Source organism: Microcaecilia unicolor, chromosome 11 (assembly GCF_901765095.1).
Source record: "Microcaecilia unicolor chromosome 11, aMicUni1.1, whole genome shotgun sequence".
NCBI classification, from domain to species: Eukaryota; Metazoa; Chordata; class Amphibia; order Gymnophiona; family Siphonopidae; genus Microcaecilia; species Microcaecilia unicolor.
In genome coordinates, this window is record NC_044041.1 from 178,375,035 (window position 1) to 178,435,982 (window position 60,948).

A 60,948-nucleotide genomic window follows, 5' to 3' on the forward strand; every position below is an offset into this window, starting at 1 on the left:
TGGGCAGCGACACAACCAGTCACTGCAGACCCCAGTGATAAGAACATTTGCTGTGGATAATGAACACATTTATCTCCCTTGTCCTGCTAAAATCAAAATGATGCCTTTGCAAAACTTTTCTGCCTATGGTAATAGAGAAGATAGGTTCATATGGTTATAGTAAGCAAATGAAACAAGAGATAAATAGCTATGTAAACAGAAGAACTAAATGATTTAAACAGATTTTATTTTCTGAAGGTTATCAATAGAAATCAAACAAAATAAAACATGGAAAAGAAAATAAGATGATACCTTTTTTATTGGACATAACTTAATACATTTCTTGATTAGCTTTCGAAGGTTGCCCTTCTTCGTCAGATCGGAAATAAACAAATGTGCTAGCTGACAGTGTATATAAGTGAAAACATTCAAGCATTACTATGACAGTCTGACAGGGTGGGAGGATGGGGGTGGGTCGGAGGTATGCATGGGGACATCAAAGCATATCATTGATATTCTAACAGGATGGGTGTGGATAGGTGAGGGGTGGGGTGATCAACAGAGACATACAGCTTTATGGTTTATAATGGGTTAGGAACCCACTAGAATATTTTAACACCCAACAGAAAGGACTTAACAAGGACCTGGGGTTCCTAACCCATTATAAACCATAAAGCTGTATGTCTCTGTTGATCACCCCACCCCTCACCTATCCACACCCATCCTGTTAGAATATCAATGATATGCTTTGATGATATGCTTTGATGTCCCCATGTATACCTCCTACCCACCCCCACCCTCCCACCCTGTCAGACTGTCATAGTAATGCTTGAATGTTTTCACTTATATACACTGTCAGCTAGCACATTTGCTTATTTCCGATCTGAGGAAGAAGGGCAACCTTCGAAAGCTAATCAAGAAATGTATTAAGTTATGTCCAATAAAAAAGGTATCATCTTATTTTCTTTTCCATGTTTTATTTTGTTTGATTTCTATAGATTCTACATGGAATGTTGCTATTCCACTAGCAACATTCCATGTAGAAGTCAGCCCTTGTAGATCACCAATGTGGCCGCGCAGGCTTCTGCTTCTGTGAGTCTGACGTCCTGCACGTACGTGCAGGACGTCAGACTCACAGAAACAGAAGCCTGCGCAGCCTTCTACATGGAATGTTGCTAGTGGAATAGCAACATTCCATGTAGAATCTCCAATAGTAGCAACATTCCATGTAGAATCTCCAATGGTATCTATTTTACTGTCATAGTAATGCTTGAATGTTTTCACTTATATACACTGTCAGCTAGCACATTTGCTTATTTCCGATCTGAGGAAGAAGGGCAACCTTCGAAAGCTAATCAAGAAATGTATTAAGTTATGTCCAATAAAAAAGGTATCATCTTATTTTCTTTTCCATGTTTTATTTTGTTTGATTTCTATTGATAACCTTAAGAGTGGACTAACACGGCTACTACACTCCTCATTTTCTGAGTCTCCTGTACTGATGGATAACAGTCTTTGCTTATGTTTTTTTTTTAACCTTTTTATTGGTCCTTCCTTAATAATAGTGGAATCAAAGGTTCAGCTAGAAAAATACAAACTAACACATGCGACTAGCTTCTCCTACATGAGCACGCAGTTATGGAATGCACTACCAACTGATCTGAAAACGATCAACGACATAACTAGCTTTCGTAAATCTCTGAAAACCCATTTCTTCAACAAGGCCTACAACGGGAACCCATAGCTTAATTATAACACCTCACCACCTCACCCTACTCTATTAACTATCTTTCTATAACTTTGTTTAGATCTGTTTCCTCATCCATGAATTTGTTATAACACCAATTGCATCTATCTCCTGGAATGGCGATGCCATAACAGGTCTTTGTAAGCCACATTGAGCCTGCAAATAGGTGGGGAAATGCGGGATACAAACGCAATAAATAAATAAATAAAACGAAAGGAAAGGATTATTTTAAATATGTTGAAAATATAAAAAGGAAGGTAGGGTAAGGGAAGTAAGTGTAAGAAAAAAACGGATTAAAAAATATGTTCCCTAGACAGACAGACAAGACCCATTTGACAATGTAGACATTTTTGGTTCGGGCAAAATATATATTTTATTGCTTTCTGTTCATAGGAAAGGGACGTACAGAAAGAGAGAGACTGGAAGATATGAACACACTCGTACACACATTTCATAAATATGAACACATTTAAATAGTTTTTATATAGAAGATATAATAAGGTTGCATCTTGAAGCTCTGTACACTGCATTTTGTTTTTAAATAATAAAAAACGAAAGTTGAGCTTTCCTTTTTCAACTATAAAAAGTCTTATTCATCATGTAAAATAGTTCTTTGTTTTCCTGGGTATTGCATTTGACGCTTGGCATTCAATGGGACTGTTCTAGTTTTTTTCCCCCTCCTTCTAAAGGGGAGAGGAGAGGTGCACCACTTCACCACCAGCTTCCAACATTTTCTTTTTCCGTAATGAAAGAAAAAGAGCTTGCTGTACCCCCCCCACTATCCTTCTAACTTTCTAACACCGGTGAACCCTCTGGTGTGGGTTTCTTGTTTCTTCGATGAGTTGAAAGAGAAGCAGGCAGTGTGCCGTGACCGACAGAATGCACGATAGGGTTGGTTCCATTGCCAACTCTGCCGAAAAAGGACCAGCCTCTTTCTCAAAGCCAGAGCCGAGGAGATCTCGGAGTATTCTGGAACTGTGCTCCTAGTGCAACTTATTCCCAGCTTTCCTTCACATCCGTCTGCCATTCACATGTGTCTCCTGAAACTCCATGCATCCCCGGATGCTCCAGATCCGTCGGCCATTCCCATGGATAGCTGTATCCATTCTTCAACCATCTCATGCCTCTAAGAAACCCATTGTCCATATACTCTCTGTTTCACAAGTCCAGGATAACCCATATTCATCCACCTGCTGTCTTAACACTTACTGCATATCCATCTGGTGTCTCAGACACCACATATCCACCTGTTGTCTGATGCCTACACCACATATCCAACCTTCTAGTAGAATGAGCTCCAAGCCAGGGTTTTCAAATGGTGCATCTGTTCCATAAATAGCAGCAGAAATAAATATTAAATATTAAAAAGTCTATATTCATATAAAACTCCCAAGTCCAGGAAGGCTGTAAACATTCTTTAGCTGGGGAGCTCAGATGGCTTCAGGCCCGAAGTGGGATCTTCAAACCTAAGAAAAAGAAAAGAAAAGAAATGAGAAAAAAAGCTCTTCTATAGAATTGACAACATTGTGATGAGCCCTGCTTCTAGGGTTGCCAACTGGATCCAGACTTGCAGCAAGTACATGCATGGACTTGTAATCTTGCTTTTCTTAGACGATGTAATGGAGCAATCAGAACTACAAGTCTCAACATGCAATGGACAAACCAGGACTAGATCAATCCTGCCAAATACATTGAAAATCAATTGGCAACCCTATCCTGTCCTCTATGGTCCTTCCTTAACGTCCGGGAAGGAGTGGAATCTTCTCCCTTCCTTTCACTACCACTACAGTATACTTCATAGACTGATTCTGTGGTCAGCCAGATCATCTCGTTAGTATGACATCACAGGATAGACACTGAGAGAGAGGCAGCTGCACACTTCCAGATGTGTCATGCAATCAGTGTCTGCTGATCCTCCACACACTACACTAGTTGACTGGACCAGGGGTTTAGCCAGACCTCGAACTGTGTGTGTGTGGGGGGGGGGGCACATTTTTGCCCGCTTTCCCGCAGATCCCTCCCCTACCGCAACGCCACATACTTTGCTGGTGAGGGTCCCCAACCCCCGCCAGCTGAAGCATTTCTCCAGTGCTGCTGTCTTTACATCGCCTACCCTTCTTCCTCTCACATTGCGCATGCTTGAGTTTAATGAAATTGAGCATGCGTGAAACATCGCACATGCTCAGTTTCACTAAAACCGAACATGCAAGTGACAAGATGGAAGCAGGCAATGTAAGGAGAGCAGTGCTGGAGAAACACTTCAACAGGTGGGGGATGGGGACCCCAGCCAGTCAAACTGGGGGCCCTGGATCCATTTGGGGGGTCCAAGGCCCATGGCCCCACGTAGCTACGCTACTGGACTGGATAGATTCATGTCTAGCTCTCGAGCGGAAGCGTGTTTCAGAGTCCGACTTTTCCTGGTGAGAGTGGTGTGCATGCCATTGGAAGTGTGCAGTCAAACTAAAGTAGATTCCATTTTCAAAATGTTATGCAACATGTCATGGAAGGAGCCATTTTGTTTACAAGTGATGTCATCAATGAAATCATGCATTTTGACCTTTTTATTTTTATTACTGGCATTTCTTTCAACTGCAAATATATCTCTGGTGCATTACTGTAAAAAAGCAAACAAACCCTAATAAGAAAATGTCGACATTTCCATTGGCTTCTGTGGATGACGTTCCCCTTAAAATGGCTCTCTTCATGTTAACGGATGTTATACTATAAAGTTACATAAAAATCTTGAAAATTGGGTAACAGAGGCAGATGTTCAATAAATTTCCAGCAATCTAGTTTTGCTCATTACTCTGAAAATAGGAATACAGGGTTATCATAATATATATGCTTTGATTAACCAACTGTAATCAATCCCTCACCATCGGAGGGGTTGTAATAGTTACCCTCCAAACCAAGCAGCCACCTCAGGAGTGAGCTGAACTTTGCTTTGTTTGCCTACCATAAGTTATCTTAATTAACTTAACTAGAGCTTCTGTCCTGCTTAGGGAAGTAGATGAAACTCCCCCCCCCCCCCCCCAGCAGTTAACTAGAGCTTCTGTCCTGCTTAGGGAAGTAGATGAAACTCCCCCCCCCCCCCCCTCCAGCAGTGGTTACATCCCCAAAGACCAGTGCTAACATATTTGGAAAGGAACAACTGTAGAAGGAAAAAGAGGTGTTACTATTTCATGGATTTGCTTTTTGCATTCAGAAGGTGAGGTGACTTCAATCCCTGGATCACTCATGATAGATGCGTACCTCGGGACAGTATGAGTAGGGTTACCATATAGCTCCAGAAAAAGGAGGACAGATTGAGCCAGTCTGGGTTTTACTTCCATTGCTTTCAATGGAAGCAAAACCCGGACTGGATCAATGTGTTCTCCTTTTTCTGGAGTCACATGGTAACCCTAAATGAGGTATCATTAATATGTTTCAAGCTACTTGTGATTCGTGCCCCCAGTGACAGATGTGCTAAACCTAGACGTATAGTGAACCAAGGAAGAGAAAAACGATAAGAATTCAACATGTGAAATCATGAAAAGCCATAAAGAATTAAAATGGAAGCATCCTTTGCCCACCCACCAGGATTTTCATTAGGGAATGACCAGAGCTTTATCTTGGAGTCTGATTTCTTGTTATAGTGAGACCTGTTCCTAGTTGCTGCCCTTTGCATGGTGGCTTAAGTACGCAGTTAGCAAAGGTCAGCCTTCATCATTAAAACAATCAGCAATCACTTTAAGACCACTGTTAAGAGGAAAAGAGATGGGGAAGAAGCAAAAAAGAAAAGGGAGTGATGTGGACTGATATTGTAACTGAGAGAGTGCTGTGATAGACACTGAGAGAAAGATGAGTGAAATTATCCATTACACAATTATTGAGAGCAAAAAAAAGGTTAATTGAGGATACAAGAGACATCCTATATTGAGCAAGCTCCTTCGTTGTGTCCAGGGATGGGTAATTTGTATTGTGTTTGGCACCCTCAATAATTTTGAAATGTTGGCGCCTGTGCCGAGAGAAATCAAAGTTGATTACTTGTAATACTTGTAACGAGTATTCTCTGGCAAAAGATAGGGGGTGGCGATGTTATCAAACAGTGCTGACATAGAAGATATTTTCCAAGGTCCTCCTGCCTCTCACATCCACCCAATCCACCTTTGGAAATCTCTCCCAGTATTCCCTCACACTTGTGGATAGTTCTGCTTGCACCCCCTCCCACTCCTGGGAAGATCTCTCCATATTTCCTACCCCTGGAAGGCTTTCCTTGTATCCTCCTCACAGCCCAAAAGTTTTCTGTTTATTGTCTTCACCCCATCCAAAAAGGTTCTTCCCACATTCTCTTTTCTTCCCTGATAGCTCATACCATATCCCTTCTTTGGCTTTCCCTGATTCTATCTGTCCTGCAATCCCCACTGCACCCTGATGTCCTTCCAATACTCCCCATCCATCACGAGCGGCGGCATTTAACATAGCGTTAACTTCCTGTGCTGTATGGGCTAGTCTTGCAGTATGAACTGTGAGACCTACCGGATCCGTGCAACTCATGCTGCAAGACTAGTCCTGCACAGTACAGAAAATTGACATTTAAGAACCACTTTTCTTGCTGGCCATTTGAGATCCAGGTTGCTTCTTTGCATTTGTGCATGGCTCATCCTACTAACGGGGGGGGGGGGGGGGGGATGACAGGAAGTGGAGAGGATAAGCCACACTCTGTACTATTTAGCCTTCAACAGCCAGCTCAACTGTGCAACTCCAACCTCCCAGAGCTGCCAACCCTTGCCAGACTATGGTTTCCATAATGGGCCTTGATAGCCCCTGCCTAGTCGCAGTATTTAGTCTCTGCCCTCTTACTAATAGGCAGGATGGAATTTGGGTGTTATAGTACTTCCTTATTCATGTCCTGGTTGTAGGGGTAAACAGACACTCACAGCAGCTGTTTTGGGGCATTTAAAAATGGCGCTCTTGACTCTTTAATGGCTTGTAACTAAATGGGAATAGATGTCATAATTTGAACAAAATCTGAAAAGGCGGGGTCTTCAGGTAGAGATCCAGGCCTCCTTGCCTGTGGAGGAAAGTAGTTCAGTCGAGAGTTCCTATTTAAAACATATCATCTGACTTATAAGGGGACTCCCATGTACACTCAAAGCCACTCTCTAGATAAATTGGAAATGACTTCTGGGAAAGCTCATATTCTAAAGCTGACCACTTTTCAGCACAGATGGACAACTCCTAGTGGTATCAGAGCCAGTTGTCAATGAACATCTGGAGAGCTTTCTTTCTCAGAGATTATTCAACTATGACTTGGTTCTGGCATTAAATCTCTGATAGGCCAAAGACGTTTGGATGCACAGAGGAGGCTGCAGGGGGCAGAACACTCAAACCTCCAACTGGAGTTAGGCCAGTCACCACATAATGTAGGACACTCTTCATATATTGACTAACATGTCTGTCACCAGGATGTGAAGTTCCTTCTTGAAGATTGCTGATCTAAGGAGTCAATGGAGCACAGCAGCAGGACTGAACTTCTTCAGGGTGTCTCAAGGTAACATCATGGTGAGTGCTGAATTGAAGGTTGAATTAGAGTCACACATTCCTTCTATTCTGGGAATCATGCATTTAAGGAGATCAGTGCTAATGTACCTTTGGTGAGCCCTCAGCATCAATTCTCCATGGTTGTATGCTGAAGCACTTAAATTAATGACTAGCGTGAGCTGGTATAACAAGACCTTTCTGGGTCTTTGGGACTATCTTTGAGCTTCAATACCAATGTTTATGTTTATTAAAAAAAACTTGATATACTGCAATTTCTGGCTAGTGAATCACAGCGGTTTATAATCCATTTAAAAACAGCATATAATAAGTAGAGGGGAATGCCATCGGAAGCGATACATTCCTTGGCACATCTGAGTCTCCAGCAGTCAACATGGATCTATGGTCCATGTGTTTCTTCAGTACCTTCTCAGAGGAGCTGGACTGTTTCCTAACATCAAAACGAGACAATAGTCTCATCTTGTAGATTTCATAGCATTCAGCAAAATCCTAGAGCAGATTCTACTGTGGGACACATCACGATCCTTACCCAGACATCTGTTTGAGAGGACACTCCCTAAAACTAATGGGTAGCACATTTAAAACAACTTGTAGAAAATACAGGCTATGGAGAATGTGGTCAAGGTATGTAACATAGCTGGGTTTAATAGAGTTTGGAGAAATCCTGGAGAAAAAAATCCATAAGCAATTACTAACTAGATAGTCTTGGAGACAAAGAATGGATCTACTCTTTGGCATCTGCCAGATACTTTCTAGTGACCTTGATTGGCCACTGCCAGAGAGAGGGTGCTGGGGTTGATATTGAAACACGGCCCCATGTCGGGTCATGTACACTTGTGGTGCTGAATAAAGATTATTGCAAGTTGTCTCTGGCTGTGAAGAATCCTTGGTCCACCTCTACTCTATGGACATCCTTTGTTCATAGTCTGGGCACCTCTTGAAGTAGTTGGCTACTTTCTCTGCCATTAGCAGAAAAGTGGATGGCAGAAAGACGAGAAGACATTTTTAAAACAGAAGAGAAAATGAAAATTGTGCTTGTGCAGCCTGCAGAGCCTTTCAGAACCTGCCACAAAGGTGGTCAACTGACAAGGACATTGAAAAATAAATGTATTACAACACTGAAAAACCTAACTAAAAGAGAGTAGAGAAAGAAAAGAGAACTACCATGTATGCCCAAAGGGGTTTTTAAGTCTTCACTCAGATCCATGAAAATTATGTTCCTTGGCAGCTCTGTCAGATATTAATCACCCCACTCCCACCCCGCCACACATATCTGTATGAGTGAAGTGAACTTTCTATCTTTACAAGTCATCTATAACTACCAAAGCTGAACTAGTGATCCCAAAAGAACAAGTGACGTTGTGAGAATTATAGTATGAAATATTCCAATCCACCATAAATCATAGGGTTAAACCAGTACATACTTTAATTATTTCAACACAACAGTCTCGGCTGCTTCTTTTCTCTCCAACAGGGAATTGGCATTAACAGCCTGGGAAATTTGTCTTTTTCACATTCCCATTAAAGAAATCCAGAAATACAAATAGTCCACCTTAATGGGAACAGACAGTTAACATGAAAGGAAAATATAAAATAATGGTGAATCAAAATTTAGAGAAACCAATTCAAATGCCACAATAAATTCTAAATCCTCAACCCATCAGCTTCTTTATCAATCAAAAATCTTTCAAGCCAGTTTGGATCAAAATAAAAATTAGTGAACATCATTAACCTTAATCAAATATTTACAAGGAAACTGCAGTTAAAAGAACCTCTAATCACTGTTACCCTACCCTTCAACTTCCAAAACTCCTAATGACGCAGTTGAGTGGTTTGTGCCACATCAGGAAATATCCATACAGGCTGACCACAAAACTGTACATCTTTTATTTGAAAATAAAGCTTCTGTAAATTAATTTCTCCTGTTCAGTAGAGAATGTAGCCAGAAGAGTGTCCTAGTTTCAATGGCGTCTTGAGATGTCTCCAAAAAAAGCTATTAAATCTATCGACTCAGACTCAACAGACACTACCTCTCTGACACCCTCCACCTTGATGAATACATACATAATACCAATTTCTAATTTTCCTTTTTATTCTATATTTCCCCAAATATATTTGGTTGGGTCATGGTGGCAACCATCCTGGACTAGGCTGGGGCCACGTAGCCTGCTTCCTTTTATATCATTACAACCATGGGCCCTGATTCTAGTCATTTAGGCTTCACTCCAATGCACTGACCACAACTTCTTCCCCCCTCCTCTCACCTCCTTGGGGGGCTGGGAACGCTGCTTTAGTAGCATCCCCAGGTCCTGGCTAAACCAGGAAGCAAAACTCCCAACCCAGGAATTGAATAGTGAACTCTCTGTAAGGTTGTGCATAGTACTGACCATCTGAACCAGCAGACCAGTCCTAGCATATACACTTTTATAGCTCTCCAAGACCGAGCTGAGGCAGAAGACATCAAACCAGTGGGTCCTGATGTTTTTTACAGATTGCTTATCTGAACTGCTTTTGAGATACAGAGGGATGACCTATAGCTCTGAGGCCAGTTTAAATCTATCTGGAAGAAAATAATTCAGGAATTGGTTCAGTTCTACCTTAAAAAATGAGCCGACTGGACAGAGGGGGGAAGAAGTGAAGAGTAACCAAGGAAGCATCACCAGAGGTGTGTATCATGTGGAGGGAGTGTGTAACAAACATTGCATATGATTTACCTTCAGGGGACAAGACACGTCCAAGGCCATGCCCCCTTTTGAGTTATGTGCTAGTAGAATTAGATGCCATGCTTTCTAGATTAACCTGCAGCCAGATGCATGTACAAAGTTTAATGAGTGCCAATTGACTTCAAATGGGCTGTTAGCACCCAGTTATTGACAGTTGAGAGCTTGTTACTCAATTCAATTGTGTGGGCATCTTAGGCCTGTGCACAACTTTCGCCTCCATATATAGAATCCAGGGGATAACCCCTCATTCTATAATCTCATGTGCGAATTTACACACCTTGTGCAAACTTTTGCATGTGTAGGTTATAGAATACCTAGCAGTTATGTGCATGATGCTATTGGCGCTAACAATCAATATTTGGCATTCGTTGCTATTGATTTGCACTGATTTTATGCATGTTATCTACACTTAATCCTTACTCTGTAATGTTAGCGCACAATTGCAAGAGGGGAATACATGCGGGAGGGGCATGTGCGGAGAAGGGGCGTTGCCTAGCACTTACATGCTAATTTTATAGCATAGTCATTTAAATGTGCAACTGTTGCATTTAGGAGTGAGCATTTAGTGACCAGTGGCAAAGACAGGGGGTGCAACAGTGAGATCTTCCAACTGTGAGCCCTCTGACTCAGTGGAGTACCAAGGGGGGGGGGGGGCGGTGGGGGCGGTCTGCCCCGGGTGCACGCCGCTGGGGGGTGCCGCGCGCCGGTCAGCTTAGTTCGTTTCCATGCTCCCTCTGCCCCGGAACAGGAAGTAACCTGTTCTGGAGCAGAGGGAGCATGGAAACAAACGAAGCTGACTGGCGCGCGGCACCCCCCCAGCGGCGTGCACCCAGGGGGGTTCTTTCGCCGGGGTGGGAGGGGTGCCCTTTCGCCGGGGGGTGGGCGCTGCACCCGGGGGGTGGGGCGCATTGGCGATCCACCCCGGGTGTCAGCCCCCCTAGGAACGCCACTGCTCTGACTGCCTCTCTGTGTGTTCCAAGCCTCATTCTGGTGCTCCAATAGCCTCTCTTGATTTGGTGTATTCCAAACCTCATTCTGACTGGTGCCTTCAGTGCTTTTCAAGTCTTACTCTGGCGTCTACACTGAGGGGACAGGGGGTGCATACGCAACAGATGCACTTTGTATAGATACGCCACTGCTAGGGACATGGCGTAAATGTTCACACCTAAATGGTACGTAAATGCTGACTTATGCTGGTATATGCAGAATTGCTGTTATAGAATTTGAGCTTAATGTGAGATAGTTTGGTACCTCATTTTAGGCAGCCTTTCTTGAATTGACCCCATAATGTATTATACCTGGGCACTTTTTATTCAGAAAAGCTATGTTTTGGGCACAGAGTGGGAGAAACCCTTTGAAAACAACCCCTAATGCATTGCAGTGTCTGATCCTCATTGCCTGCGCTCAGCATGGAATTGTAATACTGTAATTTTCAAGGCCTCCCAGAATCCTCGTCTTTGGGAGGGATGTTGGTAGCAGGAAGTAGGTGTCAGGATCTATCCAAGAAGACTGTTTTCTTCTTCCCACCACTCCACCTGCACATAGGTGCATCAGCAAGTCTGCTGTTCAGGATATCCACACTGAATATGCATAAGGGTGATCTGCACACAGTGGAGGCACTACATGCAAATTGACCTCATCCACATTCATTGTGAACTCCAGTACTGGCTTGACAAACACTGCCTTGCATTGAGTAGTGCTTGGTCTGTCTGCAGATTGGGCATTAGGAGGGGCCTGGAAAGTAGGATGGGCAGAGAGGAAGTTGAACCTGAAAGGGAGGTTGAAAAAACGTTCATATCTGCTCAGCTCAATGGCTAAAACACATCACTGCTTTTCTAGTTTCATTTAACTATGAGTGTGAGACCATTTCTACAATAGCTGAAGGCAAGCCAGGGAGCATTAGCCTACAGACCCAACTCCTGACCTTTGCATTCCACTGCTGTGACCTTTGCTGTTAAAGGATCAGTTCTGGGTTTGGTGTCACCTACTGGTTTGATGAAACTTTTTGCTGTTAAACTTTCCCCTAGTATGGAATGGGGCCAAGGGAGTAGGGTTACAGTTTGGAGTAATTCCGTTCTTGTAGAGGGCTTCATGTCTTCAGAAGGAGTTGGGAACCACAGCAATGGGTAACATGCACCTCCCCCAAACCCTCAGTGCCTAAGTAGCATGTTCATCCTGAGGATCCCTGCAGAGAGCATCTGAGCCTGCTCTATACAAGACTCTGAAAGGAAACAGCATTAATTGAGTACTTTTGCTTTGAGCACAGCAGGAGCTAAAGCACATACCTCTGTGGCAAAAATGCACTGCTCCGAAGGGTCTGGAATGATATAAATGGGGTGGTAACCCCCTTCTTTGGGGTAACCGACAGGTGAACTGCAGTGTCTCTGCTCAGACTTTTTACTGCAATAGAAAGAATGAAATGTGTTAGAATATGTTTACAAAGAATTGAGGGTAGAAATAGAGCTGCATTCAGACCTGACTTAACCCTAGGAGGGAAGGAAAATGAAAGGAGAAGTGAAGGAGCAGGAGATGAGAGGAAAGACAGCTAGATCACATGAGAAGGAGAGACAAGGCAGCAAGACAGGAGGGAAGTGAAGGAGTAGGAGAGGAGAGACAAGGTAGCAAGAGAGGAGAAAAGTGAAGGAGCAGGTGAGGTGAGGTGAGGCGAGATGGTAAGAACAGGAGAGAAGGAGAGATGAGGACGCAAGAGCAGGTCAGCATATCTAGGTTTAAGGTTTGGAGAAGTTCTTGGAGGAAAAGTCCATAATCTGTTATTGAGATGGACATGGGTGAAGACACTGCTTGCCCCAGGATTGGTAGCAAGGAATGTTGCTACTCCTTGGGATTCCAGAGTGTTGCTACTCTTTGGGGTTCTGCCAGGTACTTGTGATCTGGATTGGTCACTGTTGGAAGCAGGATACTGGGCTAGATGGACCATTGGTCTGATCCAGTAAGGCTACTCTTATGCTCTTATGAGAAAGAGAGATGAGAAAGCAAAAGCAGGAGAGAAGTGAAGGAGCAGGAGAGGAGAGGGATATGTAGGAAAACTGGCTTTTCCTTTGACGAATGAGGGAGGGAAAATGCAAACAAAACTCTAAAAGTAAATGGGAAAAGAAAAACACAAGAAAAGAAGAAAGAGACAAACACTAGAAAAGCAGAAGAGAGGTGAAATAAGGAGAGGAAGAAAGACAAAGAAAGAAAGGCTATGGACCAGATGAAAATTGCAAGGCTGCACACTCACTTCTCCTGCTTCTTTTTACCAGCAGGCTGTCCCTCGGTGACATTTCGCTCCAGGAGTTTCTGCTTGTAGTTGAATTTGTTGCTGAGACAGTCTGTGCTGAACCGAGGCTCCTTGTTGGGTATCTTGAAACGCCCTGGTGCAATAAGAAAAGAGTCCCTCTCCTTCAAGTTGTTTATCGTCTCCAGGCCACCCTTGCTGCTCCCTTTTCCTTGTTTCTGGTTCAGCCTCACTTGCCTGAGGACCAGCACAGCAGCACACACCATCAAAGCTAAAGTCACCAGCCCCAGGCCAAAGGAGATAGACAGGGCAACTGGGAATGAGTCATCGGCTGCCTGGCGGCTTGGGGATGGGGTGGGGTCCTTGACCCTGAACTCACAGCTGGGACCCATGAAGCCCGGGGGGCACTCGCACACATGTCCTGAAAAGTGGGTGTAACAGGTAGCACCATTGGAGCAAGGGTTGCTTCCGCAGGCATCCATGCGCACGCTGCAGTCCTTGCTGCCATAACCCAGGGTGCAGGAGCAGGTGTAGCTATTGATCCCATCCACACAGGTACCACCGTTGGCACATGGGTTCCTTGCACAGTCATCGATGTTCAGCTCACAACGGACACCGTTGAAGCCAGTACGGCATTTGCAAACCATTCTCTGGCCCAAGTCCAAGCAGTGTCCACCTAAGCCAAGAGAAAAGCAAAGGAATCAGGTATATGTCCACAGCAAGCTGTCTCATGCACTCCATATACATTACCGGGTCAGAAGAGTTTGGGGATTAGGAGGAATAGCATAATAGTAGAGAACCAGAGAAGCCTTGATCAAATCCCACTGTGGCTCTTGTGATCTTGGTCAAGTCACTTAACTCTTCATTGTCTCAGGTACACACTTAAATGAGGTCTCATCAGAGACTTATACAGAGGCACTATCACCTCTTTTTTTCCTGCTGGCCATTCCTCTCCGTATGCACCCAAGCATCCTTCTGACTTTTGCTGACATCTTTTCTACCTGTTTGTCCACCTTAAGACCATCAAATACAATCACCCCCAAGTCCCACTTTTCTATCATGCACAGAAGTACTTCAGCCTCTGTACTGTACTGCTCACATGGGCTTTTGCAGCCAAAATGCATGACCCTGCATTTTTTAGCATTAAAACATGGAACATGTGTCATATCTCTTGGTAAATTTAAGATCTTGATTTAGCTAATGCCTTCTTAATAGTAGCTCAAGGCAAGTTACAATCAGATATTTCCCCATTCTTGGAAGGCTTACAATCTAATTGTGCATAGAGCACTGTGCACAATTCTGGAGATATAAACAGAATGGAAGCAGTCCAGAAGGTGGATACTAAAATGGTCAGTGGGCTGTGTCATAAAACAGACTTAAAGACCTCAATATGTAATATTTTGGAAGAAAGGCTGGAGAGGGGAGATATGAGAGAGACATTTAAATACCTCTTTGGTATAAATGGTATAAAGAGGTGGGTCTCAATTGAAAGGATGAAGGTGAAAGGAGATAGATTCAGAAGTAACCTAAGGAAATACTTCTTTACAGAAAGGGTAGCGTAGTGGATGTGCAGAATGGCTTCCCAGTGAAAGTGGTGGAGACAAAGACTATCTGAATTCAAGGAAGCAAGGGACAAGCACATAGGATCTCTAAGGGAGAGGAAGGGATAGTAGATGGTATGGAAAGGCAGACTGGACAGTCCATATGGTCTTCATCTGCCAGTCATTTTCTCTGTCCCTGGCATAACATTGCAGAAGTCACTCCTTGTACTTAAGATTTGGAGTGTAAGATTTGTAGGAGTGGCCTAGTGGTTAGGGTGGTGGACTTTGGTCCTGGGGAACTGAGGAACTGAGTTTGATTCCCAGCACAGGCAGCTCTTTGTGACTCTGGGCAAGTCACTTAACCCTCAATTGCCTGCCGCATTGAGCCTGCCATGAGTGGGAAAGCGCGGGGTACAAATGTAGCAACATAAGCTATTTTGGGAAGTGCTTTCAGTGATACACAAATAACAGGGGCCATTGTCACCCCAGCCTGCCCACCTCAAGCCCCTGCTCCAAGTTCCCTGGAGCTGGGACTGATGCTGCACACAGATATACATATTCCCCTTGCCCTGATATTTGGTGATCCGGAACGATGCCAAAAGAGAAGTATCTCTGGATTAAATGCTAGCCAGGTCTCATGGCTACAGGTGGAAGCCAGAGTGATAGTCAGATACGCAAAAGGGGACCCCTTACAGCATGAATTTTCATTGTCCTTTCCATGTATTCCCATATGATATGTGGGGGGGGGGCATAATCGAACGGGGATGACCATCTCTAAGGGTGCCCATCTCTAAGGACGTCCTGGCGAAGGGGCGGGGTAACCCGTATTATCGAAACAAGATGGGCGTCCATCTTTCGTTTCAATAATACGGTCGGGGACGCCAAAATCTCAACATTTAGGTCGACCTTAGAGATGGTCGACCTAAATGTTGAGATGGTCATCCCGGTTTTCAGCGATAATGGAAACCGAGGACGTCCATCTCAAAAACAACCAAATCCAAGGCATTTGGTCATGGGAGGAGCCAGCATTCGTAGTGCACTGGTCTCCCTCACATGCCAGGACACCAACTGGGCACCCTAGAGGGCACTGCAGTGGACTTCACAAATTGCTCCCAGGTGCATAGCTCCCTTACCTTCGGTGCTGAGCCCCACAACTCCCCCCAAACCCACTCCCCACAACTGTACACCACTACCATAGCCCTAAGGAGTGAAGGGGGGCACCTACATGTGGGTACAGTGGGTTTCGGGTGGGTTTTGAAGGGTTCACATTTACCAGCACAAGTGTAACAGGTGGGGGGGGGGGGATGGGCCTGGGTCCGCCTACCTGAAGTGCACTGCACCCACTAAAACTGCTCCAGGGACCTGCATAATGCTGTCATGGAGCTGGGTATGACATTTGAGGCTGGCATAGAGGCTGGCAAAAAATTAAAAAAAAAATTTTTTTTAGGGTGGGAGGGGGTTGGTGACCACTGGGGGAGAAAGGGGAGGTCATCTCCGGTGGTCATCTGGTCAGTTTGGGCACCTTTTTGAGGCTTGGTCGTTAAAAAAAATGGACCAAGTAAAGTTGACCAAATGCTCGTCAGGGACGTCCTTCTTTTTTCCATTTTCCGCCGAGGACGCCCATCTCTTAAGCATGCCCAAGTCCCGCCTTCGCTACGCCTCCGACACGCCTCCGTGAACTTTGGTCGTCCCTGCATCAGACTGCAGTTGAGGGCACCCAAAATCGGCTTTCGATTATGCCGATTTGGGCGACACTGAGAGAAGGACGCCCATCTCCCAATTTGTGTCGGAAGATGGGTGCCCTTCTCATTCGAAAATGCCCCTACTAGTAGTCCATCAACCTATGTTTAACTTCAGAGAGGACAAAACTAACTGTTTCCCGGGCTTCTAATTTTAAATTGAAACTTAATACTGAGAAGACTAAATTTGTATTAATAACAAATCCTTATCATCTGATTTTTCTCAAAGATTTTACAATTAATAATATAACGTATCCTGTTGTATCCTCAATGAAAATCTTAGGGGTTACAATTGACCAGTTTTTATTCTTAGAAAGTCAAGTCTCGAATGTTGTTTCTAGTTCCTTCCATATGCTTTGGAAATAAAGAGATTGCGATCATTTTTCACAAAAAAAAAAAAAAAACAACAGTTTTCCGTACCATAACCCAATCTCTTGTTCTAACAAAAATCGACTATTGTAATTCCATCTATGTTGGAATTAAATGCAGCCTTCTTAAAAAAACTACAAACTGTTCAAAACACGGCTGCCCATCTAATCTGTAAATCACCGTGTTTTGCTAAAGCGACTCCAATCCTTCATAATCTACACTGGTTACCTATAAAGAGCTGAATTTCGTTCAAGCTATGTGCATTGGTCCATCAAATTTTATTTGGTTTGTCACCGTCCTATATGAATGAACTCATTGATTTACCTCCATGCAATGCTTCCGTATCATCCAGAGAACATCTCATTTTACATTTCCCCAGTTGCAGAAATATATCTTACAAAACAATCCACAATGATAACTTTTCTTACCAATGCACCAAAATCTGGAATTCTCTTCCTAAACAAATTAGATATACTAGTGATTATGGGTTATTTTGTAATTTATTGAAAACTTACTTTTTTAGCTCAATCTTCAACCATGTTAGAACTCACTGTTGAATATTATTTAGTTCCTTATCAATTTTCTTTTATGTTTATATTGTAAGCCACATTGAACCTGAGTTTCACTTGGGCTAATGTGGGAATAGAAATAAAAATAATTAAAAAATTATAAATTTGAAAAAAAACCCAACTATCTTTACCATTCAGGCAGGGGTTGTTGCTGCAGCGATCAATCTTCTTCTCGCAGTTGGAGCCATGGTAACCTACAGGACAGCGGCAGGTGTAACCCCCACTGGGTTTCTCCGCACAAGTGCCGCCGTTGAAGCAGGGCTTGTCAGCACAGGTCATCGCACTGATCTCACAGTTCTTTCCATAGAAGCCCTGTGGGCAGGTGCACTTATAATCATTCTCCAGATCCTGGGAGGAAGACACAATCATTAATATGGCCAGGAGAAACTGCTGGGTCATCAGCCAACATCATTGGACCACTAATCATCAGTATCCCCCATACCCCAGCATTGTGACTGAGAACTGTATCCTGATCAGAAGCCTCAATTACGTAACATTTTAAGAGCTAGAAATTATTACTGAGCCACTGGCCAATCAGAACCCAGCATTTTCCAACACAGGCAGCATTTAACTCCCGGTGGGTATGGAATCTCGGCCAATCTTAACAGCATCACCTAATGGCCAGACTCAAAGTCCACAGTTTGTGGGCTCTAGCCAAGGAGTGTCATTATGATGGTTGGGCCAAATTTAAAGGGGGATATAAAAATAGGAGGAAATGTCCCAGTAGATGTGAATGAAGGTTCAGAGCTTCCAAGTTACTCAGTTCCAGCAAGGAGATTCCAAGGAGGCGGTGCTTATTCTTTATGGATATCCTGAAAACGCGACTGCCTGGGTGTGCCCAAAGACTGGGTTGAGAAGAAGCACTGTTGTAGCCCAGTAGAGGCCAGTTGCAACAGAGTTGGAAAAGGAGCAGGAAGAAACTGCCTAGAAAAAAACCCCAAACCAAACCAATAACCCACTAACCAAATCAAAATGTATAAACCACTTCTCTAACACCAACCAATTTGTGCTGTGCCCTCCCAGAACCCTGAGACTTTTAAACTATTGCTGGACGATTAGCCAATCAATGGCTTGCATTCTTGGCTGTTGGCCAGAGATCAATTTGCATGTACTGCTTCCTTGGTATACAAAACTCTTTCATGCATATTCATTATGGATATCCTGAAAACCTGATTAGCTATGGCAGTGATTCTCAACCCAGTCCTTGGGGCACACTCAATCAGTCCGGGTTTTCAGGATATCCCCAATGAATGTGCATGATAGAACTTTGCATACTAAGGAGGCAGTGTATGCAAATCTCTCTCATGATTATTCATTATGGATATCCTGAAAACTCAACTGGTTGGGTGTGCCCTGAGGACTGGGCTACGGGGTCTAGTTTGGGAAGTCCTGCTATGTTTGTTCCCTTTATGAAACACCAGTAATGCAGCAGAGATACCTGAGAGCCTCACATTAATTATGCGGAACCAGTGTATCACAGTTCTATTATTATATAACAGAATTGCAAAGCTACCCAGTTAGACTTTGTGGCCAGTCCTGGGTTTAAACTTCCATTCTAAAAGTTGTGTGATTCTACCCATTGAAATCAGTGGTGAGGGTCCATAATGTATCAAGATGAATAGGAGTAATGTCATAAAGTACTTTTTCATGGGTGGGGTGATAGATGCCTGGAATGCCCTCCCACGGGAAACGGTGGAGGCAAAAATGGCAACAGAATTCAAAAATGCTTGGGATAAACAGAAAAGATTCCTAAATGGAATCAAAATAAAACTTAGCAGTGCTTAGACGGTAAGTCCAGTAGTTGGGGAGTAAGACCAATGCTGGGCAAACTTCTACAGTCTGTGCCCTGAAAATGGCAAGGACAGATCAAGGTCAAGAACACATTTGTTAAGCTCATAGCATATGATGCATATATCTTATTGGGCAAACAGGATGGACCGAGCAAGTCGTTATCTGCCGTCATCTACTAAGTTACTATCGTAATGGTCAGAAAATCAGGACTGGCCCAAAATCCCCCTCTTACAACTTGCCAGCATTTTTATAATCACATTCATAACTCAGAAGTGGGCTAAAGGGTGCGGTACTGACGTTGCAGCTGCCTCCACTCTTGCAGGGGTTGCTATCGCACTCGTTGGTCTCGATCTCACAGCTGATGCCGGTGAAGCCAGGTCTGCAGCTGCAGGTGTAACTGCCCTGGCCGGTGTTGGTACAGGTGGCTCCATTCTTGCAGGGCCGGTGGTTGGTGCAGTAGTTGAGGTCCTGGTTACAGAAGAGTCCTCCCCAGCCCTCTTGACAGTTGCACTGCCATGGCTGGGCACAGGTGCCGTGGAGGCAGCCTGGGTACCGAATGCACTGGTCACAAGCTCGGCCCTGCCAACCGATGCGGCACTTGCACTCCCCGGGCCGCTCACAGTAGCCGTGGCTTTCACTGCAGCCCGGCAAGCAAATGGCTGTAAATATGGTAAACAGAGGGAAGAAAGAAAAGGAGAGAGAAATTCAGTGGGATCTTAACATGTTAAACAGGGCAACAACATCTGGCACCTGCTGCCTTTGGTGCCTGAACAAAGGGGCCACATGTCAGCAGGCAAAGGAGGGGTGGGGGGTGGGGGAAAGCTGGAGCTCACACGCTCCCACATTCAGCGCATCCACCTCCATTGTCCTAGGGACAATGGCAGCCTGGGGTCTGGCCAGTTGCCTGAATGCAAAGCAAGTGACCCCTTTGCAATCGCACTCTGCTCAGCTTAACAAGCAGACCTTAGGAACAGGGGCTGCCAGGGAAAACATCTTCTCCCCCCTCCCTCCCTCCACAAGTTCAGACAAAGGGGAGTGGTGTGAAAGCTGGTTAACATTCCTTCCCCCAAACCCCTCTGCTTTGTCCTTCCTAGGAGACAGGCTGCTGAGGGAATACAGGAGGGTCTCAGGGGATCACAGCCTGAATACAGCACACCCTCTCCCCCCCCCCTTGTGCGATAACTCAGCCACCATATGCTGCAGCTCAGGACACTTTGTTCACTGATTAAAGCCCCATGCTTCCTTTTGTTTGGATGGCATGTCCATGAGCAACAGGATGGGGTGGCAGAGGGGAAGGTTTATTCACTGGGCTTCTTAATGCAAGCTTCAGGAAGCAGGACAAAGGAAAACAAGAAAGAGCTCCATACAATACTGAGTTAACCTGCAGTATTTCCTTGGGATACATAAGCAGAGAAGTTTATGGAAGTTATGCTTAATAGCCTTTGATGGATCCATCAGTCGTCTCCAGTTTTAGGAGACCCTTTATCTGACTTCAATGTTTCTACGTACCTACGATCTCTAAGGGAGAAGGAAGGGAAAGCAGATGGTATGGATGGGCAGACTAGATAGGCCATATAATCTTTATGTGCCTTCATTTTTCTGTGTTTCGATGACTGCTGGAAACTTGAAGGGTTAGACAGTACAGCTCTGCTCTTTTTTACATTTCCCTAGGGCTGGCTTAACCATTAGGCAAACCAGGTGGTTGCCTAGGGCAGCACTTTCTGGGGGAGAGGGGTGGTGGAAGCAAAATAGATTTTGACAGTCACAGAAATTCAGTGAACCATCAACCCTGTGCCTTTACTTGTTTAATATTTAAAAAATATGATGTCTATATAGGATCATTCTGGGAAAGATGACGTTCAGGTAACTAATAATTGTGGAATTTAGCTATTAAAAACCTTGTGGCGTGGGCTCTAGGAACCTGAAAGATCATGAGGGGAAGGGAGAGATTCAAAGCTGTAGGTTTGCCTAGTGTGTGTAATACCATTGCCCGGCTAGGGTTACCATATGGCTCCAGAAAAAAGAGGATAGATTGATTGAGCCAGTCTAGATTTTACTTCCACTGAAAGCAATGGAAATAAAACCCGGACTGGATTAATCTGTCCTCCTTTTTCTGGAGCCATATGGTAACCCTACCTGCACCTACCCTAAGCACCAGCTGCATGCCACTGTTGAAACAGGATTGTGAGCAAGGGCAGCCTGTGTGGCAGATTCTACTCTCCTGAGGATGCAGCAGAGGGATACTCACGCTCAGAGCAGTAGTCTCCTCTCCAACCAGCAAGGCAGAGCCGGGTGCCATCTTCAGCACAACTGTAGTGTCCGAAGGGGTCATCTCGAGGCCGGCAGTAGTCCGAGCAGCTGTCCCCGTGGTAGTACTCATCACACATCACATGGTAAGAGTAGCGCAGTTCACTCTGTTCACCCAAATGCACGTCCTGAGACCAATCCTCACCTACAGCCAGCCGCCGCCGTGTTGCCAGACGACTCACCAGGTTCTCTGCGTTCTCTGGAGGGGTGGTGAGGAGGAAGCGTGCATCAGAGACTAGCAAAGCCACAACAACCACAATCAACTGAACAACACTGAAGAGTGACCAGAGACCCAACCTCATCCCCAGAGCATCAGACGCAACAGGACAGGAATGAGAGCAAGAAGGAACTCCTAGGCCAGGCATGTAGGAATTCAAGCCTGGAGCGCCACAAACAGGTCAGGTTTTCAGGATATCCCTAATAAATATGCATCGTTCTACTCTAGGTGCACTCTCAATAATTAGTTGTACTATATAAATCTTACAAATTCTATAACAACTGTTACGACATCTATAATCACTTTTTTTATTAAATGCAGTATTGTTATCTCAAGTTTTGTTCAACACATTGCTTCTCCTATCGTTAAAAATTTTAACACACACCAACATTGCTACACATTCTTATAATCACTCATCCCTACAAACAACGTAACCAGCACCATTTACTAAATATTCATACATTACTAGTGCAAATTTCAGTCCATATTCCTCATAGTCACTGCAACATGGTATAGTCTTTAATTACTCCGTTGCAAAGAAATAGTTGTTTATAACGCGTATTTCACGCTGGACTTTCACTTAATCTTCTCATATGTCAATGTTCAATACAACTGTATTTCTTCACCAAAAAGATGGATACTTGCAAACATGGCAGCCATTTCCATATTCCATACAGGACCAGAGGACATCACTTTATCTAATAACTGCTGACTCCATGTTGGTCGCTTCTTGTTCTTACAGCTTCATCCAAACACACGCAGAGACCCTACACGCACGTGTTTCGCTATTAAAGCGTCATCAGAGGTCAAATACTCAGCTACCGCAAGGATTGAGCACTCCATCAAAACCAAATGCCCGTGGGTGTGCCCAAAGGAACGTCCACACATGCGCTTAAATATGCATGAGATACTGCCTCCACTGTATGCAAATCCATCTCATGCATATTCATTAAGGATATCCTGAAACCTGGCTGTTTGTGGCAATTGAGGCCTGAACTCCTGCATTTCTGTCCTAGGAACTCAGTTCCTTTCCTTATTCAAGAGCAGGTGGTCATTGCTTACCCTTATTACAGAGTAGAAACTAGGGTCCTGTGCTTATTATAATGTGAGAGCCTGACTCCTGCAGGTCAGTTCTGGTCTTATAGCAGGAGGCGGATTGTTATCCTGTATTGTACAGTGGGATCTGAATTTCTGTCCTTATTATACAGTTCAAGCTCAGCCTGTGCACTTACTATACAGTGAAAGCTGAATCCAATTCTATACCCCTGATATACATTCACAGTACATAAGTATTGCCATACTGGGAAAGACCAAAGGTCCATCGAGCCCAGCATCCTGTTTCCAACAGTGGCCAATCCAGGTCACAAATACCCGGCAAGATCCCAAAAATGTACAAAACATTTTATACTGCTTATCCCAGAAATAGTGGATTTCCCCCAAGTCCATTTAATAACGGTCTATGGACTTTTCCAAACCTTTTTTACACTCCGCTAAGCTAACCGCCTTTACCACATTCTCTGACAACGAATTCCAGAGTTTAATTACACGTTGAGTGAAGAAAAAGTTTCTCTGATTCGTTTTAAATTTACTACATTGTAGCTTCATCGCATGCCCCCTAGTCCTAGCATTTTTGGAAAGCATGAACAGACGCTTCACATCTACCTGTTCAACTCCACTCATTATCTTATAGACCTCTATCATATCTCCCCTCAGCCGCCTTTTCTCCAAGGGAAGCCACAGTAATTCTTAGGCTGTGGAAGGGCCTTCTACAGTAATGACATTTTTAATAAATACCCAGAAACATTTCACCCCTTCCACTTCTCTCTCCTCTTCCCCTTCTCTCATTTGTCTTTCATCCCTTGTCCTCTCACCTTTCAGTTTCTCTCTCCCACTCCTTGCTACTACTATACATTTATATAGTGCTACAAAATGTACACAGCACTGTACAGAACTGCATAAGAGTCCCTTCTCTGTGGAGATTACAGTCTAGCCTAGATAGATAGATGGACAGGTAGGTCAAGGAAACGGCTGGGAACTCTGTATTGGATCTTGTCACCCATCCCATTTGCCTGACCCGGCTCTCTCTTTTCTAGTGCCACGATGCTCAAAGCTCCGGCACTATAGCAAACAGCGCCAACCCATACCACAAGAGCAGCGCACAAAAATAGTCCTCCGACGCTCAAAGCTAATGGCATTCAAATTATATGTGTGCTGTGAGACCGAAAGTAAGGGGGAGGCACATGCCTAGCACATGCGCGCAAGAGTTTCACGGTAAGCGCAGCTCATGTGTGCACGGGCCAGGCAAACCCTAAAGTGAAGTACACATTGGCGCCATTCTTCTGCGCCTTTCAATATAAGCCACTTTTTCCAAGTCTACTTAGTTAATAATTATTTATGGATTTTTCCTCCGGGAATTTGTCCAAGCTGCTTTGAAAACCTGCTACATTCATGCCTTCACCACATCCTCCAGCAAAAAAATTCCACAGCCCAGTTGTGTGTGGAGTGAAAAAAAAAGACAGTCTTTCATTTGTTTTAAATCTCCTCTTATTTATTTGCATTGAGAGTCCCCTAATCCTTGTACTATTGAAAAGGGTAAATAATTATTCTCAATTTAATGTTCTACCCCATTCATAGTTTTATAGACCTTTAGAATATACCCCATCATTCTTCTCCAAACTGAAAATCCCTAACCTATTTATAGCTATTTCCTCATAAGGGAGCTCTTCCATCCCTTTTATCATTTGTGCTGCCCTTCTCTGTACCCTTTCTAGATCTGTTACATCTTTTGTGAGATGGGGTGATCAGAAAGGCACATAATATTTAAGGTGTGGTTGAGTGATATAGAGGTATTGTGATCATCTTTCTTGTATTCCCCATTTCTGGTTAGCAACTCCTAAGTGGAACGTAGCATCGTGTAGCTATAATTAGGGCTATCCGTCTCAACGCACACCTCACCAGTACCTACCTCTTTGCTTATTACAATATCTTTATCACATAATTTATTCAATAATAAATTAATCAAAGATACAAATTTTGCTCTTTTGCAAATTGATAAAGTTATAAATAAGAATGCCTGGAGCTCTTCTCAAATTTCTATTTGGTATAACCCTAAATTCAAAATTGAAAAGAAAGCTAATTATGGCAGCAACTAAATATTTGGTCATTAAATCAACTCCTATTTGGACAGGCTTTTCTTTCATTTGAAGATGATAGTTCGTAATTATGACCTACCTCCCAACCAAATGTTTCAATGGTTACAGTTAACACACGCTATCAAAAAAAGTAATATCGATCTAACGTCTTTATCAAAATCATCTGATTTATCTGATTTCTGTGTTTCTATATTTCCCAAAGGTAAATTAATGTTGGCATTTTATAAAGTTCTGAACTCATTCCATTTTCCACATTCTACTGTTTAAATTCATTACGCTGATTTGAGTTCTTGCAAAGAGTGGGGGATTTATAACTGACGTAGATAAAGAAATAAGGGCCTCTGATGATTGGGGAAAGAGAAGACAAGGATATCGGTGGGGAACCAGACCTGATTCGGTGGAATGGATCACAAGTTCATGGCTGTGTAAACGACCAAAGTGGGAATTCCTCACCTGTGGATGCATCAGCAGTGTTCGTATTCCAGGATTCAATGATGAGAGAGAAAGTTCCCTGAAAATCAGAAAACAGGAATAAAATAGTCAGGCACAAGACTGCCCCAGAGAGATTCCCATCATCACTCTGCTACCCAATGCCATGCAAGAGAGAATCCCCATCAAGAGTATTTTAAATCAATATTTATATCCCGCATCATACCCTACAAGAAACCTAGGCAGATCACAATCCTAAAAAATAGAAAAAAAATATAAATAATGCAAATAATATAATAAAACCATATTGATTGTGTTAAAGACAATGCCAAAAAATAAGCACAACATCCCACCCCTTCTATATCAATCACCAGCTACCCAATATCATGCCATAGACATTCCCCACAAACACTGTCCCATCCCCAAGTCATGGCAGTCAGATCATATCAACCATATGCCATAGGATACCTTACCAAAGAGAACTCCAACAACTATTTGCACCCAACAGCAGCCATCTGAGACACACCTCATCTCCCTTTGTCTCTTAAAGGCATGCCAGAGAGTTTCCCAATGATCAGCTCCTAAATCCATCAAAAATATCCCTCCACAATTTTCTTTCTCTGATAGTTATTCTGATGTAGAACACATCCAGGTACTGTTGGAAGGAGGCAATTGTTTGTCACGTATTAGGGAGAGGGAGGGATTCCCAGGTGTTATTTTGCTCTTACCGGCCACTTGAAATGAAAGGGTACACGGATAGGGTTGCTGGCTGCAATAGATCCAGGATCTGCTGAGATGATTTCACTGAGGGCTGCTCCGAAGGTGCAAGGGGGCTCTGGAGAGACCACGGCTTGGGCATGCTTCAGACATACTCGGAAAAAGAGGCGGCAGGGACGACCACTCCTGCATAGACTCCGGGAACTGCTGAAAGAGTGAACCTTGAGCTCGAAAATGCCAGCAGCCCTTACCTGCAGACAAAGCAAAAAAAGGAGCATGTGAAAGCAGCAGAATATTGGGGGTAGGGGGTGGGGATGCAAATATGTCTGGTAGGCTTCCCCTGATTAGTGCACCAGCTCTGCATTCTTCAAATTTGCATATGATTAACTTACTGCATCGGTGGGCAAAACTTTCTTGTTATGTTCACTAAAACTGCCAACTGGATCCAGATTCGCAGGACAGGGTTGATCCAGTCCTGGGTTTACCCCGTTGCATGCAGGGCCTTATAGTTCTGATTTCTCCATTACATTCCCTAAGAAAAGCAAGACTACAAGTTCTAGCATGCACTGGGTTAAACCCATGACTGGATCAACCCTGTCCTGCGAATCTGGATTCAACTGGCAGCCTTAATGTTCACTTTAGAAACCGTACACTCAGTCATTGGCACACACGGCTCTAATATGTGGCTTTTTCAAGAGTGTTTGTATAGGTCTTAGGAGCCATTTGAAAGAGGACCACAAAATGTATTAATTTCCCTAGAGAGACTGAAGAGAAATTTATAGAATAGTAGCATAAATTCATTTTGGCATGCTTAATGATAGACATACAGTGGCATAATCGAAAGAGAAGGACGCCCATCTTCTGACACAAATCGGGAGATGGGCGCCCTTCTCTCAGGGTCACTCAAATCGGCATAATCGAAAGCCGATTTTGGGCGTCCTCAACTGCTTTCCGTCGTGGGGATGACCAAAGTTCACGGGGGCGTGTCGGCAGTGTACCGAAGGTGGGACGGGGGTGAGGTTAAGAGATGGGCGTCCTCAGCCGATAATGGAAAAAAGAAGGGCGTCCCTGACGAGCATTTGGCGGACTTTACTTGGTCCAATTTTTTTCATGACCAAGCCTCAAAAAGCTGCCCGAACTGACCAGATGACCACCGGAGGGAATGGGGGATGACCTCCCCTTACTCCCCCAGTAGTCACCAACCCCCTCCCACCCCCCCAAAAAATTTAAAAATTTTTCCCAGCCTCTATGCCAGCCTCAAATGTCACACCCAGCTCCATCACAGCAGTATGCAGGTCCCTGGAGCAGTTTTTAGTGGGTACTGCAGTGCACTTCAAGCAGGCGGACCCAGGCCCATCCCCCCCCACCTGTTACACTTGTGGTGGTAAATGTGAACCCTCCAAAACCCACCCGAAACCCACATGTAGGTGCCCCCCTTCGGGCTATGTTAGTGGTGTACAGTTGTGGGGAGTGGGTTTTTTTGGGGGGGGGGTTGGGGGGCTCAGCACCAAAGGTAAGGGAGCTATGCACCTGGGAGCAATTTGTGAAGTCCACTGCAGTGTCCCCTAGGGTGCCCGGTTGGAGTCCTGGCATGTGAGGGGGACCAGTGCACTACGAATGCTGGCTCCTTCCACAACCAAAGGGCTTGCATTTGGTCGTTTTTGAGATGGGCGTCCTCGGTTTCCATTATTGGCGAAAACTGAGGTTGTTCATCTCTAAGGTCGACCATCTCAACATTTAGGTAGCCCATCTCTTAGGTTGACCTAAATGTTGACATTTGGGCGTCCACGACCGTATTATCGAAATGAAAGATGGACACCCATCTTGTTTCGATAATACGGGATGCCACGCCCCTTCGCGGGGATGTCCTCAGAGATGGGCACCCTTAGATATGGGTGTCCCCGTTCGAAAATGCCCCTCATAGTCACTTCCTGCATGTCAATGGCAAGTGTGAGTGGGTGTGCCTAAGAGAACCTTGCTATGCATGCAACTGATAGTATTCTATAAATTGTGTGCGTTGCTAGGTGACATGTCCATGCTCCTCCCATGTTAATGCTCTCTTGCATTTATGTGTTATCCTCCGGATTCTATACAGCACAACTTAAGTTGCACTCACAAATCCAGTTGTATTCTGGATTTGCATACACAACTTAATAACCTAACAAGTCAATCAGCGCAGATAATTGCAACTTAACAAGTAATAATTAACACTAATTGGCATTAATTAGAATTTACGTGCAGAACTAGCTAAGCGTATTCTATAGCATGATGCGTGTAAGTTGCATAGTTGAAAAGGTTTTCAGGATATCCACAAGGAATATGCATGTGATAGATTTGCATACCAAGGAGGCAGTGTATGCAAATCAGTCTCATAAATATATATCGTGGCTATCCTGAAAACTTGACTGGCTGAGGTTCCCCCAGGACAGGTTTGAGAATCACTGCTTTACACTGAAATCAATGCTGCAAGTCCCACAATGCACCTTGATGGGGTGATCAGAAATCCAAGACTGCCCAAAAATCTCCAGCCTGCAACTGGGTAACTTGGCGTGCCAGATCCCTGGCTTGAATCCCAAAGGAAGTGGAGGAAGCTGTTAGGTCAAAATAACAAGAATGCTGTCTTTCCGGGGGCGCTAGAGAGCGGTTAAAGAATGGCAGCGTGATTAAGGAGCTCCTCACCTCCATGGCTTAATAACATGATTTAACCTTCTTTTTCTACAAGTAAGAAGTATATATTTGCTTAATAACATTTCATTAATGGCTACTAGCAAACAATCGAAGAGTGAGTCGGCTCTTACAATTGGTTCCAGCTCTAAACGATCAAAACCGGATCTATCATCGCCGGAGAAAGTTACAAGAGACAAGCCTGACGTCGTTCCTACTTTTGCTTTAATAACGGAGCAACTTACTTCGATAACCGGAATGCTCTCTGAGAATCCTTCAGATGTAAAGTTTATCAAGGCAGAGGTGGCTCGTGTCAATGCATGTCTTGATTTGTTTGAAGGATCAATTAGAACAACGCCTTAGCTGCATGGAAGATCAGGCCCTAGTATTTCAAAGTGATACTAAAATGGTGCAGGATATGCAACTAGCCATGGACGATGGAGGGAATCGACAGCGTCGGAACAATATCCGTCTGCTAGGTCTTCCGGAGCATTCAGAGGGGGAAAATCCCATTAAATTTCTTGAGGAATTTATCCCAAAGCTACTGAAGATCTCTTTTCAGCATTCTTTTGAAATAGAAAGAGCACACAGAATTCCATCGGGTAATTTTTCTGGTGGGAAAACGCCACGCCCTATTATAATGAAAATCCTTCGTTTTCCTCAAGTCTCCGAACTTCAGCAACTTGCTAAGAGGCAACAGAACATTAAGTGGAATGGCAATCACCTTCAATTTTACCAGACTTCACCAAAAATACAGTAGATCTTCAAAGGAAATTTCTAAATCTTCGTCCTCGTCTGAGGGCTTTGAATGCCCGATTTGGTCTTTTAACCCTTGCTCGCATGAAGGTGACGCATCTTGAAATCACTAAAATTTTTACTGATCCTGGAAAAATATATTACTGAACACGAAGGGGCCCGTATGCAAACAACTACGTAACTCATGTAAAGATGTTTTGCAATCTTTTTCATGAGATGGTATATGTGTGTATATTATACATACCATGAGCTGTAAGTAGTCGTGCACTTATATTTGAAGGTTAATAGTAGCTAATATTTCTCTTTTAGGGAGGGGGATGAGTTTTTTTTTTTCTTTTCATCTCCATTCACACTCTCACCTCCGGGAGACTCCTAAGGGAGATTCAGACCGTTATGGTATACTCTTTTATTGTTATTTTTACATTTTTATGCCATGACTGTTCTGTTTTTATTTTTTTTGTGTGTTAACGTTAAGTAATATCCTATACAATGCAACAGTGTTTGACGTCATTTGGGTGCCTTAATGCAAACATGTATCCTCTATCTTACTATAATGAGTAATCATATGAACTGTGTCTCTCATAATGTCAAAGGTATACTGAATCCCATAAAAAGGAACAAAAAATCTTGTCCTATTTACAATCTTTGCATCAGTTCACAAGAGACCCCTGTTCTGGGGCAGAGGGAGCATGAAAACGAAGAGCTGGCAGGCGCGCGGCTCCCCCCCCCAGCAGCGTGCACCCGGGGGGGTTCTTTCACCGGGGGATCGGGGGGTTATGTCGCCAGGGGGGAGGCGTCGCACTGTTCCGGGGGGGGGGGGGGGGGCGCTGCACCCAGGGGGCGGGGCGCATCGGCGATCCGCCCCGGGTGTCAGCCCCCCTAGGAACGCCACTGATCCTATATCTTTGTTAAATTATGACTGTAAAATACTTGTAAAAGTATTGGCTAATAGGTTAACATCAGCAATTGGTCATTTAATTGCTCCTGAACAAAATGGTTTTATGCCTAATAGATATGGATCAGACAATTCTAGAGTTTTTAGTCATATATTACACCTGTCTAAACAATTTGACATTCCAACTAGTGTAATTTCTTTAGACGCTGAAAAGACGTTTGATTATGTTGAATGGCCATTTTTATTCCAAGTTTTGAAATGGTTTAATTGTGGTAACCATTCTATTGATATGGTATCTGCTTTGTATTCATCACCGACTGCTAAACGTTTGTTAAATTCTTCACTTTCAGACTCGTTTCCTCTCTATAGAGGCACCAGGCAAGGATTCCCCTTATCACCTTTACTATTCCTCCTGGCATTAGAACCTCTTCTCATAGCTATTAAAAGCCAGCCAGAAATCCTGGGTGTTCCTGTTGGGAATGCTTCAATTAAACTTTCTGCGTATGAAGATGATATCCTGCTGTATATCTCTAATCCAGAAACATCTCTTCCTTTTCTATCCAATTTGTTGGAACACTTTGGTTCTCTTTCTGGATATAAAGTTAATTGGTCAAAAACTGAATTAATGCTCTTGAACATACATTGTAATAAATCACAAATAAAAGCCTTCCCTATAAGATGGTGTCCAACTCAAATTAAATACCTAGGAGTCTTTTTTGGGGTCTCTTGGGAAGACACAATCAAAATCAATATGGATTTACTTTTGAAAAATACTCGAGACACCTGTGCTATATGGTCTACCTTGCATCTTAGTTGGTGGGGGAGAATTGAGACTATAAAAATGGTCATCGCTCCACGTATTCTGTATATAATGAGTATGCTTCCGTTCCAGTTTCCTAAGTCCTTTTTTGTTAAGGTTTTAGATAATATTATTTCTTTTCTATGGAAAAATAAGCCTGCTAGAATTTCATTATCTAAATTACCTATGCCACGCCATTTAGGAGGTCTGAAATTGCCAGACTTCTTTTTATATCAACAGGCATTTTTACTAAAAGGAGTAGTAGCATGGCTTAACGGTTCTAGTGTGCCTGCTCCTGCGTGGCTTCTTTTGGAACAAAAGATGGCGCATCCTCTTTCATTAGACTTCCTACCTTTATTGTCATCTTCCGCCATAGTTACCTCATGGCCCATTATTTATGACACTCTTAAGGCTCTTATTGTTTTAGATTCTACTTGTGAAATATCCCTGTCCTCTTCTCAGATGGCATCACTTTGGAGCCATGCTCATATAAAAATTGATTCTTCTTTTATTTGGAAGGAATGGATTTCCTGTGGAATATATTGTATAATTGATCTGTGTTCTGGCACTAATATCATCTCTTTTAAAGAGCTAATGCAAAAATTTCACCTGCCTAATACTCAATATTTTAGGTATTTACAATTGAAGTCTGCGCTTGCCAAATGGTTGAGGAAGTATTATAATGCACAATTAAACCCTGGCATTTTTCATATATTTGACTCTATAACTAAAACAAAGGGAACAGCCTCACAATTTTATTCTGTACTCCTGCCATCTAGTCACTCGAAAATTGTGGCTCTTCAAGATCTATGGACAAGGGACACTAATCATGCCATGTCTGATAAGTTATGGAAATGGTTTTGGATTAAATCTATGAAACCTATTGCTTCTGCCCCTATATTGACTTTCACATAAAGCATTATGGACCCCAGTTAAACAACATAAGGCGGATTCTACATCTTCAAATTTGTGCTGGTCTTGTAATGGAGATATAGGTACATTAGAGCATATGTGTTTTTTGTTGCCCGGATCTTCAGGATTTCTGGGTATCAGTTTGGGACAGAATTTGTGCTATCTTTCATTTGAATCTCCCTCTTTCATTCCATGTTATAGTTTTCTGTTCTGCAGGGTTGACACAAGCAGGAGTTAAGTGTAACTATAAATTATTTGATGCATTATTAGCGGTAGCAATCTCTACTATTATAAAAAAAATTGGAAAAATCGTAAACTGGTTTCTTTTTGCTTTTCGTGGGCTGCTGTATGTATGACTTTTAAATATGAAAAAATACTAGCTGAACGTACCAATTCTTTACCGGTATTTCATAAAACGTGGGAACAGTGGTGTAGGAAGGGGGGGTGGTGGGGCGGTCCGCCCTGGGTGCACACTGCTGGGGGGGTGTCGGCTTCGCTGGTTCCTTGCTCCCTCTGCCCCGTAACAGGTTCCGGGGCAGAGAGAGCAGGGAACCGGCGGAGCCGACGCAGCTCCCAGCGACGTGCACTCGGGGCGGATCGCCTCTCGCCGCTTCCCTATGCAAGTATGAATGCGCTCCGGGGGGGAGGGGTGCGCTCCGGAGGGGGGAGGGTGCTCGCCGAGGGGGCGGTGCCGTGCTGCACCCGGGAGGGGGTGTGCAGCGGCGACCCGCCTCGGGTATCAGCCGCCCTCGCTACGGCACTGCGTGGGAACAAGTAGCCAAATTTTGTCAAACTTCAACTGTGAATTAACTCCTTGATAAGTAAACCTGCCTGTTTTGTTCTTCTTTAACCGTCTGTAATGGCATTCTATATTTAAGGATATTGCATTGTATAGAACGTTTTATGACATCCTGGTTAGGACTGTGTTTCTTTTGTTTATTTGTATATTTTTTGAAAACATAATAAATACATTTGAACTAAAAAAAAAAAAAAAAGAGAATGCTGTCTTTCCTGATTTATTAGATTCCTGAACGTTTGTGCCTCCATGTATTTGATAAACTGACTTATTATGGTATAAGCAAAGCAGTTTACGTATTATTTACAGGTGTTTTCTCTGTCCCTTGTGTGCACACAGTTCAGCTCCTTGTGACTCTGGGGAAGTCACTTAACCCTCCATTGCCCCATGTAAGCCGCATTGAGCCTGCCATGAGTGGGAAAGCGCAGGGTACAAATGTAACAAAAATAAAATAGATACTATTGGAGATTCTACATGGAATGTTGCTACTATTGGAGATTCTACATGGAATGTTGCTGGAAATCACACTTAAATTAGTCGCAGTTTCTAGCTAACTTGAAGTTACTGCATGAAGGGAAAGGGGGCTGAAGAGACATGAAGGTCCCTCCAAAAATGCCTCAAGAAGCATGTCTAACAGCTGCAGCATAGATAATATCTATAACAAAGTGATTAAGGAACTGCACCTTTAAAATTGTGCCGTCTCTCATCTACTCTCCCTATCACAGACACACAGAAAGCCAACATGGATATAGTTTTGGGGAGTAGTGACAGATTGCAGGATGGTGGTGCATTTGGGGAGGGGGGGTAGTTTTCAGGTGGGGCACTTTGCAGGGTGGTAAGTAGTTGCAGGGAAGTGCTAGGCTTCTGGGGATGGGCAATTAGGTATACAGTCTCCCCTATTCTGTAACTCCCTCATCTCACTGTGAGGGGTAAGATGAGGTCCTCTTCAGCTCAACCTTCTTCCTTAACCTCTCCTATTTAAATTGGTCTTTTAAATGTTGGGTCTCTTCATCAGAAAACTGACTTTATTCAGGGTCTCATCCTTGACTCTGCTCTCAACCTTTTTTGTATCATGGAAACCTGGCTAACTGATAGCACCTTCCCTATCTTCCCCAGGCTTGCCCATCTGGCTTCATCTATTCAGATCTCCAGCATAAGAGGGGTGTTGGCTCGGCTAATATATATTCTCCCTCCTTCATCTTCATTTCTCTCTATATATGGAACAACAAAAGGCTGTAATGATGGATTACAACTTTTTGTGGCAAGAGAAAGGATCCTAAGTGAGACATTCAGACAATATATCATCAGGTGTTGAAACGAGAAGCCAAGGGTGATGGATGGAAGCAGGTGGGCTTGGGATGTTACCTCCACCAAAACCAAACCCATGTTGACCAAGGAGAAAATGATACAAGAAACCTTTAAAATTCAGTCATCAGCAAGAAAGGAGACCAGATATAAAACTATGAGAATATTAGCAAGACAGGAAAAAAAAAGCCAAAAAACAAGCAGTACAGTTTAAGCAATAAAGTTCCAGATCCACAAGCCCTAATGGGGGAAGTAGACTTGGATTCTGCAGCAAGGAGTGTGAGTTAATTTCAAATGACATGGAAAACATTAGCAACATTTACCATGTCACTTTTTAGCCCAAAACAGAAGGAAATCCCCTCCCCCATTTTTTCTGTGTTGTAAATAGTGCATATTTGGAAAGAGCGTGCACTATTTGTGAAACTAGACAAAAATACATTTGGCTGCATACCTCTAATAACTGTAGATGAGCCCTTTGAATTATGGAATTCTTTAGCAATTGACATTAGAACCATACAGGATAGGTTTGATTTGAGAAAGAAAGTAACAACATTTTTATTTGGATGAGTTATGCATGTATGGGTTTACATACTGTGCATGCTCTAGTTTTCTCTTACATACTTCTTGTTTTACTGTTTTTGCCGTGGACCATCTTGGAAAGGTTGATGGCATTTCCATTCATACTGGTATGAAATGCAAACCTTCAGCTCAGAGGAACTGAACAGAGATCTGGTGAAAGACATTGAAAAGCGGGAACGAAGGGAGAAGCAGTGTTGCTGGGAGATTTCAACCTGCTGCATGTGGGCTGGAGTATTCTGTTTGTGGACTCGGCAAAAGTAGGGAGATTGGGGATTCATTTCAAGGGGTTCTGTTCAGGCAAGTGGTGATGGAAGGGGTGAAAGGCTCAGGTGGTAAGTGCTGTTTGCTACCATACTGAAGGTCCTCTAGTTGGGCCTTCTGCTCTCCAAGTTGGATAGGGCTACTGCAGAGACAGATTTCACAGACCTGAGGGGAAGAAGCCTCCTTCCTCCCCCCCCATTTTTCGGGTAGCCATATTTTCAGCAATTTAGCACTGTCTTAATGGTTTAGACAGTAAACCTACATAGACTGCATTACAGTAGTGTAACTGAGATTTTTAAAAATGTGAAGAGCTACGGTAACGAGGTCTTCCTGTTTGACAAGTCTGCAGTTGTCAAAGAGCATGCAATTTTTAAAAAAACATGCAGTGTCAATGCTTTCACTTGGGGCACCAAGGACAAGTCTGAATTCAGCTGAATGTAAAGATCTCCATAATAATGACATGCCTAAAATCAGAGTCTTTTCCATAGGACAAGGCCTTTTTCTGCTTACCCATAATGCTTCTGATTTAGCATTATTTCAGTCAAGACCAAAAACATTTAGTCAGTCAGTGACATCCTTAGGACAAGAACTTATTCTAAGGCTATGTCATCACCTGATACCATTAGACATAATATCTGAATATCATCTACTTATATATGTACTATTGAAACCCAATCTTCTTAATAAGCTTGCATAGAGTGGAGGAGTGGCCTAGTGGTTAGAGTGGTGGACTTTGGTCCTGGGGAACTGAGTTTGATTCCCATTTCAGGCACAGGCAGCTCCTTGTGATTCTGGGCAAGTCACTTAACCCTCCATTGCCCCATGTAAGCCGCATTGAGCCTGCCATGAGTGGGAAAGCGCAGGGTACAAATGTAACAAAAATAAAATAGATACTATTGGAGATTCTACATGGAATGTTGCTACTATTGGAGATTCTACGTGGAATGTTGCTATTCCACTAGCAACATTCCATGTAGAAGGCTGCGCAGGCTTCTGTTTCTGTGAGTCTGACGTCGTCCAGGACGTCAGACTCACAGAAGCAGAAGCCTGCGCGGCCACATTGGTGATCTGCAAGGGCCGACTTCTACATGGAATGTTGCTAGTGGAGGAGTAGCCTAGTGGTTAGTGCAGCAGACTTTGATGCTGGGGAACTGGGTTTGATTCCCACTGCAGCTCCTTGTGACTCTGGGCAAGTCACTTAACCCTCCATTGCCCCAGGTACACAAATAAGTATCTGTATATAATATGTAAGCCGCATTGAACCTGCTATGAGTGGGAAAGCGCGGGGTACAAATGTAATAAATATAAATAAAATAAAAATATCAGATGTAAGTAAACATTAAATGGTGTGGCAATACTGACTCCCGCAATACTCCACAGGGGGATCTCCATGGCTGCAACTCAGACAATCCAATACCACCCATTGAGGTCTATGACTCCAGCGATGCACAAACATCTCAAAACCACACCTTTTTTGCCATTTCCAACTGCTCAGGCAACAACTTGTGATCATGTCAAATGCTCACTGCTATGTCTGTACCATCCTCCATCCACCCTATACAGCTCATTCAAACACTGATACCAGATTCATTTCTGATTCAGGTAACAGATGGAAACCCAATGCAAATCTATCCAATATATTCACTTTGGGGTTCAGTGCAGACATATGATAGGGGAAAAAATCCCTGGGTAGTTGTGAATGAATGCCCATAGCACCAAAGCCCCCGCCCCCACACACACAAAATCCTGAATCTGCTGCATCACTGCAATATTGGAATGATCTTAGACAAGATAGAGGAAACTATGCAGACAACTACTCATGTCTCTACTTGGCAGATGCGCACTTTGAAAAATGCGATTAATGTTAGAATGGTAACATAACTTATAAAGAGAATATTCTTGGCTCCTTATGAGAGATGAGAACAAATTTAGGGGTCCGTTTACAAAGGCTTGCTGAAAAATGGCTTGCAGTATTGTAGTCCCGGGTTTTGGGCGCACACCGATCCATTTTTTTTAGCGCTCCTGTGAAAAAGGCCTCTTTTTTTTTTTTTTTTTGCCGAAAATGGACGTGTGGCAAAATCAAAATTGTCACGCGTCCATTTTGGCTCTGAGACCTTACCGCCAGCCATAGACCTAGCGGTAAAGAACATGAGCGGTAATGACCTACCCGCATCGAGTGCCAATTGGCGCGCGTCCATTACGCATTGCCAGAAAATAAAAAAATATTTTTCAGACGCGCCAAAATTGAAATTACTGCAAGGGCCATACGGTAACCGGGCGGTAACTCCAATTTGGAGCATGCTCAGTGCGTGTAGGTGCCTATGTGGCTTAGTAAAAGCGGCCCTTAAATTGGCAAACATAAGGTTTATATAGAGAGGGGAAAAAGCCAGGATTAGTTTTTTAAAATTCAAAGAAAAAGGGGCGGGGCTCCCACATACAATGTTGCTCCACGGATCTAGTAAATTCACATTGCTGCAAATTGATAAAACAGTGAATAAGCCTCATCCTCTGCTAGAAATGTCTATTGGGAGAATTGTTGGAAACAATTCAGTCGTATAACACCTGCTAATTAACAGAGAATTTGGACATTGGGGATCTCAGATAGGGGTGGGTTTTGGGGGAACTGCTTTGATATTTTAAGAAAGATTGGGATTGGGAGTCCAAATGGGTATGGGAGGATTGTGCCCTGTGAAGGATAATGAGTTGGAATGGTTTTTCCAAAATGAAAATGATAACATGTAAGTCAGGCTAATGCTCAGATTAGTCACCTAGGAGTGTTCTCATAAAAGCTAATGATACATCAATAGATGTCATCAAAATTGTGACCATCACACCCAATTTCTCTGACCTTTTAACAGTAGGGTGTGTAGCTGCTTGGTGCCTCCCTCCTCCAGACGCATCACCCGTCCTCCCTCTTCCAAATAATAAGGGGGTGCATTGAGCAGTCATGGAACCACAGTCTACATGAGTGCGACTGTTGGCTCCGCCAGTCCCCTGCCCTGGAACAGGAAGTTGACATCAGAGGGGGCAGGGGTCTGGCCATGCTGACAGCTGTGCACATGTAGATTGTGGATCCATGACTGCTGAATGCATCCCCTTGCTGCCCACTGCCCCACCCTTGGTATACCACTGCTTTTTAAAGTTCTTACAGTGGAATCAATGTATATCTTGCATGTTTCAAAAAGATATGATACATTTGCATAAATAAAATCAAGAAAAGCATAGGCTTTTACATGACCAGGGTCGTTTCCTTCCTACAACCTGGTTACATTTTATAAATCTTTCTGGCTCTGATGCTGGCTGTATTTCTAGTGGTACTTCCTTTTATTTAAAAGAAAGCCAACAGGTTTGGGGCACAAGAGCCCCCCCCCCCCCCCCCCCCGTTCCTCTTGCGATAGGGAACAGGAAGCAAGTTCAATAAGACTCCAGGTCAAGGACCTTTCAGAAGATCACCAGCTGCTTCCTGGGGGAATTTACATGGTCAACAATAACAATGTCCAAATGCATATACATAGAGCCTGCAAATAGGTGGGAAAATGTGGGATACAAATGCTACAAATAAATAATAAATAAATATACAGTTTATGTTTTAGCTAAAAATCAAGAAAAACAAAAAAAGCAAACATTCCCCCAATAGGAAAACAGTATTCAATTGATCGTTAAAGCATATTCTAGCAAACCATAGTTATCACTACTGTTCACAATGCATAATCCTTATCAAAAACAAAGGGTCATTTTTACTAAACTGTGTTTCCCACATTCTAAAAGTCATTTTTACTACAGCTGGAAAATGGCCGACGGCCACGTGTAAACGTTGCCATTAGTGCATAGCCATTAAAAAATATTAACATGTGAGCACTTACTGCCATCCATTTTGTGGGAAGTGAGGGCTAACGTGCTAATCCTGCGCTAACCAGTTAGTGCAATATACATTCGCTAACTGATTTGCGCTGAAACACGCGCTCTCTGCCCCAGACACACCCCTCTGGGCTAAAAATAAAAAATATATTTTAAGCACATGGTTTGCAAGTGCAAACTCAAAAATTCCTGCAGGATGCTTGAACACATCCCATGGTAAACCATTTTAAGCTGCAGTAAGCATGCAGTAGTGCTTACGTCAGCTTAGTCGAAAGGCCCCCAAATTACTTGAATATCATAAGAATATTTCCTCCATGTAGGGAGAGCTGAAAAAAAAAATGCTTCCTGAGTTCAGCATCTGCAAAAAATTGTAAGGAGGCACAAACACATTTTTAAAAAATGGCTTCAAACAATGGGACGTACTTATGTATTTAATTGCCAGAACTGATGTCATGCAAACAGGGGACCAATCAAAATAGGAGATTTGTCTCTACAGGATGGACTGCTCTATTGCACTGTACATTACCACTCACAAAACCCATAAAACATTGGTAACAAAATGTAACACAGGTGAACAGATTAGCCGGAAAGCCAAGAATTAAAAATGAAACTACAGTTCTGTCTCACCGCAGAGGCCACTTACAGTGTAGTTCTAAACTCTCCAGTTCAAAAATCCAGCTTAAAGATGTAACACTATCTCTTCCTCTTCAGTAAAGAAATACTGACCAACCCCCCCCCCCCCCCCCCCCCTAAATCTTCGCTTCTGTTTTGCCAGTATTGTACAAGAGGCATTTCCTGCTTTTACATTTTAGTTTGCCAAGGAAGTTACAGGGTGAGTCGAATCTTGAGAGGTTTAAGAAGGGATTGAAAACAGGGTGTTTAGATCAGAAGTTCCCAACCTTTTTGGTTGTGTGGACCCTTCCTTATTAGCCTCTAGAACATGCCAGTTCATCTCCACCATTCTTCCCTTCAGCATCGACCTGTCTCCAGTGGCCCCCGGCCCCCCCCCCTTTATCTTATTTCCCCTTCCAATCTCCGCTAGTCTTTCTATTCCCTCTAGTCCGTCTCCACCAGTCTCTTTCCCTCCCCAGCCAGTTTCACCCAGTCTCCCTCTCTCTAGCCAGTTCTAACCAGCTTCTCACTTTTACTCCAGCCAATTGCCACCAGCCTCTCCCCTCCACCAACCAGTCCCCAGCAGTCTCTCCTTTCAACCATCCCCAACAGTCAGTCAGCCTCCCTCTTTGCCTTCGCCTAGTCCTCATCATTGGTATCTTTCCCTCCCTCCCTCCCCCCACCGCCGCCGCCCGATTGATATACTTCTGCTATTCTTAGTGATGCTATTCCCAGCATTCCTGTTTCTGGCCTCCAAAGCTACTTCTAATCACACCCCAACCACTGCCTCTGCTGGTCCTACACTCACAACCTTGTTTGTTTTCAGTCTGCTCCACTACCTCTCCCACCCTCTTGGCTGCTACTGCTTCTGGCCTGGTGCAGCCTCTTCCACCCCCCCCCCCCCCCCCCCCCCCCCCCACTACAGCTGCTGTTTCTTCTGTTCTTTGTGGCTAAGCTGCTACCTCCATCTTTGCAGCTGCTGTGTTCTGCTCATGTGGATTATAGCAGCATGGGAAACCTTTTTCCTCTGTTTCCTGTGGGCCCCCTCTAATGGTTTCACATTCCCACAGGTTGGGAACCACTGATTTCGAATGTCTTTTAATTAAAAGGGGCTAAGGGTAGAGAAGTAGCTCAGTGGTTAGAGCACTGGGCTTGATATTAAAAGGTGCCTGTTCAAATCCCACTGCTGCTTCTTGTGATCTAGGACGTCGCTCCTTTACTTGAGAGGCAGAATTAGATTATAAACCCTTCTACAGACAAGGAAATACCTAGTATACCTAAATGCAATTTACCTTGAGATACTACTGAAAAGGTATGAGCAAAATCCAAATAAGTAAACATTTTGTATTGATTGTATTTTTATGTTTTCTGCATTGATTGTTTTTTTAATCATTTTATAGCAGGGGCGTATCTGTAATGGGGCCAACGGGCGAGTGGCCCCCGTACATTTGGCCCTGGCCCCCGCTCCTGCCGCCAACCCCCCCCCCGCACCGCCAATGGAAGCCTATGGGACGCGCTGGGGGGTGGGGCGAAAACGTGCCCCCGCACCTCGGCTCTGCCTCCCCCCCCTACCGCGGAAAGTGAGACACGCCCCTGTTTTATAGGTTGTAATCCATGCAGCATTGGTTGGAGATGTGGTCAACAAACAGAAATAAATAAATAAATAAATGTGAGATCTAGTTGGACCAGATGGTTTACCTACATTTAGAAATTTTTCAAGGATACATAATTTGGTACAAAGCTTCTGCATTAGCACAGTCACTTATAAACTAGTGGATATATTTTATGTGTTCTTGCGTGTTCAAAAATAACAGCATCCCATCCACACTATCACAGTATTTTACCTGCTGACCTGGTGGATTAATGATCTAATTGGACTCTATAGAGCAACGTTTGGAATGGAATGGTGCAAATGGTGGAAAATGAAAAGTGAATGTGGGGAATTGAGAAAGGGAACGTTGAAAATTAGATCTAGAAAGAGCAGTTCTTAAGGTGTGTATTAATATCTTTTTCCTTCTCTGTGGTGGTAGTTGAACAATGCGCATTAATTAAGGATAATAGTTCCTCATAATTATTGATACCATATCTGATGTCACCTGATGTCGCCTCCAAATACATGTGAGTGCATGGATCATATCTTTGTGTTCTTCAGTAAAACTGAGTTTTGGGAATTCAATTTACAGCAGTGGCGAAGTTCAAAGTAAGGACCTCCAGTGCAGGGGTAGATCTACCTCGAAAGATATGGGTTATTATAAGCGGTCACACTGCTTCCCTGGGCCACTTGGCACAGCAGGGACTGTTTGGGTGTAATTTATGCCACCGATTCTAAAAAAAAAACATGTCTTTGCGGATTGAGTTAATTAGCACAAGTCTGAAACTTGTAAACAGTAGGGCCCAATTGTGAAGGCTTCTGGCTTATAATGTCCCTCATTCCAGGGGAAATAAGAAAATGGTTACGTTTATTGCTTTAAGTGGTTTACTTTCAGGTCCCTTGCTCCATGAGACAGAAGGAAGAGGAATGTCAATACATGAGAACATCTGGAAGTTATTTCCATGATACATAGGATCTAATCATGCAGTCTCTGTCTGAGAGCACCCATAGAACCTCTTAGGCCATGATCTGCATGGCTGCCTTTCTTACAGAAAGGATTTCTTATCTGTGCCCACTGTCCATTACCTAATCAAAGCCTCCTCTATACTTGAACAAAAGGTATGTGGGAGGTCCCTCCCCACATTAACATCTTGTTTGGATCAATTATTATTTTTTTGCCAAAGTTCTGGGGTTTGACAGTCCCACCTAGACCCTTAGCATTACAAGGCTTGTTAAAGGATGGAAGAAGGGCTTCCATTGACCCATGGATAGTAAGAGACCCTTAACATTCTTGGGGACATGCTTGAAGTCCTGTCCACTTGTATCAATCTTTATGAGACTTTGCTATGGCATTTACATTCTCTTCTTTGGGATCTTCTGAATTGGTCACCTTTGGCCTATTAGCATGTCATGTGGTTGTGTGCAGAGACATGCTATGTGTCACACTGCACAAGACTGGCAAAGAGGCATTCATAGCACAGAAGGGTGGAAAAAGTCTGTATTCTTAGCCTCTGTCTCATGGCTCTTAGTCCATGACAGTAGAATCTTGATAACCACATTTCAGCTCTGCAGGGTGCTGAAAAAGGCCTTAGTTGGAGCACACTCCTTCTGAATAGGAGCAGCAACATCTTCATTAATTGTAGGCATGTCACAGCATGAGATCATGACTGTTGGTAAGGTAGGTGCAAAGGTGTTAGACAGGATAGGAATCAGATTGCGGATGGCTCCCAATATTGAGCAAGCTTCCAAGAGAGGGGTAGTTTGTATTGTGTTTGGCACCCCCTAATATTTTGAACAATTGGCACCTATGTTTGACACTCTAGGCAAACCTTCAATCATGCCCCCCCCATCCTAAATTACCTTTCAGACTTTTAGGTCTCCGCCTCCCCCAGATTTTGATAATTAAACTGTGCAATATGATCCCTTCCAGAATGATCCTGCAAAAACACATCATTGGATATCATGCTTGCCTCCCTCCCCCCCCCCCCCCCCGGAAGGTGCTGCACTAGGCAACTGCATAGTTTGCCTGGTGGTTGCGCTGGCCCTGGCTGTAAGCACATGGTGCTTTTCTTGTTTAAGATCTCATGTGTATGGTCTTATAATATTCCCTCCACCCTTCAATTGTTAGGAATTATCCTTTCTACAACACTGGAAAATGTTGCAAAACCAACATTGTAAACAGGAAGACTGCAGGATTTTGTTCTCATTGAATCAGTGTTGTCTCATTACAGAGAAGGACCTAATGCTACAGCTTCGATTCCTGGAGAACAACGCTAGATTTTTAGTGGTCTCAGTTGTGAGACTGGATGATAGTTTTAGCTTGGATTTTGGACTTCTTTCATGTGTGTTATATTTTGTAACTCATGATTTATGAATACGTGCAGTCTAATTTTGTCTAAGTTGTCTAGATCAGAAAATGGATATTTAGGTCTGATTAGTATTTTCTGAAAGGCTCACTGAACATTGAGCATTTTCTATAATATATATAGTGCTGTGAAAAAACAACCTGTGTATTTTTGCAGCACCCACAAAAGAAGAATCCATTTTACAAAAGAATACATTCAAAAAGAAAGCAACCTCACAGGGCTAAAATTGGCTGGTGGTGAGCACATATAGAAAAACACGTGTCATGTACTTACTTAAATGTGTACTGTATTGTGTATAGGTGCTTTCAGGGACATCATTTGAGCAACTTCTCACAGAGACGTTCTGTTATACAATCATGCCATAAGCAGCAATTTTACCACTAGCCTATGTAAGTGGCAGATTTTGAAACACTGCCCCCTGGATTCTATATACGGTGCTTACATTTGCGCACATGCTCCCAAGATGCAGGCACAAATGAATTGACTAATGACCTAATTATCCTCAATAACTGGGTGCTAACAACCAATTATTGAAGTTCATTGGCACTCATTAAATTTTACAAGGATGTCTACCTAACTTGTCACTTGCTCGTAACCTTTATCTTGTCTTCCTCTCTTCAATAGTCCCTTTCCCTATGTGTCCTTCTGTCTGTCCTACCCTTATCCCTTATTGGTCCTGTGTGTCTGTCCTGATTTAGATTGTAAGCTCTTTGAGCAGGGACTGTCTTTTCTTCATGTTCATTTGTGAAGCGCTGCGAATGACTGGTAGTGCTATAGAAATGATAAGTAGTAGTAGTAATTCTATAAAGAGCGTGCACACATAGTGCCAAAATTCGAGCGCCATTTCTATAATTCCCCCCTGCATGTCTAAAGGGAGTCAGCTAAGAAGTCCAGCTCCAAATCTCAAATTTTTATATGGCAGGCTTCAGCTGAATGACCAGTGAGTCCGCATGTAACATGGCGACAGCCACGCTCAGTGTGGGTGACTCACTCCGCCCCCTCCCTCTGGCTGCAGAGCTGAGCCCATGCAGTGACATCACAGGCTTCTCTATGAGCTGATTGGGGGATGCTTTGAGGAGGGGCGAAGCTAAATTCGATACTGAGGGCTGGCATAAAGAGAGCCTGTGTGAAAGCACTAGGCTCTCTTTTACCTACCTCTCAGTTGCTTTCCCACCCTCCCTCCCTTTCTGCTGTGTTATCTCATATACTGTCCCATTGTATTGTGCATGATCTAGGTCAGGATGCATTTGTTAGCTACTTTGGTCACTGATGCATTGTAAACCTTCCCTTCTTGTTCTGCTTGTCACAGCTGGCAGGGGCACCTGAGCCAAATAAGCATCCTTGGATCAAAGAGCAACAAAGTCAGCATGGTATTGGCTCTCAATCAAAGACTTGGAATGTCATCGAGTGGGTAACATTGGTGGTTGCGCCTAGCCGGACTGCACGGCGGGCGCAGAGTTCTTAAACCCTGCAGCTGGGAAACCTGATGCATTATGTGACCTAGCTAGTGCATGGCGAGTCACTGCTTGACCTCCGACGCGGGGAGGTGGTGATAAGGACTGTTGGATTCATGGCTCGGGTGCCCTCCAGAATTGTGTGGTTAGTGGTTTAATTAAAGCTGTGGTCTATGATTTACCCTAATCCTGAGTATTGACTGTTTATACGGTCTGTGCCAGAGCTGGTGGTGGGAGGCGGGGATAGTGCTGGGCAGACTTATACGGTCTGTGCCCTGAAGAGCATAGGTACAAATCAAAGTAGGGTATACACAAAAAGTAGCACACATGAGTTGTCTTGTTGGGCAGACTGGATGGACTGTGCAGGTCTTTTTCTGCCGTCATCTACTATATTACTATATTTGCTACAGTATGTGTGTTGAGTCGAGTGGCAGGAGTGTATGTGACCTGCCTATTTTACTAACCTCAGGGTTCTCTCTTCACAATTCTCTCTTCACAGCTCAGGTCCAAATGAGATGTTAGTAACAGTGATGCTGGACTCAAAGCAATTGTACATGCCAATGTTAAAATTTCCTCAGCTACCTGTGCATTACCATTGTAAAATATGGAAAACACATGAAGAGCAATTGTATAACTGGGCATGCTACTTCAGTCTGTTTATTGTCTATTTTGGTATTGTCACATGTTTTTATTATGTTTGCATAATTTGTAAGTTGCCAAGAACAATTTGGAACGAGCGGGTTGTAAGTATTTTAAATTAGGGCTGCATTTCTGAAGTAGTCTGTGAAAACCGTAAGACTACTTCTATCTATTCTGCAAGTTGCTTTAGATTCGGTAATTTTTCAGTTTATATTGTGTATTTCTTATCTGGTCATTACTTTTTCTTCTTGAATATTGTAGGGCTGCATTTTGATTGAAATTTTAATTGATTAATTGCACAATTAACAGTATTTTATCTATTAATTTTTGTTCCCACTGCAGCTCCTTGTGACTCTGGGCAATGGAGGGTTATATAGCCTTATTTGAAATAAATAAATATGTACCAAGAGGCTGGGCATTTGCATGCATATGTACAGGCTGGAGTGGGCTTTGACGACATGTAGATCATGGGCCCCGGGAATTTTGTCCCCCCCAGTCCCCCCCTCTCAGCGGCCCCCTCTGGATTGCAAGACCAGTGCCCTAACCACTAGGCCACTTCTCCACCCTGAAGAATCTTGTTACTCTTTGGGGTTCTATATAGAATGTTGCTACACTTTGAAATTCTGCATGGAATCTTGTTATTCTTTAGAATTCTAGAATCTTTATTTATTTAGATTTTGCTCACACCTTTTTCAGTAGTAGCTCAAGGTGAGTTACATTCAGGTACACTGGATATTTCTCTGTACCTGAGGCAATGGAGAGTTAAGTGACTTGCCCAAGATCACAAGGAGCACCAGCGGGATTTGAACTGGCCACCTCTGGATTGTAAGACCAGTGCTCTAACCACTAGGCCACTCCTCCATGCCATCTAGTCCATATTATAGAATAGGCCCTCCCTGTGCTGCATTGGGACACCTAAAACGGGGCACCTTTTATACAATTGTCCCCATACACTTTGAAGGCCTGCCCAAACCATATCCACAAAATGCCTGCTGCTCTCACAAATATGTAGTAGCACCTTTTCTAGAAATCATTATTTATATGCATGGGCTGATCTACATGTGAAAAACGGGTATTTAGACATGCAAATAGCACCTAATCTTTCTAAAGTCATGTCCTATGAATAGTAATGTAATGCACAACGGAGCTACTTCAAACTTGAATCCACCATGTAGAGACAAATCTCCCTTTCAGATTGGTTTCCTGTTCGCTGGCAAATTAATACAACTACCTTGCTCTATTTGAATCTAGAAGTCGATTGAATCATTTTCATCAGGTGGTTTCAGCCATCGTTTTTGAAAATATGTTTTGTACTTCAGTATAACTTTTTGGAAATGCTGAAAAATAGAAACAGAGACAATGACGGCAGAGAAAACCATACAGCCTGTCCAGTCTTCCCTTTTATACCTTCTGCTATCACTTCCTCTCCCTTAGACGTCCTATGTGCTTGTCCCTTTTGTGTATTCAGATACATCACCTCCACTGGGAAGCTGTTCCACACATCCACCACCCTTTTGGTAAAAGAAATATTTACTGCTGAGTCTGTTCCCTTTTGCCTTCATCCTATGCCCACCTTATTCCAGAGATTCCTTTCATTTGAAGGAGACTTGTCTCATTTATGCCACAGAGGTACTTAAATGTATTTGAATGGTCATGTGAAGACAGTTTTTCTGGGAAAGGGGAGAAGGGGTTTCATTTTGGTTTGCTTGAATTTTAACTAAAAAGTGTTATCCTTCCTAGGAAGGTAAAACGCCCCAGCGGAAGTAAAAGGGAAAGGGAATTGATATACTGCCTTTCTGAGGTTTTTGCAACTACATTCAAAGCAGTTTACATATATTCAGGTACTTATTTTGTACCAGTGGCAATGGAGGGTTAAGTGACTTGCCCAGTGTCACAAGGAGCTGTAGTGGGAATTGAACCCAGTTCCGGAGGACCAAAGTCCACTACACTAACCACTAGGCTACTCCTCCACTAACAACATTCTATGTAGAAGTCTGCCCTTGCAGATCAGCAACGCGGCCGCGCAGGCTTCTGTTTCTGTGAGTCTGACGTCCTGCACATGCAGATAAATGACCTACTTTGAAAATCACCTAATCTTTCTACAGGTAAAAATACTGCTAATGCTTTTACTTGGATTTTGCTCATACCTTCTTCAGTGGTAGCTCAAGGTGAGTTACATTCAGGTATGCTGGATATTTCTCTCCCGCAGGAGGACTCACAATCTAAGCTTGTACCTGAGGCAATGGAGGATTAAGTGACTTGCCCAAGATCACAAGGAGCAGCAGTGGGATTTGAACCAGCCACTTCTGGATTTCAAGACTGTTGCTTTAACCACTAGGCCACTCCTCCAGTGGTTCTTTGAGTTTGTGTGGCTGTCAGGACTGATTGATTTGCTGTTACTGACTGATTTGCTGCCCCCAACTCCCAACCCAGAAGCTGCTGAACTGGGCAACTGCCTAGTCTTGTCTAATGGTTAGGCCAGCCCTGGACCTCGATAAACCAATTGAAATCATTAGATGCAGGAAAGCTCCAGGTTTAGATGGCTTCCCTCCTGAAATGGTCACCCATAACAACAGTGAGCCCAATGAAGTAATTCTGACTTTATTTTTACACACACTTGAAAAGCAAAAAACTGTCTCAGGACTTCAAAGACACTGCTACTATAAAAGAAAAGCTGAAAGGACTATTTGTGCTAATCATTATGGTATAGCTAAGTAATCAGCCATTGGGAAGATCCTGGTTAAAATTCTTCTGAACAGATTAAAAGGTATATGAGAACCTTATCTTCTGGAAAGTTAATGTGGCTTCTGTGTGAAAACAAAATCAACCAATGGTATGATATTTCTTATGAAATACTTGCAAGAAAGGATAGATGAACAGCATCAAGAGCTTTGTAAGCATTTGCTAACATAATGGATACAGAAGGAGGCCGCTTAACGTTTATGGTTGTCCAGATCAATTTGCTAAAGTAATATAACAATTTTATGTTGGGATCACTCGTACATTTTCTGTGGCAGGAAATGTGACTGACTCATTCCACATATGTCATGATGTGAGACAAGGCCTGCATCCTTCCTTCTACGCTTTGTATCGTATTCTTAGCTTATCAGAAAACATTATTTTAAGAGTCGATAGGGATCTTTTACTATTTGCAGCAGAGCCCATAGGAATAAAATGGGTCCTGTGGCAGATAACATGCGCTAAGCTTTCGTAAAACACCCGTGTTTGCTCTAAATTATGTGCCAGTTTAAAGGTGCTTCAAGAATGTACTAGAAGACTTTCTGAAGTTGCTCAGTCACTTCTAGAAATTGAAGAGAGATAATCACTTTCTTTGCGACTGCAGTCAAACAATTTAGATTAAAGATAAAGAAGTCTAGCTTTGGTAATATTTATCAGTCATCCAATAGATAAAAATAGCATTTACACATGTTACATAGTAACGTGGTAACATAGTAGATGACAGCAGAAAAAGACTCGCACGGTCCATCCAGTCTGCCTATCAAGATAAACTCATGTGTATACCTTACCTTGATTTATATCTGTCATTTTCAGGTACAGACCTTATAAGTCTGCCCAGCACTATCCCCGCCTCCCAACCACCAGCCCTGCCTCCAAACCACCAGCCCCACTTCCCACCACCGGCTCTGGCACAGACCGTATAAGTCTGCTCAGCACTATCCCCGCCTCCCAACCACCAGCCCCGCCTCCCACCACGTATAAGTCTGCCCAGCATTATCCCCGTCTCCCAACTACCAGCCCCGCCTCCCACCACCGGCTTGTGGTATTTACATGTATAGATTGGCTACACATATAGACAGTGGTTTTAGAAAGCCACTATCTACACAGAATGCAGAATTTCAAGGAGGGATGTTTTGGGCATGGCCAGGGCAGGTTGCATGGGAAATACACATACATTTTACACAGTTTCCCTGTCAGGTTTTGTACCAGCTCTGAGGCACACATAGGTTTTGTAGAAGTACTCGTTTTGGCCAAGGCTTTAAGTACCGGTTTAAGGGAGTAATTTTTAGGGATGTGTAGGCAAAAAAAAAAAAAAAAAAAAAATTCTTTTTGTTTAGTTTCCTGTGTTGTTTGTAGACTTCTTTTGTTTTATTTATACAAATTGTTTTGTAGAGTACAACTGGACAAAAGCAACACTGAAGCAACAGGAAACAAGCCCAGAGACAGGGCATACGTGCTTAAGCCTGCCCTGAGTTGATTGCTGCTGGGCCAGTCATGAAACAAGATTACCAGAAATTCAAGACACAGTTAGGCATAGGCTGGCTGTAGCAAACTCTTAAGAAATACATAGCTTTTCCTGGAGATTAGTTGCCTTCCAACAGAAAGGGCACCTATTAATACTAGAAGAATAGGTTAAATGGAACTTCAAGGGGGGCGTGGACCTGAGAGGGGCATGGGTGGTGGACCTTGAGGTGTTGAGAAAGATCTGGCATGCTCAATGGTGGTGCTTGTCTGTATGCCTGAGCATTGACTCCATAGGTGTGGTTTGTGGAGGAATGGAGAGAGGAATGTCCCCCTCCAAATGCTCCTGGCACTGGTGCCAAATTGGTCTTCCTTCCCTCACTGCCAATATGGTCTCCCTATCCCTTACCCCCCAAACTAAACAGGAAAACTATGTCTATGATTGGCTGTCAGAGATTCTACTCTATGGAAAACTCCATAAATTATTATTAGCCATATACAATAAGCTTTGCCACACTGGGACAGACCGACGGTCCATCAAACCTAGTATCCTGTTTCCAAATGAGTAAAATAGATTTAATGATACTTGTCCCAGGAATAAGCCGTGGATTTTCCCAAGTTCTCCTTAACAATAGTTTATGAACTTTTCTTTAAGGAACTTGCCCAAACCTTTTTTAAATCCTGCTATGCTAACTGCTTTTACCACATTCTCTGTCAGCAAATTCCACAGCTTAATTACATGTTAAGTGAAGAAATATTTTCTCTGATTTGTTTTAAATATACTACTTAGTAGTGATGCCAACACATTACCATATTCTCAGTTTTGTTCTCCATTCCTTTCCTAATAATTCCTAGCATTCTATTTGTTTTCTTAGCTGCTGCTGCACACTGAACAGAGAGTTTCAACATATCAAGGACGGCAAGTAAGTTGGGCAGTGATTACTAATGTGGAACTGTGCACAAATTCCAGGAGTGTCCCACCCATGGCCACACCCCCTTTTTGGATCCATGTGTAAAACTTACGCATGGTTCCCAGTGCCTAAAGATGTGTGTGCAAACTTTAATGAATGCCAATTTGTACCCAACTGTCAGTGCTAATTGGCTCGTTTATCAGTTAAATTGTGAGTGCAAATTGGGTGTTTACCCAAATTTGCGCATGCAATTTTGAGCACCATATATAGAATTAGAGCAAACATGTCATGTTTTCATGTAGCAATAATAGTGCGCACACTTTTGAAAGAAGAGCGCTCACTATTCAGGCGCATTATTTCACAAGTGTGCACAGTCAAGAAAGCGCACACACTCTTAGTGAACAATGGACACTCTTTCAGAAGAGTGCAAGCTCTTACTGCAAGAGCCCATATTCTTAACAACATTGCTTCCATGACGACATAATGAAAAAACTCTGAAGAAAATAAACATTCCTGGAAAAGACACAACAGGCACATTTTTGGTCTGCACCGTCTCTAGCTCTGTGGTAGTGGTGTTGGCAAAGGCTAATTCCCTTTTGAAATGTCTGTCCCTCATGGGTAATAAAATGGTCATGAAAACAAACATCACAATTATTATTCCATTAACCAGCTGTTCTCTCTTTGAGTCAATAATATGTCCTCAGTTATCTACATTGGCTGATCACATAGGGGGGAAATAACATTCAAAAATGGGCACCAATACAAATCGTCATTCAGAGCTATTCTACATAGAGTGTGCGCATGTAGTGCTGATTCCCACACCTAACTTTGGGTGCCAGACTTACACCTGCTAAAACCTGGTGTAAATGCTGGCATCCAAGTTAGGTGCGCTTACCCCTGTGTAACTTTTCAGAACACCCCTGACGTGCCCATGCCCCTCCCATGACCACGCCCCTTTTTGGGATACACACTGGGAGTTAGATGCCCTGTCTTATAGCCAGATGTGTGTGCAAATTTTTATAAGTGCCAATGAACATCAAAATTGGTTGTTGGCACTCAATTATTGATGGATAAGAGCTTGCTAACCAATTAATTTGAGTGCACATCTCGGCAACACACCTAAATTTGAGTGTCATATATAGACTCCAGGGTATAGTCTTCTGGCTTCCTTTCCACACGGCCTGACTGAAGCTGAGAATCTACAATTTCTCTGCTTATTCTCAGTTTTCTGTGTGAGGCCAAAGTGGAATTGTTTTTGGAGTCAGGGAAAAATATAGTTTTGTTTTTATATATTTTATTTATTTATTATTATCATCAGCATCATGGCTCTCCTTCCTCTACTCTCCTCTTCCTCCGTCCCTATCCCCCATTTCTTCCTGGTTCCATTCCACCCTAGTCCATCCATCCTCACCCCTTCCATCCCTTCAGACTGCAGCAGTGGTTTCTCAGCCAGCCTTCTTGGCAGCTCTCTGGCCATGGCCACAATGTTGGCTTCCCAGCCCTGGCGGTGGTTCCCTGGTCCTAATCCCTGCTGCAGTGGCAGGTCTTCAGCCTCTTGGAATTGGGAGGACTGGGTCTTTCTGCTTTCAGTTCTTTTATTCTGGCCATCCTATTTCATTTACTAGTGGGCTGTTTTATTGTGCATCAGACTGGTGGTATGTTTTCATGGTTTTTTTTGCAAAGGGCTTCTAGATGATTGGTTCCTACGTCATACTGGACATCCAGGGTTCTACATTGCAGTTCTGGCTAACTGCAAATGCACCAGTTTAGGGTACGGGGGGGGGGGGGTGTCTCCCTTCTTGAATCCTAACAGGAATAGCTTGGAGTCCAGTTTCAGCTTCAGAACATAATAATGGCCAAGATGGGTTACAACAATGGTACCCAAATGACACCTACAGACCCAAACTTCATGTAAGTGCTTCCTGTCGATTTGTACTATGTTAACAACCTGAACCCTACCGTGCTCCCAAGAGCTATGAGACACATATTCAGAGGAGACCAATTTTCCAAAATTGGCAACTCAGTGCTAAATTCTCTAATGGACTGTCATCTTTGAGTGGCAAAGTTTTTCAGTGCTGATTCCTAAGCACCCTCTGCTGAATCTAGCGCTTGGTGTGCACCTAATGTCTGTTAGCACACACTAAGCATTAGTAAAAAATGCCCCATAATTTCAAATTTCACAACCTCATTCAAAACTCCATCTTCTAGATCATTTATAAACAAACTGAATAGTAACAGACTTAATATTGACCCTTGAGGTGCGCACCCTCCCCCCCCCCCCCCCCATTGAGAACTGGCCATTCCATTCTACTCACTCTCTCCATCCCTTTAACCAGTTACTGATCCATGAACACATGTTGCCCCCCTGTCCCATGACCTATCAGCTTCCAGAGTAATCTCTCAAACAATATTTTGTCAAATACCTTTTAGAGTTCAAATACACTATGTTCACTGTTTACTTTCATCCATGTGCTAAGTTACAATTTCAAGGAATTCTAGGAGACATGACTTGCCTTCCCAAAATCCATGCTGGCTATGCTTAATTCTACTTCTATGGGGTCCTTTTACTAAGGTGCGCTATTGGATTTAAGAGTGACAAGATTCCATGCAGAGTTTCAGAGTAGCAACATTCCATATGGAACCCCAAAGAATAGCAAGATTCCATGAAGAATCTCAAAGAGTAGCAACATTCTAGCGAAAAAGGTGCTAGTACTTAAATGCCAGGCCACCCTTCAGGGGTGGGGTGATCACTGAAGGACCCATCCTACAATGGCCAGGCCCCCTGTAATCAGTCACAGAATCTATGACAAGGCAGAATTGGTGTGTAGAGCCTGAGCTCTTTCATTAAAACTTGGGGTCCATGGGTCAATTTTAGCAGACAACGGAAAGGGTGCCGGTACTCAGTACCCCCAAGTACCCCCTCAAAAAAAGCCCATTATTGATAATTGCAGATCAGTGTAAATATATCTACATTACCTAGTTTAATTTCTTTCGGAACTCTGGAATGGGTAACACGCAATCCAGGGCACTTGTTATTTTGTAACTTATCTACACTTGTAGCACTTCCTCTGTTTCACAGCAATGTCTCTTTAGCACCACAGGCACACCCTAAAGGAAAGCCTGCGGTTTGGGAATCACCCAGATACTCTCCATAGTGAAGTCCAACACAAAGAAATCATTCATCTTGTCTACAATGGCCTTGTCATCCTTGACAATCTCTTTAACGCCTTGGTATTCACTCCCCTATGCTCAAGGCTGGCAGGGAGACAGGTTTTCAGGGTATCCCTAATGAATATGCATGAGAGAAATGTGCATGCCTACTACCTCCACTGTATGCAAATCTCTCCCATGCATATTCATGGAGGATATCCTGAAAACCTGCTCCATTGATGATCCTCAAGGATTGGGAGTGAAGGCCACTTCCATAACCTGGATGACCGCCTTCCTTTCTGACCTCTTACATTTAATATAATGGAAAAAACGTTATTATTGTTTTCCTTTTTGCGGTGTTATCTCAAAATCCTTTATGATATGCTCTTTCAGTGATTTACATTTGCTCGGACGTTGCTTGGGTTCTGTTTTACTTTCATCTCTTGGGTCCCTTTTTGCTTGTTAAAGAGCTTTTCTTAGCTCTGATCAGGGGTGGACTCACCATTTGGGCAACCGGGCAGTGCCCAGGGGCCTAGAGGCTCTGCCCGGATGCCCGTTGCACACTACAGCCGTCTGCAGTCCGACCTTTAAATGTTTGCCGCTGGTGATCTAGTGGCCTCTGCAGGGGGGAACATCTTCTCTCCTGTCCGTTGTGCCACCGCTATTCCTCTGCCCGGCATCGCCATGTTTTAAAAATGGCGGCTGAAACTCCCTGCGGAAGTCTCACGAGACCGTCGAGACCCATAAGGCTACCACAGGAAATCTCGGCCTCCGTTTTGAAAAGATGGCGGTACCGGCAGATGGGGGAATAGTGGCAGCACAGCGGGCAGGAAAAAACATACCCCCCCCCCCACACACACACACTCAGACCACTAGATCCCCAAGGCTCTTCAAGTAGGACCGGGGCAGCGGGGTCGTCGGCTGCAGTGTGGTGGTAGTGGGGTATCGGGCAGCCAGACCGGGGGGGGGGGGACCAGACTACCCTCAGTACTTGGGGGCCCAGACCACTATCAGTCCGCCCCTGGGTCTGATAAACGTGTGCCATGCTGGTAGCCTTTCGTCTTCTCCCTTTGATCAATGAGTGGGATACACTACAATTCAGCTTCCAGAATAGTATTTTAAAAACTATCCCATGCCTTGGGCACACATTGAACCCCTCTGTTGAACTGATGTACGGCATTACCTTATCACAAAATATCCCCCTCACATTTGAAATAATGTCTCTTTTTCGCCACCATCATGCCTACTTATCGCTACTGAAGTGTTTTCCCTGGAGTTAGGTGTCATCTTAGCATTCGATATCCTTTGTTTTACGCCAAGGTTGTCTGGGATCCAAAGAGAAAATTTGACGTCAGAAAATTGCCTTTCATTTATTACCAGTGGGCACAGTGGCGGGGGGAGGGGGGAGAGTAGATTTTATTATCACTGTTCTGTGATACAGGTAGAACCTTACCATGATCGGGTGTCATCCTTCAGTATGAAGACTGGGGGGGGGGGGGGGCACCACTTCTCTCTTTAGGCCTGGCTAGCGTACCTTCCTCTGCTGGTAGCTGCAACATGTCCTGCTTGTCCCAGTTTCTTTCCCACCCCATACTTTTGAGCTTAATACCTGAATCTGTCGAAGAGGTTAAAGGGAAAGCTGGTCATTCTGAGACTGGTCTCTCACCTCTATAACCTCCAAAGATATCAGCCATCATGCACTCTCTGCTCTCTTCAGCAATCACTATTACATGTCCCTCCTTCCTCTGTTACACACTCCCAAAGCCAGGGACATTTCCATCTGCAGCCCTAAACCTCTGGAATACGTTACCGCTGGAATTTAGGACTGAACCTTCATTTCCTGTTTTCAAAAAGCATTGGAAAACCTGGCTTTTTCAACAGGTATTCACTGCCTAAGGCTGCAGTTCTCTCCTTTTTTTCCCCTTCTGTTTTCCTTCTTTTCTCTGCATCTTGCTTTGTACACCGCCTTGCTATTTTGTAAGCCTTTGGAAATAAAATAAAATAAAATTTGGCCCGGGTCACGGCAAAAGCCAGATATAATCTGGAGCATCCAGCCAAACACAGGTCCTCCACACATATTCAGAACTGTCCGACAATATCTACTGTCATACCACTATCATGTTTTATCATTATCATGTTGCCCAAGATCCTTCTGTAATACTAAATATCTATTTTCTAATGTTTTTCTACCATTCAGGATCTATTGTAAGCCACATTGAGCCTGCAAAGAGGTGGGAAAATGTGGGATACAAATGCAATAAATAATAATAAACATAGGTGCTTTAAGTATACGGCACTGATGTTCAGCATCTATTCACACAGAGGTGCCATTTACAGACTGTAAACTCTTAAAACGTTTACCAAAAGGGCCCTTGTAAGGGGGAAAATTAGTGCATTTGGGAAGGAGGGGGGGGGGGTGTTGTAGAATTGTTTTCCAAAATCTAGTCGTATAACTGTATTAGTTTATCTTGAGCAGGTATCTTGGCTGGGCATTTTGCCCGGATTCATTCTGGGCAGAATTTTAAGGTTAAGCGTTTATCTTGAAGATCGAGATAGTGTCATTCTGGTCAGGAGTTGGGGGTGTGTAAAGCCTTGTTGGGACTTGCTGTCAGTTTCACTGTCCAAAGCAGAGCTTTCAGCTACTGGCACCAGTCAACTTCTTTCCCTGGCACAGACCCGTCTAGTGAGGTCAGCTCTCCTATCAAACGGATCTTTCCTCTCCCCCTTCCTCATCCTGTCAGTTCCTAAGAGCCAGTCCCTTCTTTCAGCCTTTCTTCTCCTTTTCGGAGCTTTAGTCTCCAGTCCAGAATTTCGGCTCAGCTTTCCCCCTTGCTGCAGTCTCTGCTGCCAGCCTGAGGATGACTCTTTAGCTACCAGTCAAACTCCTTGAAATAGCCCCGGGGGAGGTTTGTCTCTTTCTTCCCCGCTTACTCGCACTACAATATCTAGTGCTTGGGGGAAATAAAAGATATTGGGGTTCCCATCCGGATCACAGACTGGGGCGCCTGGTGTTAGAAGGGCGGAGACTACGGCTCCCGGTCCCCGGGGGGGGGGGGGGGCAGCGTGATTATCCTTGTGTGTGGGATAAACATAAAGGAATCCTGTGCAGAAGGAATGGATCCTCAGAAGCTTAGCCGAGATTGGGAGGCGGGGCTGGTGTTTGGGTGGTGGGGCTAGTTCTGGGCAAGACTTCTACGGTCTGTGTCCTGAAAATGGCAGATACAAATCAAGGTAAGGGAAACACAAGAAGTAGCACATATGAGTTTATCTTGTTGGGCAGACTAGATGGACCGTGCAGGTCTTTTTCTGCCGTCATCTACTATGTTACTATATGTGTGTGGTGGAGGGGGGGGGGGGGGCAGAGATTGTGACTCCAAGTAAATGAGGAGCACACAATGGAGATCTCAATACACAGGATTATAGTAATGTGGTTGGCAAATGCCAGAACCTCACTCCGCTGCCGCCAGGTCCGGTCTATTCATTCTAGTCATCCTCAGTATAATTTTCTAACAAGCAAATCTGTTGCGATCCTTCACGACTTCTCCCCCCCCCCCCCCCCCCACACACACACACTTACTGGAATGCTGTTCATGTCTCACTTACATATTTTGATATTGTCATCTTTTGCTCATACCTAACGTGAGGAAGGTGTCTGCCTTCCAAAGCTTATCAGTTAATAAATAAATAAATAAATAAAGAAAAAAGCATTAAATTAGGCCAATAAAACAAGTCATCATGTTATTTTTTTCCCGTGTGTGTATGTGTGTGTTATTTCTATGTATTTCCTCCTGGCTGGCTAGCAGGTCCCCATTATCATGGCCAGCCATGCCCACGACTGCTCCGTCACAGATACTATATCTAATGCATCCGATATAGGAAAGACCACCTCATCTGTACAGGGGCAGCGCCCTCACCCCACACCCATCCCCTCTATAGGGACAAAGGTGCAGAAAAAAAAAACTTTTTTCTCTTTGCAGTCAGAGGTGGTAACAATTTGTCTTCAGTTCCGTTTAGCCAGACACTTTTCACTAATTTAACATGAGACCCCGGGAGGCTCCCCTCCTAGTACATCAGTCTACGCAGTACACCCTACCCCTTCCTAAGACAAGATCTCATCCCAGAAAATATTCTGCACTCTCTAAAAAGGAAGAATGCGTTTGAATGAAGAGTTGGGGGAGGTCATCTGACCCCGATATAGTTTTCCCCCCTTCTGGAAAAAAAGGAAAATCCTGCAGCCAAGAATTGGAGGCATCATTATAGGAGAACCAGCCAACCACCCCCTACTGCCCTGATCCGAAGAAGGAGGTTTTAACCTGGTAATAGTCAACATATTTAGTCCAATAAAAAGGTGGTGTCTTATTTTAAAATTATTTTTATTTATTAAACATTTAAAGTAGACTACTAGACTAACATAGCATCTACACTCTGTATCATGTAATCTATGAGTTTCCCCATTTGGTCGCTTAGAAAAATGAATCCCGCCTATTACCGCTGATTACAAAACATCTCCAAACACATCCCGAGCTTTCTATTCCGCGTAGGAAAAAAAAAAAAAAAAAACCAAGTTTGCAACTTTGGGACCTGAAGCTGCAAACAGAGCAGCAGAAAATCCCAGCGCAAAGGTCTTAAGCGCAGGAGGCGATCGCGACAGATTTGCAAAAGAAATCCTTCCCACACGTTCTTCTGTGTGAGACGGATTCAAAGCCTCTAAAACTCCGTTTCAAACAGCACTTTGTTTCCGTTTTATTCTATTCGTTTCCTGCTAAATCTGGAGCTGAAGTTTGGGATCCCCGGGTTGACTGTGTTGAACTCTGGGTCACTTTCCTGGAATTACATCTCAGGGCTTCTGGGACCCCACGATATGAAACAACCTTGTCTAAGGCAAGTCCCAAGTTTTCCCACAAAATAATGTCACCCTTAAGGCAAGCTTCGGGGGGGGGGGGGGAGACTCATGACCCCCATTTTCCTCTACTATGTATTCCGTTCATACTGTTGGAACACGTTCAGCTTTCATCAATCAACCCCCCCCCCCCCCAAATCCCATAGGTGCAGGTTTGTGAGTACCGAGAGGACTTGGGCACCCCCACCCCCACTATTGAGAAAATGCCTCCTTTTTGTCCAAGGAGGGGGTAATTTGAGATGGATTTAGTACCCCCAATCATGCTGAAAAGTTGGCTCCTGTGAGTAACAGGTGTTTGGGGGGGGGAGGGGCTGTCTTTTCGTGTATGATGTACAGCGCTGCGTATGCCTTGTAGCGCTATAGAAGTGATAAGTAAGCAGTAGGGGCTAGTTATAAACTGATAAAGATGCAGATATAATACGACATATCTTCATATCAAAATGTAAAGCGCTGCCATGTAAAAAAAAAAAAAAAAAAAGTCCTCGGTGGAAAGTTCCTGGACACTGGGCAGCGCTGCCCTGGAGAAAGGTGCGCAATCCTGGGGAGAAGGGAACAGAGGGGTCCCTGCCTTTCCTATCCGCATCCCTTCGCTCTCTAGCTAATCCCAAATACATGCCCCATTGCGGCACCTCTGAGAGACAGGTAACTGGAGAATCTGCGGCTCTTGTCCCCAACCCCCCCCCCCCCCCACTCCCCTATTCCCTCTTACCAGTTGCCCGCAGAGCAGGGTCACGGAGCCGAGGAGGACAAGGCATAGTTGCCGGGACATGCTGCAGGTTTCCGGGGCCCCAGCCGGAGCTGACACGTTTTAGTCCAAAAGGTGGGTAGGTGGGCGCTGGACAGGGAGAACGGCACTTCCCTGGACTCTGGAATATGAATGAAGAGGGGGTCAGCTGCTCAGCCTTTATATACCAGGCACAGTCACATCCCCAGAGTTGCTAAAGTCCCCTCCCCTCCTTTCCCTTCTCTCCCTCCCTCCCTCCCTGGCAGCGACCAACTACTTTCTCCCCAGATGAGCAAGCAACTCCAGAAAATGTGAATAAAACGTATTCCCTAGGGTCAGAAAGGGGACATCCCTCCCCCCCCCCCCAAATAAAACAAACCCTAGCCCTGGCAGTCGGAGCCAGAACACAAACATTTTATAAAGGAGAACGAAACGATAGAACACTGTTACGATATTTCGTATAGTCTCATATTTAGATGTAGCATTTTGAACCGGGACCCCTGGAGGCAGTTCCTCCCCTAAAACACACACGTTCCCATGTGCTAGGAGAGAAATAAATCCGAAATAGTATTCTTCAGCTGCAAACAGCTAAATCTCCACCATCAAGCACCCCCCCCCCCTCCCCTAAAGATTTCACTCTAATAATGGAAACGTTCTCTGAGCCATCAACGAAATACAACTGGAGTTCTGAGGCTGAAATGGCTTATTCGTCTTTCTTTTACTTGGGGTTCTCCTGTCCTCTGATTCAGCTCTTTGTGAGGGGGCACCATTTCCTGCCTCTGGACAGGTAGTCCATCTGCAGGACATTTTTATTTTAGGGAGGAGGTAGGAAGGATAGAAAGGAAGGAATTTCGGAAGGTTTACAACCTAGTTTTGTGCCTGAGACAACAAAGGGTTAAGTGACTTGCCTAAAATCGCCTCTCTGTCCACTCTCTAAGCGGTTTCCTGAATTCTGCTGTGGAGGCAGCAAAGAGCAGGGGCTTGAGATTGTCATTTCTGAGAATTCAGCAACAGGCAGTAAACATAATACAGAAAATACCAGGGTATTGGGTAAAGCGAGGCCACTCCAGTGCAAGAACTGGTTTATATTGGAAGTGGTAAGTCCGACAGCTCCTCAGGAGGGAGCTTCACCACCGCTGTCTCTGTTCTCCTTTTCCGAAAATAGGTGCCAAACTGAGACAGACCAAAGGTCCATCAAGCCCAGCATCCTGTTTCCAGCAGTGGCCAATCCAGGTCACAAATATCGGGCAAGACCCCCCAAAAGTTCAATACATTTTATGTCGCTTATCCCAGACATAGTAGATTTTCCCCAAGTCCAATTTAATAATGGTCTATGGACTTTTCCTTTAGGAAGCCGTCCAAACCTTTTTTTAAACTCTGCTAAGCTCACCGTCTTTACCACATTCTCTGGCAACGAATTCCAGAGTTTAATTGCACCTTGCTTCTGAGGTTGGTTGGCAGAAGAAATGTGACTGTCTCTGGGAAAAGGTGACTAGTAGCTGAACCCAAAATGTTGA

General features: G+C 43.8%; 1 protein-coding gene and 1 long non-coding RNA gene across 3 annotated transcripts; one reads left to right on the forward strand and one right to left on the reverse strand.

Annotated features, from left to right (window-relative positions):
- Window positions 1-2,091: 2,091 nt before the first annotated feature.
- On the reverse strand, window positions 2,092-59,561 carry LOC115481093 (delta-like protein C). Of its 2 annotated transcripts, none has more exons than XM_030220117.1 (9): window positions 59,417-59,561; window positions 26,071-26,310; window positions 25,367-25,424; window positions 21,486-21,743; window positions 19,535-19,896; window positions 17,578-17,794; window positions 13,232-13,904; window positions 12,276-12,390; window positions 2,092-3,192 (listed from the first exon to the last, which is right to left on the reverse strand). In XM_030220117.1, exons 1-9 carry the CDS (start codon window positions 59,474-59,476, stop codon window positions 3,187-3,189), a joined length of 1,989 nt encoding a protein of 662 aa, XP_030075977.1. In that variant the 5' UTR covers window positions 59,477-59,561; the 3' UTR covers window positions 2,092-3,186. The 2 variants fall into 2 exon arrangements, with proteins under 2 accessions (XP_030075977.1, XP_030075978.1); XM_030220118.1 differs by lacking the exon at window positions 59,417-59,561 and adding an exon at window positions 35,116-35,161.
- On the forward strand, window positions 28,509-51,476 carry LOC115481094. Its single transcript, XR_003943885.1, has 3 exons — window positions 28,509-28,598; window positions 34,042-34,045; window positions 51,465-51,476. It is a non-coding gene; the product is annotated as an uncharacterized LOC115481094 (long non-coding RNA).
- Window positions 59,562-60,948: the final 1,387 nt, after the last annotated feature.

What these genes read in the sequence shown, in the direction of transcription:
- LOC115481093 (XM_030220117.1), bottom strand. Translation starts at nt 59,476, where the DNA reads ATGTCCCGGCAACTATGCCTTGTCCTCCTCGGCTCCGTGACCCTGCTC. An exon ending in AGGAGACTACTGCTCTGAGC is followed by an intron (nt 19,897 to 21,485) that starts GTGAGTATCCCT and finishes CCATATTTACAG; the next exon opens with CCATTTGCTTGCCGGGCTGC. An exon ending in CAACAACCCCTGCCTGAATG is followed by an intron (nt 13,905 to 17,577) that starts GTAAAGATAGTT and finishes CTCTTGGCTTAG; the next exon opens with GTGGACACTGCTTGGACTTG.